The sequence below is a fragment of the Perissodus microlepis genome, chromosome 18, assembly GCF_051167445.1.
Source record: "Perissodus microlepis isolate ML-2025 ecotype Zambia chromosome 18, ASM5116744v1, whole genome shotgun sequence".
Classification (NCBI taxonomy): domain Eukaryota; kingdom Metazoa; phylum Chordata; class Actinopteri; order Cichliformes; family Cichlidae; genus Perissodus; species Perissodus microlepis.
The window spans coordinates 27413177-27470960 of NC_140478.1; the positions used below are offsets into that span (position 1 = coordinate 27413177).

A 57784-nucleotide genomic window follows, 5' to 3' on the forward strand; every position below is an offset into this window, starting at 1 on the left:
GAGTGGAAAAAAAGTTAGCTTGTTTATATTATGCTAACATAGCTGTGTCGCTAGTGGTCACGTAGCACATCATTATATACCAGCTAGCCAAACTTCAGTAACCCTACAAACGTCACTGCTGTTTAGTTTTCTGTCTTCATTTATGTTGGAAGTGATAACAGAGCTGTACATTTTAATTGTTTCCAAAACCCCGCAGTCAGGACATGCTATATTGTATTTAGATAGAAGCTAGTGAGCTAACTTCCTGCTAACTTCTAACTCCATTAAATGTCATAAATTCCGTTTTCATGGATGCCTGGATGTTAAACTCAATTGTTACACCTGGTAGAGCAGAACGCTGATCATTTTATTAAAGATGAAAAACTTTAGACAGTTTTTCAACTCTCAGTAATGCCATAGTGATCGTTTGATATATGGACCTGCAGTGGAGTTTAGGCCCAGACACGGCTAGTGACGTCAGACTTAACGACCGGATTGACGAGGCATTGCGTTGGAGGCATGTCTGTAGGCCACCACTGTTCCAAGAATTTGGAGAGACAAGGAATCACTTACATTCACATCCAAAATAATAATGAGAGTGAGGAAATAATGCACAAGGTTTTTAAATTCTTTGCAAAGAGGCAAAACTGTTTTATCAGAGCTCACACAAATTATTTTTCTGAATGATATGCACCATCTTGTTTGGAAATTGCACCATTCTTGCTAAAATGGTAATGAGTTGTTTGTACAAATATGAAAAGCAATTTCAGAACTCCTGCACTGATGAATGCAACAATGCAACAACAACAAATCCTTGTATCTTATTCTGCCTCTTCCTTCCTCAGCACCCCCTCACCCTAAAGCCCTTTCTTAGCCAGGAATATTTGATCACTTGTAGCTGTAGGATTATTTTCCAAGTGATTTTTTTCCTCTGATTTTATCAAGATAAAACTGAGGTCATCTGTGTCGAGTTATGGTTATTGTTCCTTTTGTTGCAATTTTTGCATCGATAATAGCAAAAGGACATCACAGGCAGGGCAAGGGTAAAGATCCCCCAAATCATAAAGCCGTCTTTATGTGGGAGATTTAACGATAGCAAGTCTGCTAATCACATGATCATATCAGTTTTTTACTTCCTACAGTCTGAAACCACCAATATAAGTGTTCCACTTCAAAAGAGCAATGACGTCATCATTTAGAGATCTGTTGGGAGGTTAAAACACATACCAGGAGACTAAAGATTTACTCGTATTTTGGGGATATTTTTTAAGTCTGTTTTCAAGCTTATCAGGAAGTACAGTGGTGAGGTGGTTAGCACTGTGTCCCTGTGCTTGAATTCACCATCTGGCCGGAGCCTTTCTACAGCTTAACCTAGCCAAGAAATAACCCACAAAAGCAATGGGAAAACATTCAAAATCCACACAGAATGACCTGGACTTAAACCCAAGCTGGACCATTATCCAGCTTGCTACTACAGACACATAGACATATATTGACTTACGAAAATACAATGTTTGGCTTAAATAAAAATTAAGTCAGTGTGGAAGTGCCATTGGAATTCATACTAAAGGAGTTAACACATTCTCCTTACAAGCAAGAGCACCCCATGTTAGCACTAACCCTCTGTGGTGACCCTTTGTGAATGAGGAAGCAGCCAAAAGTAGCTTAGAAGTGTCACAGATTGCATTTCCTCTAATGGCCACTTGACACTGACTCTCCAGTGCCTTGCTGGTACAGAAGGTTTTATTCTCTATAGCTAAGTTCGCCTGTTTATGTATGCAGGTTTATTTTATCAATTGATTTTTGAAACCTCCTGTTTACATTTTGTTAAGGCTGTACAATTTTTTAATACACTTATCTGAACAATAGCTTGGCTTAGCCCATCAAATACACCTATGTACTGGAGTCAGATCCTAGAGCTTATTAAATTGTTTGTATTTCTGATACTGATTTTTTTTTTTTGTTTTTTGATGGGCAAGCCAAAACACACTTTAGAATATACATATGCTGTTATGATGTGGCTATACTATGATTCTCAGGGCCCTGTTGAGATTGTGGACACCGGGCTGAAATCGTGACATTTTGTTTTTGACACAGCCATTGTAAGTGCTGAGTCTATCTGTCACCCTTTCACCATCTCATGTTTTGTGTAAACCACCTGGCCAGGGTTTTGGCTGTGCATACGCCATCCTCTGCGAGAATAACAATAGCCTAGGGGCTAGAATCCGGTGTCTATTGTCCTGATGTTGTGGACGGCAGCTCAGCCCGCGTTTATCATTTTCTATGCAGCTAGCGGCCGAGCAGATATTAGCTTGGCCTTATCAGCAGGCACCACAAAGGGCTGAGGGTGAAGTGGAGCGGATGCTGAGAGGGGAAACAAAGCTCCTCGGGGAGGCGGCTAATGATTGTCCCCATTGACAGAGCCTGACACTGGGCCTGGGGCGCAGCCACAACAGCCTCTCTGCGGAGGAACCGCCAGGAACAGTTACTGTGTAATTTCAATGTTAGCAGCAAAATCTCATCAAGAAAATCCCAGGTACATAAAATCTGTGACATCAGAATGGTTAATTATAATTCAGAGTTGAAGCAGCTGGTTGTTTGGAAAACAAGACTAATAACTACAAGGTCACTGGATCAGATTGAATGGGGGAGCTATGAGATGCAGACATGAATTATTTCTACTGCTTCATATTGAACGTGAGTTTAAATATGTGCAGTTTTTCTCTGAGGTTGCAGTCAAATACCTGAAAACGTCCTTCCTATTTGTTTGGGGGGTTTATCAGTTTTCCCCTACGGTGGCCCTGAGAGGCCAAACGGACTGCAACTTCAGAAAACACTTGCAAAAAGAAAAATGCTGCAAAAAGGAAAACGCTGCAAAAAGAAAGACGCTGCACTGCAACTTCAAGAAAAACGCTGCACTGCAAGAAGAAAAACGCTACAAAAAGAAAGACGCTGCACTGCAACTTCAAGAAAAACGCTGCACTGCAAAAAGAAAAACGCTACAAAAAGAAAGACGCTGCACTGCAACTTCAAGAAAAACGCTGCACTGCAAAAAGAAAAACGCTACAAAAAGAAAGACGCTGCACTGCAACTTCAAGATAAACGCTGCACTGCAAAAAGAAAAACGCTACAAAAAGAAAGACGCTGCACTGCAACTTCAAGATAAACGCTGCACTGCAAAAAGAAAAACGCTGCAAAAAGAAAAGCGCTGCAAAAGCACACAAAGCACAACGGAAATAGGAAAAAAGACAACGGAAATGTTCCTGGGGAGACAATAACCCGACGGACCAGTTGCACGAACCAAAACATGCTAACCAGTGCGCTAGGACTGGGACACACTTCAAAGAAGTGGAGGAGAGGTAAATGTGTTGTAATCTCATGATTCTAATAATACTACAGATATCTGGAATATACATTCAAAGATAATTATAACAAAGATAATGTTTTATGTAGGCTTAGAAATGAAGCTTTTTTAAACTCGAGAACAAATACTAATAAGTCAAAGTCATTAAGGAATATTGCAGTTAATGTGTTCAGGTTTTCATTTGGCATTGTGTCTTCATCAGGCAATGTATTGTCCATATTGTGGAATCCAGCTAGTGGGGCAAATTGGAGTTTTTTGTGGGTCCTGTGGAACTAACATTCAAGTTTTAGCACCTTTTATAGAGAATGGTAAGCACTTCACTTTCCTAAGTTCTAGTATTTATTGCTCACCTTTTAATTGCTTCATAATGTCTTATATACACCACAGTAGCTTCAGTAGTGCGTGTTTAATTTTTTTTTTTTTTTTGGGGGGGGGGGATTATTATTCATGTGCCATTCCAAAGTACTATATTCATTTCCTTATTCTAAGGTTTTTGTATTGTTAAAGACTCTGTATGCAAAGATAAATCAGAATTCCAAAAACCGTAAAGGCATGAACTGGTAGGTACTAAGAACTGTATTCTGGTTTAAGCCTGCCACCGGTTCTACGGCATAATTTTAAAAACTAGTTTATGACTTAATAGGACATATGTACACAGTGACGAAATTCTTCTAACTTCTCTAATTTTGCTCATTTTGAGTTGTCAGCATAGAGGTCTTAATGAGAGTGATAAGTCCTGAATCCTGGTCCATGTTCTTTGAGCTTTTGCTGGCCTTTATTTAAGCACACATCAAGAAGATTAAATACTTGAGTCATGTTTATTGAGACTTGTTTCAGATGTGGTATTTTTTTTAAAAAAACACTTATTAAGTGCATTTGTGGATTCCTGTGGTCGTAATTATCTTTTCATGTTTTCTCTTCAACCTTAGGCCCAGTCTCAGTCACAGACATCATCAATAAGTATTTCTCTGAGGGCCATACATATGAAGTGATCCTGGATTTTCTTGAAAACAAGCATAATATTTGTATGAGTCTGAGAACATTAAAGAGGAGGCTAAAAGATGCTGGAATGACTAGAAGGACTGACTTTACTCCCACTGACATTGTCATTTCCACTGTTACACAAGAACTGAGAGGCTCAGGTCAGCTTCTGGGTTACAGATCCATGTGTCAGACACTGCGACAAAAGTATAATCTGAAAGTTAAAAGAAATGATGTAATGCACATACTCTCAAGACTAGATCCATATGGTGTTAAGCGTCGCTGTAAACGCAGGTTTGTTCGAAGAGGATATTTTTCAGAAGGACCAAATCAAGTGTGGCATGTGGATGGTTATGATAAGCTGAAGCCCTTTGGTGTTGCTATTAGTGCATGTGTCGATGGATTTTCAAGGAAAGTTATGTGGCTCAGCTGTGGCAGCTCAAATAATGACCCAGGTATCATTGCAAAATATTATATGGAGTGCTTGTCACGGTTTGGTCAACTTCCAGCATGCCTTCGTACAGACTGTGGCACAGAAAATGGCACAATGGTAGCCATTCACTGTGCTTTAAGATCAGACCATGGAGATGAACTTGCAGGAGCCCACAGTCATATGTATGGTACCTCAACTACAAATCAACGGATTGAAAGTTGGTGGTCTTCGTTCAGAAAGCAAAGGTACATGGCTTTTAAAATATATTCTGAAACTAAAATTGAATGGTTCTGAAGGTGTTTCGTGGTCAGCGATATACTTTTTTTTGTGGGTGGGGTTTTATACTCAAATATTAAATTACAGTCACAAACAAACAAAGAAAAACATAGTCACCTACACATTTTTCTCATGTGATGCACAACTGCTTCAAAAAATATAATAAATGGTGTGGTATACCAGTGACATTTGTTTGTATTAAAACAACACACTCAAAAAGAAAATCCTACTCAGACATTCCACAAAAGTCCTAAAAAGGAACTATAAAAAACAACAAACAAACTGACATTCAACATTTTAATAAATTATTATAAATCCTAGAGGCAATGGCATCAGTAAAGATTGATGTATTTAAAATTGAGTAAAATTTATTCAAATTTGTGTGCCTATGTAGTACCAAACTAACATCTAGATCAAATAGTTTACCTGTAGGGAGTCATATAAATAAAAGAACAAGGGATTCTTCAAATTTGAGAACTGTAATATGAGTAATATAAGAACATTGATCCAACATGACAGAAATTTGTTAGAGGAGGTCATTCGTTTCAGACATTTCTTCGACTTTGTGTGCCAAAAAAAAAAATACTGATGTTTTCACTAGCTTTTGGATTTCTGTGTGTTATCTAACAAGTGATAACAGCTTCAGTGTTCATGTAGAAACAAAATAGTACATTTATATGGACAGACCTGTATATTACAACTTTTCTTAAGTTCAACCGCCAAATGCAGGAATAACAGAAGGATTAATCATTTTGTTAAATTTTGTTATTTGTGTGAAGTTGCTTTTTTTTTCCTGCAGTGCATTGATGAAACACTTCAGAACATGTGAATAAGCTTTTCTTTGAACGAAATTGCGCACATTTCAATATTCTTAAGATTATGACTTTTTTTTAAAGAGGACAATTACATTGAATTACTTGTGTTATTAAATTTTATATGCCTTGTCATTCCACCATTAGAACTCAGTTCTGGATTGAACTCTTCAGTGACCTGAGGGAGAGGCATCTTTTCAACGGCAGTCATGAACATAAATGCCTTCTACGATATGTCTTCCTCAATGTCTTGCAAAAAGAGCTTGACGAGTACAGAGATCTCTGGAACACTCACACCATCCGACCTATGCGCCAATCTTGTTGTCCATCTGGTAAACCAGAAGCCATGTATCACCTGCCTCATAGGTATGTATTTAGTCCATGTATTTTATTTCATAGTTTTACTAAAATTTTTCTTCCTCAGTATAGTGTATTGTATGTGCAGGATACCTGTCCAGCTTGCTGTTATTAAACCTTTTGTTCATTTATAAAATGGTTCAGTAACAGTCCATCCCTTATGTGCACTCTTTTCTTTCTTGACCTAACCACTTGAGTTAAGTAAGCAGTATGTCATTTAGGTTTAACAATTTGCCCTAACTGTTACTCACAGCAGGTATTACACACACTTTAGCAATTGAATAGTGTGTTTTGTTGTTTTCACCTTTTTGCTGAATAGAAATTAAAGCTGCTACTTGTGTTTTGCCATTAGTTCTGTTCTCTGACTTCATGCACATACGTTTTATTTTTATATTTTTTTCCAAAAAAAAAAAAGTTAGACAATCATATTTTAACTTTGGATCACATCTTGGCTAAAAATGACAAATGTAGATATATGCATAATGAAGATTCTTTAAAATCACAATTTCCAGAACTGACTTTTAATTATAAGATTGACTTTGCGCTTTTGCTGTAACCTTGAAGGATAGTACATGGAGAAGTGACTGAATTTGTTCATTTTTCTGACTGACCTAAGGTATGGTGGAAGAGAGTGTGGATTCCAAGTGCCTCAAGAAATCCTGCACCAGTTTGATGACATTCTACCTGCTCAGTACAGTCTATGTGGGGACGACAATCTCCAGGTTCATTTCACAAACTTGGAAAGACAGAGTGGGTACAATTACCACTGACACTAATTGTCACAAACCAACTTTAATGAGTATTGAAAAAAATAGTACCATAGTTTTTATATAAATAGTTTCACTACCGTCAACTTTTCAGTGTGTACGCTTTCTACCTGAAGAAATCAAAAGACCATACTGTACAAAATAACTTGTTCCTTTTAATTAGGTGTTGTAACAAACACGTTGATTAATTTGGAGATCTGTTTTACAAACAAAGGTTTACAAAAGCATTCAGCGAGACCTGTATTTATGTGGGTTTTTCTTTTTTTTTTTTTTTTTTAACTCCAAGAACAACTTGCATATCTTACAAAAAAATGTAATCAAACACAGAAGTGTTTGATTAAATAAAGCCTTTTAACTGAATTTATCAGATTTTTTTCCCTGTGTTATTATACTAGCGTGTCTCAGTACATTAGAATACTTCAGAAATGTTTTATTTTGTTACATTGGCAATTTCTTAACACAGTGAAATATGTCTAACTTGTTCAATTGTCCCACTATGATACTATGCTTTTGAAATTCCAAAACCTGATTGAACTTTCTGCGATGCATTAAACTTTATGTGATTTACAGAAATTATTATAAATTATTAGAAACAAAATTTTCAGATTTTAAAATCACAAACTTCAAATGTTTGCTAAAACCATAAATGTGGCTTAAAGGCAAAAGGACTTGGACCTTAGGGAAGCCCAAACCCAGGAGAGTTCTGGATGCCATAATCCATGGCTTCTTGGAAGTCCTCATAACTGTGTAACACTGGGATTTTGATAGTATTTGCACAGACATCTGCTACAGGGAAGCGTGAAGTGGTCTGGAAAAGAAGTTGTGGCTTTGGCTGAATTGCTGCAGGAGGAATTTCTCTCAGTCCAGTTGCAAACATAAGGATGTCTTCAAGAGACAGACTTCCATTTCTCTCTGAAAATGTAAAGAGAATAAAAGTTATTTCTAATGATAATAAACAGGAAAAAGGTGCCATTACACTTTGCTGACATAAATGTACTCATTTCAACATTTTCAACCAAATTGAATACCTTCTACAGAAAGCAGATAGTCTTGCCAGTAGCTTAGTACTCTTGTCTCCTCTTGACGCCTAGAGCTGCCAGGTGGACCAAATTGCACATGGAAGATGTTCTCAAGAAGATCAGCTGTCAGCCTGGTCTCAGTGTAGCACATGAATGAGAAGAAGAGTGAAGGATGCTGTTCCAGGGCGTTTAGAAAATCCAGTGTTGCTAGACCCTTTCTGAAACTAGAAAACAGTCTAATTTTTAATAAAATGTTTAATGTTATTTGTGCAAGAAAGCAAAACTGCACAACATTCTTATCTAGCTAAGACACTCATCCTGCTACAAAAAAAAAGTCCTCCTGAAAAAGGTCTTGCATTTAGAATATGTTTTTTCCGTCCTTTAAATTTCACGGGAATAAAAAAAAAGTAACAATTTATTCTTCTGAAAAGATTTTGTAAAATGGGCACATAATAGTCTGAATTCTATACCTTTGGATGGAAAGATGGTTTCGGTAGATGAAGTACCACTGAATGTAATCCGCTACTACCTTCTTCTTATCCTCCAGTGTCCTCATGAATCGACAGCATCCTGCTGTCTGGAGCATGCTTGAGTGTTTTTCTGAGATTACTCGGAGCTCACTTAGAGATGTTGCATTCTTTATCTAAAGAGAAAAATATATATTACACACACATACACATGCACAAGTGACATCCTTCGCATGCTGTCTATTAATGTGCAATTTAACACAGTCTTGGATTACACAATCCGTAATCATTTCAGGCATCAGTTAGTTACCAAGATTATGTTAAGTGGATAACTAAAACTAAAAATTTGCATTTATTGGCGTTTGTCATAATCATAACATCACAAATTTACCTCTAGTAGAGCCTTCTTGATTTCTTCATCTGGTATATCATCAATTGGTGCCTCGAATGTCTTTTCTTTTCCAACAAGGTACATAAAGAAGTTTGGAGATAAACAACATGGCCCTGGACCACCATGGACAATGGAAACTGCAATCATTCTTCCAACGTAGAAATATTCATTTTCATCTGCAGCTAAAGATAAAGACAATTCATTATAATAAAGTAATTTTGACCATGGAAAAAAATGTGAAAAAAATAGATACCTTTACTATGAAATGTGAGATATTTGGCATAGTCTTTTCCTTCGAATATTCTTCTCGTCCTTATGGCTTCCATCAAAAGGGTGAGAAATTCTCGAGTAGGCCCACCTGTGGCTATTGCCTCTTCAGCCAGCCCCACATCATCAGAGAATTTCACCATCATGCCAGAGTTGGGACTATATGAAGACCTTCTGAAGCCTCGGTAGGCACCATCCCAGACATTGGCTCGGTTAATGTTGAATCTGCTACAGGAGGTTTTGTTGATCTTCAGAGCCAGATTTGAGATGACATCTGCAGCCGTCAATCCATCAGGTTCATCACTGTAGAATGAGTCAGTGAAAAGCAACAAAATATTTACACTATTTACACTTTATGTATTTTTTTTTTTGTTTAATATCTTTTAAGTAATTTTTCTTGCTTTATCAATTGGCCTTTTTCTGTTAATTAATTTTAAAAAGCAAAATAGTAATCTGAAGAACAATCATCAGCAACCAAATAATTTTAAGAATCTTTTTTTCCTGAATACAATCATCAGCACAATAACTTCACAGGAAAAGTTAAGCTATGTTTGCTCCTGTAAAAGGTTAGGATCAAAAATAGCAGCAGTACCCAGCACTATTTTTAGTAAAAAAAAATATTTGATAAATAGGTTAACTGCAAGTCACACACTATGGGTTTATTGTACTTATTCGAGATATGAAAGTTACCAGTTTTCCTTTTGCAACTCCTCTCCCTCAGCATCTGAAGAACTGCTGTCAATAACGACAGGTGCATAGATATTGGTATAGATACTGTCAAAGGAGAGTAAAAACAGAAGATTAAAATACATTTTATGTAATAGTAATTCTGGCTCTACATTTGGCTGGGTTGGGTCTGAAATACTTCACCGTGACTGAATTTGCTCAAGTTATGGATTAGATAGAGAACCTCTATAATTAAAAAACAACAACAACAACAAAAAACGGTTTCACTGAGCTTATTACTTTATAATTATTTACAAGATATATCATTTCATATTTTTTAAAGTTTAGAATCACAATCTGAATCATAATACTTCATTGATCCCTAGGGGAAATCATGTAATTTTATAACTTAAGACTAACTTGTAACTTGTAGTATGTTCTCCTGATGTGGATGCCATTTGAGATTCTGTACCACACTGAACCTTCAGCATAAACACAAACACAACACAATACCATAACAACTGCAGATGTAATGGCATGCAAATGAAACTTAACAATTAAATATGCAACATTGTTATACAAAAGAGTATTATGTACTTGCACATCAGATGTTTGGGATATTGAAGTTGACCTATAAAATATAGATCCAATGATAAAAAGAAAATGTTATAAGACATAACATGCTTTTGTGGCCATCAAATGCTAACATTAAAGTGTTAAGAACATTAGATGTTTATATACCTGCCACAGAGGCCAGATCAATGTGCTAGAAGGTAGCCAACTTACCGACGTATAGGCTCTGGTGTACTGCTTTCTGGACTTGACCAAAGCTGTCAGATAAAATCATCAAACACCAAACTCGTTGATTATGGCTGCTCAGATTCTTACCACTATATATACACAACGATAGAATGATATTAGTCTTATATCCAGACATTGAATGCATTATGCCGGAACTGAGAGCACTAACATCTCGAACTAATGAATCCTTCAGATTTACATACCACTGTGTCAGAGAGGGGTGACGTAACGGGTGGTACCCTAACGATAACTTCATCATCCTCCTCAACTTCTGAAACACTAACATCTGTGGGAACGTATGAAATACTTTGGTTAAAATCTTCAACACAGTAATCTTTAACAATATGAGTATAAAAAAGAATTAATGGCAATTATATTTAACTCACATTCTGACAAAAAGTCCTCAAGTGTGCAGACAAATAGTGTAATTCTTTGGTAAGGCTTGCCAACGGCCTCTTTGTAGAGTTCAATCGTAAAGGGTGTGTCAGTTCCTGGAATATTTTTTATTTGAGAGCCATCAGGGTAGAGCAGGATGTATTCTACATCTTTCATATCTTGGTTGAAAGCTTTCAATTTTTTAATGGCAGCACCCAACAGCCTCTCAGATGACCAGCTTGGGTCAACATGTAATGGTAGTGATTTCCCTCTTATGGGTCTCATGCCAGTCCTCTTTTTGTTCATGATCCCAACAGAAATCTAGATTACATTTTAGGAAAAAAAGTGGTCACATATTAGAAAAGTGTTGTCAGACAACAGATTAACATTTAAAAAACTTTGTATTTATACCTTCACTGTTTTCTTTGATTTCTTTTTGGATTTTGAGAACATCCTCCTTTCTGCCTCTTTACCTTCACGGTACTTGAAGAACTGCTGAACAACTGTCTTGGCTGAACAGGAAAAAAGGGTGAAAGACAGAGAGACTCTTTATTGGTCTATCGTTGTTTATAATTCAAAAGCAAACATGAAAAAGTCATTATTCAAAAAACATATGAACATAATGCACAAAAAAATCTACCTCTTCCCCACAGTCACATCCAGCAGAAAAATGTCTTTGCTTTCAGAAATGCAGATTTATTAGTCACATGACACCTGATGTCTATAGTTTTCCTTTTTTTTTTTTCATTTATGACACTATCTGTAAATTACAAACACCTGAACAAATCTTGCCCTTTTAACTTTTTTCCATATAGAACGAGTTACAATAGCAGGAAGTTCAGAAAAAATTACTTCTTGAGTGTTCTTGTTCTGTGGAAGCATCTTTAGCTGGTACAAAACTTATGTCTTTTCCACAGGAACAGCAAAATTTTGTCAAGTTCTCAAACTGGAATCCACAGAATGGACAATACATCTTAACCTGAAAAACATGAGTTGTATGATTTTAGCAATTTATTTTACAAAACAGTCAAATATATATATATATATATATATCTGCAGCTCCGAACTGTTGTAAAGGGACCTTTGGCTAATACGTGGGGTTCAGTGTCTGGCTCGCACCTGGAACTAGCTTTACAGTTTTGGTCAACTTTGCTAGCGAGAGACAGAGAGAGGCGTTGAAAGGCTGCTTCAACCGAACTTATTGTTTCGGAGGAAAACACAAACACATTGTACAGTCGAGTCTAAACAGTGTACTTACATCTGGACTCGTCAGGCACTGTTTTTGGCTGCAGTGGTTATTATTATATTTACATGCTTCCATCTCCCTTTTCTGCTAGGTGAGAACTCATACTTTTCCACTTTCCTTTTTCTCACTCCCTGGCTCACAGAAACTTAACGTCCATTCTCCCTGCAGCACGGACTACATGAGGGCACATCCTTTATCGCTATGCCTGTAATACTCTGCCTATTGCCTTCATATTAACTAATTTTTTGAACAATAATTATTGAAAATATTTTGTCATGTCATTATACTGCCGCAAGTAGAGGTGGCATGGGCCGCGAAACTGAGACACAGGCATTAGAGCCTCTTAATGCTTGTTTTGTTTGGGTTTCCACCAGAGTGGAATTAACAAAAAAATAGAGAGGGCATAGCCTAACATACGAAATAGGAAAATAATGATGTGTAATCTATTTATTTCAACAAAAAAACTGTATTCTGAATACCACCTATTTACACAGTAACTGTAACGGAATACAGTTACTCGTATTTTGTATTTTAAATACGTGAGTGTTATATGTATTTCGTTACTCCCAAACACTGCAAACATATCTGTAGTATTATTAGAATCATGAGATTACAACACATTTACCTCTCCTCCACTTCTTTGAAGTGTGTCCCAGTCCTAGCGCAGTGGTTAACATGTTTTGGTTCGTGCAACTGGTCCGTCGGGTTATTGTCTCCCCAGGAACATTTCCGTTGTCTTTTTTCCTATTTCCGTTGTGCTTTGTGTGCTTTTGCAGCGCTTTTCTTTTTGCAGCGCTTTTCTTTTTGTAGCGTTTTTCCTTTTTGCAGTGCAGCGTTTTTCTTGAAGTTGCAGTGCAGCATCTTTCTTTTTGTAGCGTTTTTCTTTTTGCAGTGCAGCGTTTTTCTTTAAGTTGCAGTGCAGCGTCTTTCTTTTTGTAGCGTTTTTCTTCTTGCAGTGCAGCGTTTTTCTTGAAGTTGCAGTGCAGCGTCTTTCTTTTTGCAGCGTTTTTCTTCTTGCAGTGCAGCGTTTTTCTTGAAGTTGCAGTGCAGCGTCTTTCTTTTTGCAGCGTTTTCCTTTTTGCAGCATTTTTCTTTTTGCAAGTGAACTTGAACTCAATGAAGTCAAGGAAATATGAGCAGGAGAATTCATAAGGACTTTGGAAAACAGAACCAAACATCACTTTCAGAAGGCTCCTTAATAATGCAGTATCAGACGTTGCTGCTATGGGTCTACTGTAGTGAAACTACACTGGCCTGAAAATGACCAACCAAAAGTGCATCCTAGATTATTTGCACCATCTGTTATTACTGTGATGTTTTATGCTGGCTGAACCAACATGCACAACCTGTTGAAAAATATCCCTTTATTACCAAAGGATGGAACTGGTAATGACCAAACACTAATAACACCTAATGTACCAAATAAGGGCATAAGCAATGCAAACTGACTGACTGACCAACCCACACATCTAAACCCTCAAACTAGAAAACAACATTATAACAGGATAAAATAGATAGAATAAATAAATTACTAAATAAAATAGAGGTGCATTCAGAGTTCACCTGTGGGTTTAGCAAACTGTTTAAAACATATCAGCAGGTTATTGTTTGGTATGGTCATGCAAGCAATAATTTACACTATCCAGTCACCCCTTTGTGGACATCACAGTGAATTGTGTGATCACTATTTCCTTTCCTTATTTAAAGGATGATACATCATTTCTTAAAGTGCATTTCTTTAACATTTGGAGAATTTGACCAGCTCTTATTTTCCTTCCTTTCCTGGGTCCTGTCACTGTGTTAGGAACCTTCCAAAGCTAAATTAACTATCCTGTCACCACCATCCAGTCCTGCTTTTGTTTCCTGCGTTTCACCCCATCAACACCAGATATCTCCAGTCTTCCCAATCAACTGTCTGCACACAACCACCTGATAGGTTGCCAGTCCTCCCAGTCAGCTTAGCTGCGGCCCCCCTCCCCACTTGGCTTCCTCTGTGCATATTCTGCAAGTACATCCTTCCCAACTGGCTGGGTTTTCTGTAAGTGTTGTGCCATTATGTTCCACCGTGTTTATGTCTATATCCAAGTGTTTTGGGCATGTTTTGAATATATGAACTCATCTTTTGGTTGCTTCTCGTATTTTTCCCTGCCATCGAGGTTATATGATTAGCTTGGTTTGACTGTTTGCAAGATTGACTGATCCAAGAAAGCTGGGTCAGTCATCAAAGCAAAGAAAGCTGCTCAGTCCCTAATAAACCGTCTCCTTCCTCAAGAAGCTGTTTTAAAGGGGATTAAACCCACAGGGTCGGCATTCTATAGAGGTCTGGAGATGAATCAGAAAGGGATTAAAATCGGACAGCAGGTAACAATGACACAGTAATTATATTCATTTATGACTATCTTGAATGATGAAGAAAATAATCAAAGCTAACCCTGTCAATGGTAACATTATGAAGCTGGCACTGTACCTTGTCCCTTCATCCCAGCCTGTACCTGGGGCCAACACACTATCTCCCCTGACTGATCTATTATAAATAATTGTGGCAGCATGATTATTCTGAGCATTACAGATTTTATTACATGACTCTGCTTCTTTTTTTTTCAGCGTTAAAAAAAATTACCAAAAAATATCATATTACACCTCCCTTAGAAAATGTTGCTGGGCTGTCTCGCTAACATAAAATCATAGATGACTTTAAACTTCTTGAACCTGAATAATCAAAAAACACAGTTGATGCTATTCAGACCTGCCGAGGCTCACTCCTCCTTTAATGGTGATGTTGTTGTTGTATTCCTTTTACTGTTTTGGTGCTTGCTGTTTTCAAATGTGCTTATAAATAGCTCAAACTTCATAATTTTACATTATACAAATGGTGACTATTGATTTTTATACAATATGTACCAACCTTACCAAATATATGCTTAAAGACATTCATAGTGGTTCTTCTCATATGAATGTTGTTGGTCTTATAGATAAACTGACTGTTGTTCTGCTAACTTTTAAAAGTGATAAACTTCCTGTCACCAAGTGTCATCAACTGTTTTGGTGTCAAGTCTGGCAGGTCTTTATATGCACCAGTCTGTTTCTCCAGCTGAACTCTGTATGATATGATATTTTTGGCCTAAACCTCCACAAATGCAGCTCCTCGTTTCTGTCTTGTCGGTCCTGACCTTTTGATCTTTGTCTTCAACAGAGACCATTAGAGTCTATAACCTTTAAAACCCTCTCATTATTTTGTATTTCTCTTCCATGTTCTCTTTCCCTCTCCGCATGGCTCAAAGGCTTTTTTTTTACCACAAAAATGTACAAAAAGTGTAAATTTGGCTGAATTCAGGAGACTTTAGCTCCTAAGTAAGAGGCACTTTGTTGAAGGCTGGATTAACTTACACGGTTTGTTGCCGGATTTAAAGTGCTATGTTTTTTTTTTCTTCTGCACCAGCAGTGACAGCTGTAAGAACTTCAAGCACATTTTCATCTACTTTTTTTCATTGTGCACATAAATCAGAAAGCAGAAAACATTGCAAAGAAGTTTTTTAGACTTTGCAACGCTGGGAAGCAAAACCTTGATACAGGTTTTTATCCTGGATACAGATACAGATAAAATGACATGAACTTTGTGTCAAGTAAAGGCGTGTGACTTAAACAGACAAAATTGGGGAAAACAAAATTATCAATTACCTTCATCAGAACTGTGTACAGTAATGAGGACACTGTAAGTGCCATATATCTTTTTTTGCGAAGGACTGCTGTTTTAATAATGTCATCATAATGTCATCTTCTTGTTATCTTCTTCACACACACACACACACGCACACACACACACACACACACACACACACACACCCTCTCACATCATCCATAAGTGACTGAGACAGGACTCTCTTCTAGAAACTCTAAACCCACCGGCACAATGTACATTTCAAATTCCTTTAATTTTAAATATGTTCATATTGTCTATTTTGTAAAATAGTCAAATTGTCAATTCTTATTTAATTCACTTAATGTACAGAATTCACCTGCTTGCTGCATACATGCTACTACTGCACATTCACCTAATGTATATATTATATATAATGTTCTTCCTCTCGTGTCAGGTTACATTTCACTGTGTGTTATACTTGTATAACTATGCATGTGATGAATAAAGAACCTTGAACCTTGTTTAGTATAATAGTTGTAGCAGTCAGTAAGCATTTCTTTTTGTGCTAAATCTGGCTGAAATCCCAGCTGTTCTCTAGTAATGAAATATCCCCAGTGAAAAAAAAATTCAAATTGGTGATACTGTATTTATTTTGGGGTTTTTTAGCCAAACATGTTTATGCAGTAATTTGAAATAAAATGCTCATTATGCAAAACTGTCTGTATCACATGAATATGAGTCTCAACATTGTTAGACATTTATAAGCTACAGTTAGATGTGATTTAAAAAATACAAGTCTGTGTTTCTGTGTGTATATTTCAAACTCCTGTCTATGTTTAACACTACCACACGGCTCATGTCAATTTCCTTTTGTTTTCTCTCTCTTTTCATTGTTATATGCACAGTGGCGGTCCTAGCCTGTTTGGCGCCCTGGGCGAACACTCCCTCTGGCGCACCTTGCAAACGAAGGGCGCCCTTACTCCCAGCAAATGGGCGATAGAAAACCGATCGGTGCCTATGCCGTTCCCAATATGCGCTGGCATGATGTCGGGGCAGCATGAGTACGAGCAATTTTTTTTTTTTTTTGCCGATGCCCGTGATGCCGCCCCGGGCAACCGCCCGTGTCGCCCGTATCAAAAACCGCTACTGTATATGCAACATAATCAGGGCATCCGTGTAAGGTCTTTATATTTAATGTGTATTACACATAGAAATTCTGAAGCATTTAAACAGTTCTAATTTTATTTAAATAAAATCTCATAAATACCAGTTTCTGGTTTTATAAACTGTTTGTCTAACTCAGTTTGCTCTGAGGCTGAAGTCTACATCAGCCTCAAAGCAAACTGATGTTGGGAAAGAGGTACGGTACACTCTAGATGCCAGTCCGCCACAGGACTAATACAGGGAGACAACTGCTCTTGCTCAAATCCACACCTACGTCTCGCATATTTTTGGGCTGTGTGACGAAACCAGAGGAGAAAACCCACGCTGGCTGGAAGGATTATATTTTCATACTGAGAAAAAATTATTAATAATAATTACTTATTGATTTCTGACAGAAGGATAGCAGCGTGAGTGAGAGGAATGGTTTACAAGATGGTAGTGAGACCTGCTATGAAGACTCTGGCACTAATTAAAAGACAGGAGGGTGAGCTGGAGGTGGCAGAGTTGGAGATTAGAATTGAATACATGAGAAGGAAGCTCAGGTTAAGCATTTTGGCGACAAAGTTGGAGAGGCGAGGCTGAGATAGTTTGGACATGTGCAGAGAAGGATTGTGGATATACTGACCAAAGGTTGAAGATGGAGCTGTTTCTTCCTTTGTTGGTTATTTCCTTTGTAACATTTCTTTCAGAGGTCTCTGTATATCTTGTTTAGTCAGTATTTAGTTTGTTCAATTTTGTGTTCAATTCAATTCTAGTTCAGCTATGTTTTCACTTGTCACCTCTGCCCTCATCATCTGGTGTGTGCCTGTATACTTTGTCTGAGTTGTCCCTTGTCCTTTGTCATGTTATCCATCACAGTTGTATGTGTGTGTGTGTGGTGGTGGTGGTGGTGGGGTGGGGTTCCCCAAAAGACTATATTTTAAGTACCTGCTCTGCAAATATTTTGATCTTTTCACATTCTTGTGACTGGTTTTTAGTTTACTTTTTGCAATCTGCCTGCCTCACAGTCAATTTGGGATAATTTGGCCTTTATTGCTGTTTATTGCTAAGCTTTTCAAAAAGACTGTAGACAAACCACATAAAGAATGTTCCTTTTTTGTCTCTGCTTTAAAAAGGTCAGGTCTTCTTGCACTTCTCTTGCCTACAGTGTGCAACAATGTTCTGTTTTGGCGTCTTTATTTTTTCTGTTATACCTGCTCTCTTTACAGCACATTTGTAAAAAAAATAAAAATAAAAAAAATATATATATATATACTCTTTAAAGCTCTCAGATCCTTCTAAGTTAAGGATCTTGCGGAGATGTTTTGACCATTAAAAGGTAGATATCTGTCAGCTTTTTTCAACAGTGCGATAAACAGGTCCCTCTTGTGCCCTCTGATGAGATATGTCCCTAATATAATTGAAATCTTGCTAAATTATTTATCTGGAGCCTTAAGGTGATCATTGATTCGGCTTTGACTTTGGATGCTCATGTGAAATCTCTGATCCAATGTTCCAAGATTATTTTTCATGTCTTCATTCCTCCATTATTCACTTGTCTAAACAAAACCTCCTCGGATCATCTGCAGTTTGATCTGCTGCGATGCTTCTCACACGTCACACCGTTGCTAATTCTGTTGCAGTGCCACCCCATTAACTTCAGACTCCACTTTCAGAAGATTGTGGTTTTGACTTGTACAGCTTTGTATGGACAAGCACCAACATATATCACAGAACTTTTACATCCAAGCATCGCCAGTGAGTTCCCTGAGGTCATGTGATCAAGGGCTACTGGCTGTGCATGATACAAGGCTGAAAATGAAAGGCGACAGAGCTTTTGCAGCAGTGGCTCCCAGACTCTCCCCTACTGAGATTGAGAACTGTGGACTCAGTGGTGTCTTTTAAAAAGCAGCTAAAAACTCACTAAACCTGCTTATGGTTAAGTCAGCTTACAGTTTTGTAAACTGGTAATGAAGAAAGTGGCTATGCCTTAAACAAAAACAAAAATGTGTTTTACATTTCAGCAGCCACCCTTTGTTATGGACCATTTACTGTATGACTAAAGTGGCATGTGCTTAAGAGGTTTCTTCTCAAGTACAGTCCACTATTATTATTGTGATGTTTCTGAGCAGCATGCTGGGTGAATGTATAAAGCATGTTTTGTTGATAAATGTCATCACTCCCACTGTTACAGTACCTCCCCACCTGCAGCGAAGACAATTAGAATTCAGACTTAACGTCTTATCTAATGACTACAATCCTCTCTGTAGGTGGCTGTGAGGAAAACATAACATAACACATAAGCGTGGGGTTCCTGACATGACAAGCAGTCGAAGCTTTTGAACCAGGCACCCGTAGGAGGCTGCACAGTGTGTCACTTGTTTGCTGTTGATGTGTGGAAATCTGTCTGATCTCTACATGTTGTTTCACACACATCTTCTTCCCTGACAGTTGCAATGGGGTGTGTGACCACTGTCAAAAACTCTGAGGAGGTGTCGGCGTCTATGCATCCGCAGAGATATCTTCTCCTCTGAACAATCAGTAATCGATTTTAGATCCTAAAACCAATCGGGGATTTGTTTTGAGTGAAACCTAAAACCTTGTGTAGAGGAAAGGCCTCAAAAATGAGCCTGCAGGCAGCATGATAGATATCTAATACATTCATTATGCATTTCTGAGAACAGATATCTTCCCTGTTGATCTGAAGGAACAGAGGAGTCAGAATGTGTTATCTGAGGGCATGAAAACAGCAGCAGAAAAAAAATCAAAAATGTTACCATCCTTTGAAACGTATATAAGATATTTCTTAGAGCTGAATAAAAGATTCCTTCTTATACCAGGATATTGCTAATAAAAGAATCCATTATCAAGGTTTAACCTTGGCCAGACAGAGAAGATCTCATCAGATTGATTTCTAAAGCTGCCATTTTACTGTCCACACACAAAAAAAGGACTTTGTGCTTTGATACGATGTGTTTTGATTTTGGTTTTTTGTTGTAATTCTCCTTTTAAAAATTGTGTTTGTTTTCTGCCTTTTGATGTTTGTCTGAACTGGGTCTTTAGATTTTAGATTTGATCAGATCCAAAAACCATACCAAAGCATGGGCTCTTTAAGCACACACACGCAAGTCAAATATTTTACACGTCCCTTTGAGTATCTGAGTGTGCTGAGACTAATGGATCGTGTTGCCGCTGCAGAGCACTGCAGAGATCTGTCTGCAAACTATTAGAGAGATCATTCCCTCTCTGCTTCACAGAGACTCAAAGAAGAAAAAACAGTGATAATGGGAAGACCAAAATTTGTTTAATTATGGGTTTTTTTCAAGTAGAACTAGACCCATTAAACATTAAAATAAAAAATACAATGTTGAGGCACGACTGCGGGGTTTTCAGGTCACATTTGAATAATTAATCCAGTTCTCAAACTTTTTCTGGCATGCCCCATTTCAGAAGCCAAAAAAAACTTCACTCCTTGCACACCAAAATTTTCCCATGATTAACACTGAAAAAGGATTCAAGTCAAACTTTAGTAAATTAACAGTAAATTATGTTTTAATCTCTTTTCCCCAATCCGCATAGAGTCCGCCCCACAGTTTGATTAATGGATGAATAAATTACTCATCTTAGAGTAACTTTTCTGTTGATTTTGTGCAGATCTGCAAATAGAAGCGCCCCCACAGGACCCAAAGCCAACATCCACTTCCTGGTGCCAGACATCACAGACCACCCTCAGCGGTACCTCGTGCACGCCCTGATGGATCAGAGATGTTTTGGCAGCACAGGAGGCAGCCACAGAGTGTCAGACACCTGCAGGTATCAACATTCCAGGTGTTACAAGCATAAACGTATTTTTCTGTCCACGTGAACCAGCATGTTAAATATGGCACAGCCACTGCATCACAAAGAGATTGCATCTGTAATGTAAAACTTTGGACTGAATTTCTTATCTAGAGTGACACGTCCAATATTGTTTGTTTGTTTTGCAAACAAAGTGTAAAATAAAACCAATAATAAACCTCTTGATCCACACAAATACAGCCAGTCACGGTGTTGATGTAATCGGGGAGTGAACAGTAACAAATGCAATATAAAAAGTATCGTAAACGCTTCAGCAAAAGGAGCAATAACACTGTATCAAACATTACCCCGATTCTGAAAGCAGCTGTGATGAGCATTGGCTTTTAGAGGTACAATCAAAGGAGATCCAGATTTTCTTTCACGTGCAGGGCTGGATTACAGAGGTTTACTTTTGACCCATTAGTTCATAGCAGAGAGGCACTTGAGCCAACCAGAGGGGGGCACTGGGACACTCAAGTAACATTCTGGTGTGACAAGAGGAGGGCTGCGGTTTGATATCAATTCACTGATTTTGCTTACAGTGAATCAGATCTGCTGACTGAATCTGAATCCTTTCATTAAAACAACAAACCTTGTTTAACCCGACCTGGTTTAGTGACCTGATTTTGTAAAATTGTACTTGACTGGTGTTTATGGAAGCATCTATTTAAAAAAATAAATACATCTTTCTTTGAAATATAGTGGATTGATTTATGATTTGACATCCAAGTGTGTATACCTTCATAGATCTATAGGTCTATTTTTGAAATATACATATATATATATATATCTGTCAATGGTTCCCCAAATTTTTATTTCTGTAGTTTTGTAAGAACCACAGACATAGACTAGTCATGTTCCACCTGCTTGTGGACACATTTTTGCCTCTATACACCACTGCAGTGGAACTACATAATTCCAGCTATGGTTTTTATTTAAAATCTTCAATTTTCAGACGATGAAATTTGTTTGTACAAAATATAATACTAGAATGAAAATACGGTAATAACTGACTGAAATCTAGAAGCTCATGGAAATTAACGAATGCTGTATTGTATCCTCTTGCCTTCACTCAGGCCTTTACTCAAGCCATTTTCAGCTGCTGCATGTTTGCGCCTTAAGTTTTGTCTTCACTAACTAAAAAGCCTGGTCTGTTGTGTTAACATCAGTTGCCTTTGAACTTCTGAGAATTCCAGTGAAAATGTCAACCTGGAATAAACAGAAGGTCTCTTATCTGTTTAATATTATCATGGACTAACAAGGGAACAGACCTCACATAAAACTTTTTATGACTCAATTTTCAAATTACTATTATTAGTCTCTGAAGCTGGAGGACTATGTATAAAACTGGCTAAAAATCCCAAATAGCTACTGCAATACTTTTGTTCAACTTAAATTAAAGCTAAAAATCTGGACTTCAACTGCTTATTGATTCTTTGATTTAAAATCTGTGGTGCTGCGCATGGGCAAAACTGCAAAAAAGGTCTTTGTCCAAATATAAGTGTAGATTCCATCATCTTTAAGGGGATTTTAATTTCAGTTTTTCAGATATTTTTACGTTTTTGCACTCGTACCATTGCAAAGAAGTCCACAAAAAAGCCAAAAAGGTAAACGTGCTTGTGTGCAGCACAATGAGAAGAAAGACAAAGAGGATCACAATGTTTCTTCATTTCAACCAAATCTGATCCACCTGAGGATTTCAGTGTTGCTCTCTGTCTTCAAGGTGAGACAATTATTCTTGTACTTTGTCATCATTATGGGAATATTTTTCCCTCCTCTGCTGCACGTCGCTGCCCTTCTGTTTGACATTTCTATTAGAAGTTACCGTGCAGGCTGACTCAGAGCTACTTCAATCTAAATATTACATCAGATAGACTCTGAGAACACACCTCAGATAATCATATATACAGCGTGTCACTCAGATTTGACAGCAACACCTCATTAACAAGGCTTTTTGGACCAATAGGTTTGCATGTGCTAGAGTTGAAATCGAAATGGTCAGATAATAATATGGGTTCACTTGTTTAAAACCATTCTTATTTTTCTACTTGTTTAGCACATTTGTTCAGGGTTAAAAATGTTCCTTTGGTACATTATTTATTTATTTATTCAGCTTCTTAATTTTCTTGATTGATCCATAAGAGACAAAAAGTCTCTTTTTTTCCCCATCAACATGGGAGAGTCAGTAAACTTCATTTTGATTAAAGGAAATAAATAACTTTGAACTTTTTGAACCTACTCTTTCAGATTTGATGCAACAAAAATGAAGCACACCAATGCTGTGTTGATCCAGAGGCCACATATATATCTGGTCGATGCATTTGTGAGATTCATATTTTTTGATTTCTCCAGTGCCTTTACTACAATCCTTCAATGGTCTTGTGTTTTTGGAGTATCTCTCCTGCCGGCCACAATATGTGCATCTGCAGAAAAGTGTCTCTAGCACAGTCCTGAGTGTACCATGTACCATGTCTACGGCAGGCTTCAGACATCAGCACAACAGTGACACTTTGTTGCTGAAACCTTTTGACGACACAGCAGTTGAGCAAGAAGAGAATAGAGGAACAGTTTCGGACCTCTTCATCATAATGTTACAAAAACCATTGTAGAGTACACTAGGGGTGGGAGAGGGAGCCAGTCAACACCAATAACTATAAGGAGCACTGAGATGGAAGTGGTCTTCAACCACAGATACCCTGGTGTGCAGCCCAACAGTAAGTTGGACTGGAATACCCATATACAGGCGATGTACAGTAAGGAAGGAAGATTACTTTATTTCCTAACGAGCCTAAGGTCATTTAACATATGATGTTATCACATCATATAATCCCATGTTTTGAGCATCATACCTTTTTTCTTGTGACCTGAGAAAGTTGCCTGAAAGCTGAAGACACACTGGGCAAACCATTTTTGTTCTGTCATTTTCAAAAGAGTTTATTATTGCCTGAGTTAGAAATATCAAGCAGACTCCCCATGAGGAAAGAATGGACTTCTCTACTGAACAATCTGAGGCTGCTGCTGTTGTAGTTATTGCTCTTTGATATGATGGCGGTGCAAGAAGGTTGCATTATTTTCTACAAACTGTTCCTTTGCCTCCCGCATAGACGGTGAGGTAAAACTCAAGCACATTGTTGGGCTACTATAATAAGAGATAGCATTAAAGTGGCCCCTGGAGACCCATCATCATTATTGTTTTCCACATACATAGGTGCATTATAGTGCCCATAATGAACTGATGCTCTCTCAGCTCCACTGCATTCACATTGTAGATTTTGCTGTTTCAGACAGTTTGCACTGATTTTTAACTGTCCTGTGTTGGTTTTGGGGGTACAAAAAACCGTATTAATAGTGATAATGTATGTGGAATATAGTAAAAAATAAATGAATGAAGCTCCTGGGTTTTTTTTTTTGTTTTGTTTTTTTACTTCTATCATTCATTTGATCCAGGGAGTGACTCACAGCCCCGTCTGGCCTGCAGAGGGCAGCCTAAAGCCTTTCACCTCACAGGAAGGACGGGCGGACACGTGACATGCAACAGGAAGTAAATAAACTGCTTTCCCGCGCAGTTAAATTGGAAGAGCAAGTTGTCTGCTTTCAAGGAGAATAAAACAAAATGGATGAGCTTTATTTGGATAATATTGACGAATACGTCAATGACCATAATAAAATAGTAAGTGCCTTCTTAATTCGCGGTATTTCATTTTGTGCGATGAGGTTTTCTGGCTGAACTAGAGCGTGAATTAGCTCTGGCTTCGACATGATTGGCTGCTGAACTCCGCTCAAAAAAACTGCCGTTTTAACTTTGTCTGGTTTTCACGGCAATTTATGTGTATCCAGGGGCATTTTTATCAATTTTAGGGATGTTCAGGGGTCTTCGTGTTAATTCGGCACTGCTATGATGTAGTAAATGGCAGTTGAATTGAAGAAAAGCCTATTTTTAGTTGACCAATTTCAGTTACTGCTGGAAACCGCCAAGTGCGTGACAAACACTGCTGTAGTAAAGACATTTCAAACACTGACATGAAGTCGATATTTATTTATATCTGATAAGTATTAGATATTTCCCAGCTCATGTAGCTTAATGGAAAGCAACAATAATCGGTACCTTAAAGAAAAAAGACAATATTTGGATAATATTTATTATCCGTCATATAGTCTCTGTGTAAATACAAGTGACCTGTGTGCTTTCTCTACACCAGGTAACCTATAAATGGCTGAGTCTCACTCTTGGAGTTCATGTCAACACAGCAAAACGGTAAGTGGTTACTTTGACATGCCAGGAACTAATAAAATAATATATGATACATTTTTTTTCCATCTTCAAAATGTCTTCTTTGTCCAAGCAACAATCGCAAATTTAAATTAATTAGGGTTTACTGTATTTAGCGCCAAAGAAGCGCTACATTTGACAGTAACAGTCCAGTGGAATGTCGCTTGAGTTTTTCTGCACTTGAGTTGCACCGTTTTTGTTGTGGTAGTGAGATGAAGACATGCACATGTTTGCATGTTTTGGCATGTGTGTGCATGCAAAAAAAAGGTGCTGTGTGTTTTCTTTTAAAAAAAGATCATTAACACTTTGTGTCATTGGCTGATAAATACATAAATGCCATAAACACAGATTTACCTAGGTGGCCCAGGTAAAGGCTCAGGGTGTGGGAAATACATTTAAGTTGTGTCTTGTGTTCAGAATGCTCTACCATTACCTGGATCACAAGAGGAAGGAGAGTTCAGCTCAGCTGCATGCCACCTACCTTGTGTCAGGGAAATTTGTGGACAACGGTCAAACGGTGAGACCTGTTGTAGCATTTTTTGTGATTTTTTTTTTTTCTTTTTTTTTTTTTCTACATGCACAAAGCTGCAGCTTTAATGATTTTTTTTTACACTGTGTTTGCTTTTCAGAGTCACAAGGTGTCTGTTGTGAGAGAGGACCAGCTGGAAGGTGTGTAAATATTAATTCACATGACATCATTCAGTTGTTCTCATTTCAAAAGTATTATCTTTATGAACTATCTCAGTTCATAATCATCACCATCACTAAATAGTACACTTTTATGTCAGTGAGTCTTGATTTTCTTTGTATTTTGTTTTATTTAATGACTTATTTGTTGTAAATGAAGCAGCAGTGTGTCACGTTTGCCGTTTTCTTCTGCAGATTTCAAAGCCAAGATGAGCTTGGTAGTCAGCGTGCACGTCTACAGCGTCCAGAGAGCGTTGCTTAGAGACAGCGGCCCACTTTACGCTGTGGACTATGACGCTGTGAAAGACAGTCTTAAAAACTGCAGCAGGTATGCTAATCATGGTGTTTTTTGATTTGCAGTGACCAGTGATCAGCATTTTTACACCATCTGTGTAAAGATTAGTTTAGCCACTATTAGAATGAAAACACAAGTAATGTATAATGTTATTTATATTATTTAATAGTTATTTTTCTTTTGGGTTTCAGGTACAGCGCAATCCACTGTGCCAGCGCAGTGCCCATGTCTTCTGTGGAGCTGCAGCAGGCGAGGGAAGTCCAGCAAGCTCCTACACCTGAGCCTGAAAACAAAAAGGCTGGCATGAATGGAGACACCAGCCCAGTTTTAAAATCATCCGCCAAGGCTCCAAAAGGCATCATGGGAATGTTTGCTAACAAATCTGTTCCTAAGAGTCAGGATAACACCAAAGAGATGAAGCCTGAAAAGAAAGAGGATGTACGACTTTGTCCTTGTGCTGCAGTCAGTTGCTCTCCAGGGTACTCGAGTTTTTGCTCTGTTTGTTTATAATTGTGTTTTTTGTATTTTAGATCGAAGCACCCAAAAGCAAACCAGTCGCAAAAGCCAATCCAGTGGCAAACTTCTTTGGGACTCAAACATTAAGTGAGTAATAATTAAAGTATTGTGTGTCTGGTGTACTTTATTAAAAGGGGGATTAAAATTCATATGTTCCATTTAGACTGCTGTTATTTTGTTTTAGGTTTCTATTTTAACCTTGAAACTGTTGTGCTCATAGTTTGTTTTTATTATTATTATTATTAGTAGTAGTAGTAGTAGTAGTAGTATTACTATTTTGCTCTTTATTTGATACACGATCTGCCTTTCAGAGCAGTTGTACAAATCACATCATTATATAAATAAATGTTGTCTTTGTCATGTTCTTATTTCACATAAACCTAGTAAAGGCATCATAATTGAATGTGTTCCTCACCATAGTGAAAAATAATCAGCGAGTGAGCCAACAAGTTTTAAAAAAAAGTACCAAAGTGCTGCAGGTTGTAATCAGCAAAACGGTTTTGTCTTGCATAGAGTGTAAGGTTTTGAATGTAGAGGCTGTAAAGCAGAAGCCACTTGTGAACACGATCCAGAAACCCTGCCATCTTCTCCGCCAAAGCTCATTTAAAATAGTCTGAGGCAAAGTGGAAAACCTTTCTGGTTAGAAATCAAAATGTTACGTTTTACTTGGAAAACATGGATGCCACGTCCCAACTTTTTTTGCTGCCATGATCTGATGTTTTCAGTGTTTTGTTGTGAATAATTGAGTTTGTATTTTAAATCAAGTTTCCACGTTTATCGATGTGCATGCTGTTTTGCGACATACAAAAGTAACCCACAAAGATGAGCAGTAATTATTTGATTTGAATATGTTTACTGAATAATTGTTCTTTTTCACTACTTCAGAGAAGCCAGAGAAACCTGTGAAGGAGGAGGAAGCACCTCAGTCATCTTCCACAGCAGCGCAGCAGCATGAAAGGTCAAAACCAGAGGAAAAGCAAGAAACTCTTGCTCCAGTGGAGCCACAAAAAGACACAAAGAAAGACTCCAGAAGGTGTGTGCTGGTATTCATGTGGGAAATGTGACAAATTGAATTAAATATTCCTTTCAGTACATGAGGAAATAGTTTTCTAATCATGAAAAGAATCCGCTTTCCTCAATCAAGTCCCACTTCCCTGTCTCTAATTGTTACTTAGAAATGTAATTTCAGAAGTTATAAAGGGTGTTTATTTCTGGCTTTAATCTAATTTAAATTCTTTAATTCCTTTTTTTTTTCTTTTTTTTTAATAGCAAAACTAAGCGGCTAGAAGATTCTGACGGTGAAGAGGAGAAGATGGAGAAGAAAAAGAGGAGGAGGATTAAGAAACCGGAGCCAGACAGCAGTGATGAAGATGGTTATACTTTTATTTTATATTATTCTCTTATTCTGATGTTTTCTATTTCGAAAACCTATTAATTTTAAAAGTGAACAAACAGTGATATAATTGGATTAAAGATATAAATGTATATTTTCTATTAGTTTTGCTGCTGTAGGCACACTAAAAGCAATTCCAAACATTGTAATTAATTGGATTGGCAAACAGCTTGTGAGGACAAAATTTTATTTCAGTTCATTTCAGTCTTTGGGAAAAGAAGGACTTATAAAAGTAGACGTTTCAAAATTGATAAGATAATCTGTTTTCCCCCTTCCAGTTATTCCAGACTCTCCACAGCCAGTCGTGACAAGAGAACCATCATCACCAAGTCCTAAAAAGGAGGTTGAACCCGATAGACATTCTCATGTAAGTGTTTGATACTCTAGTTTTGATATAACTGGAAACGTTGGTAGTCTTTCATTCATTTTTTTATGTATTTTTTTATGTATTTAACTCGGAGCATGCGTCTTGTTATTCTACAGCTGAGCAGTTCTGAAATGAAAATAAGGAAGAGAAGACGAGTCATGAAGTCTCATACCTTTCTGGATGATGATGGATGCATGGGTATGAAAAACATACAACAGTGAAAATCCAACCAGTGCAGATAATAATCAAACACTTTTAATGTATTTATATATAGTGCTACGGTATATGTGACTGTTTTTAAATAAAGAGGTCAGGGTCTGTACAAGTAATCGATATGAGACAAAAGCTCAGGGCCGGGAGATTTCTGCTGCTGTTGTTAGTCCTGTCTGCATATAAAGGATATTCCTTATATGCTTATACTCAGGCGCACAGCTGCTTCACTTGTTTATACTTGTTTATGAGGAATCTATGCATCCAGGGAAGAGCAGTACTATTCTGTGAGAAATGTGTACAATGCTCAACTTAATGTTTTTTCTCTGAGAGTTTTAATAGCTGCTTTTATATTTTTACAGGTCTGACTTTTATTATTAGAATAAAATCTAATCTAACTATTATATTTAGACTTACTTAGACTTAGTTCCTCCTACGCCGGGCGGCGCATCAGGCAGCTAGTGATCTCCATCGATGTCAGTCAGCAGCGACTGCTTCAGCTTCGTCCCAGGCAATGTCGACAGTTCTCAGATCGTCCATGAATGTTCGACGCCATGTGGTCATTGGTCGGCCTTGCTTTCGCTTGCCAGTGCGTGGATGCCATGTCATGGCAATCTTAGCTGGGCGATGAGGGGGTAGGTGTAAAATATGGCCCGCAAAGCGGAAGCGCCTTTCTGCAACAACATCGGCTAATGGGCGGGTGCCTGCTCTTCGTAGGACCTCCTCATTTGTTATTCGGTCCCGGTAGGAAATTCTCAGGATTCGCCGCAGGCCACGTTGTTGAAGCACGTTCAGGCGTTGAATAATTGCACTTGTTGAGCGCCAGGTTTCACTAGCGTAAAGTGCAGTAGGGAAGACGATAGAGTTCAGTAGTCTGATCTTGACCCTTACATTCAGGGAGGTCGAGTTCCAAATAGGTTGGAGACGTCGCAGGACACCAACTGCCTTCCCTACTCCGGCGTCAACATCCCGATCAGAGACCCCGTCATTCGAGATGATGCTGCCAAGATATGTAAAATTCTCCACCTCTTCAGCACGTTGTTGGTTGATCATGACAGGAATGCGGGCACGTGCATAGCCAACTCGGAGTACCTTGGTTTTTTTGGCGCTGATTCTTAATCCAACTTTCGTCCAACTATTATATTTAATATGATTTAATTATATTTAATATTAATCTAAATCTGCAAGCTAAGTTACTAAATCTTTTAGGTAAATCTATTTGAGTGCACCCCATCCATTACATTAACTCATCAATGCATGCAGCACGCTTCAGTTCAACACTAAGTGAGATGACGGTTGTCAACCTGCAGCAAGCGGTGCAATTTAAAATCATAGCAAACTAAGATCATAGTTTAGTATCATTTCTGCATACATAGAGCTGTGTTTTATTTTGTTGAAGGTGGTAGATCAGAGCAAGTGCAAGGATCACTTTTTGTCCTTCACTCCACCTGAACTCTTTTTAACGGCAACGTGTCTTTGCTCTTTGACAGCATTCTGTTTGCTGCTGCTGTTCCATCAGTCTTACCAAGAGAAACGCAGCAATCTAGGCTGAATCTGACAGTGTCCTCTTGTCCACAGTAGATTGATTAGTTTGGTTGTTTTGTATGAATTTGTAACTCCAGGTTGTTTCTCATCCACAGTGACAGAAAAAGGCTACGTGAGTGAATCTTACTCTGAATCCGAAGATGATTTTAAACCCTCCAAACAAGCTTCAAGAGATCCCATTAAAGCAAAACCATCAAGTAGCAAAGAGGATGAGAAGAAAACTCAAAAGAAAGCATCAGCAAACTCAAATAAAGGAGCTAAACAAGCTTCCATAATGGGATTTTTCCACAAGAAATAACAGATGGTGATGGATGCATTCACTAAGGACAAACGAGCACTGCTGTAGACTTCCTGTAATGAGACTGTGGCGTATCTGAAATCAGCTGAAACAAGTCAGAACACTTGACAAATGGACTTCAACACATGGACATTAAAAATTACATTTTAGTTTCTCTGTTTTATGAATACATGTCCAACTCAATAAACATTAAAAAATTAAATATGAGTTTTCACTTTCAGAAATGTAGAACCATCACAAGCCTGAAAATCTGAACACATTAACCAAACCACCACATTTTAATGGACCAATCCGGTCATTTTTTTTCTTCCTCTGTTCATGTCAAAGACTTCATCTATTGCTGCAGTAGCAAATTGAGTTTTTATTATTATGCCTCCCTTTTAATACAGGGAGTGCAGAATTATTAGGCAAGTTGTATTTTTGAGGAATAATTTTATTATTGAACAACAACCATGTTCTCAATGAACCCAAAAATCTCATTAATATCAAAGCTGAATGTTTTTGGAAGTAGTTTTTAGTTTGTTTTTAGTTTTAGCTATTTTAGGGGGATATCTGTGTGTGCAGGGGACTATTACTGTGCATAATTATTAGGCAACTCAACAAAAAACAAATATATACCCATTTCAATTATTTATTTTTACCTATGAAACCAATATAACATCTCCACATTCACAAATATACATTTCTGACATTCAAAAACAAAACAAAAACAAAACAGCGACCAATATAGCCACCTTTCTTTGCAAGGACACTCAAAAGCCTGCCATCCATGGATTCTGTCAGTGTTTTGATCTGTTCACCATCAACATTGCGTGCAGCAGCAACCACAGCCTCCCAGACACTGTTCAGAGAGGTGTACTGTTTTCCCTCCTTGTAAATCTCACATTTGATGATGGACCACAGGTTCTCAATGGGGTTCAGATCAGGTGAACAAGGAGGCCATGTCATTAGTTTTTCTTCTTTTATACCCTTTCTTGCCAGCCACACTGTGGAGTACTTGGACGCGTGTGATGGAGCATTGTCCTGCATGAAAATCATGTTTTTCTTGAAGGATGCAGACTTCTTCCTGTACCACTGCTTGAAGAAGGTGTCTTCCAGAAACTGGCAGTAGGACTGGGAGTTGAGCTTGACTCCATCCTCAACCCGAAAAGGCCCCACAAGCTCATCTTTGATGATACCAGCCCAAACCAGTACTCCACCTCCACCTTGCTGGCGTCTGAGTCGGACTGGAGCTCTCTGCCCTTTACCAATCCAGCCACGGGCCCATCCATCTGGCCCATCAAGACTCACTCTCATTTCATCAGTCCATAAAACCTTAGAAAAATCAGTCTTGAGATATTTCTTGGCCCAGTCTTGACGTTTCAGCTTGTGTGTCTTGTTCAGTGGTGGTCGTCTTTCAGCCTTTCTTACCTTGGCCATGTCTCTGAGTATTGCACACCTTGTGCTTTTGGGCACTCCAGTGATGTTGCAGCTCTGAAATATGGCCAAACTGGTGGCAAGTGGCATCTTGGCAGCTGCACGCTTGACTTTTCTCAGTTCATGGGCAGTTATTTTGCGCCTTGGTTTTTCCACACGCTTCTTGCGACCCTGTTGACTATTTTGAATGAAACGCTTGATTGTTCGATGATCACGCTTCAGAAGCTTTGCAATTTTGAGACTGCTGCATCCCTCTGCAAGATCTCTCACTATTTTTGACCTTTCTGAGCCTGTCAAGTCCTTCTTTTGACCCATTTTGCCAAAGGAAAGGAAGTTGCCTAATAATTATGCACACCTTATATAGGGTGTTGATGTCATTAGACCACACCCCTTCTCATTACAGAGATGCACATCACCTAATATGCTTAATTGGTAGTAGGCTTTCGAGCCTATACAGCTTGGAGTAAGACAACATGCATGAAGAGGATGATGTGGACAAAATACTCATTTGCCTAATAATTCTGCACTCCCTGTATATCATGTGACCAAACCAGGGAGTTGTTTGTATTATTTTTTTTTTCTTAATTGTAGTTGATCATCTACTGCTAGCACTACCGAAACCTCATCAGAAATGATCTCAAACAAAGGGTGGCTGTCAGGATGCCATTCTTAGGGAAATCTGAAGAAAAGGCTTATGTATAGCAAATTACACAAGACCTGGACTAAAAATCAGTTGCTACAGGTCTTATGGAGTAATTCTTCCAAATTTGAGATTTTTGTTTCTAGTGAGTGGAGCTCAGGAGAGCGGTACGACAGTGAGTATCTACAGCCATCTATAAAACAGGGTGGAGGCTCTGTCACTGTTCAGCCCATGGTGTGAGGAATCTTGATGAGCTGATGCAATTTAAACATTGAAAAGTAGAGTTCCAGAATAAAGATGGTCATATGAACTACAGACTTGCCAGCTGGTAAAAAGTGTGCAAACTCTGTTTTTGTCTCATACATTTCCATCTTGCCCATGTTTCAGTCAATAACTGCACCTATTTTGCATTTTCCTAATAATATAAAAAGAAATGAGGGACAGCTCATTACTTTTCCACAGTGCTATAGGCACATTTAAATTTGGGGGGGTAATATATTCTTTAGCAGCTAGAATATATTACTTTACTGATCTTTATTTCAAGTTTTCCCTGATTTGTCTGCATTTTCTATGTGTATCCAAAAGATTTTTGGAAAGTTATTGAGTAAATTATTTGTCATCGTTTTTAAGTTAAGAACCTTAGATGTAGTTTACTGACCTTTTTTATTTCCCTCATTGTACGTCCTCGATTCTACTCCTCAGGCTTATTTTAAACCGATGTCAGTTAATATGACATTTGACACAACTGATCCTAAACTATTAAAACCACTACTTTTAATAAAACTTACTAATTAAGGTGCAACAAGTGTGACAAGAGTTAGTGCAAACAAAGAAAAACAGGTAGGTTGATTATTCTAAATAGCTGTAACATGAGTAAAAACTGAAAGGGTAATTTTGGTTTCTTTAGTCCAGCTGTGCCACACCTCCGTTATCCCTTGAATGTAAAAGCACTTCTACACACCTGCACATCCTTGATCTCTTTAAGCAAGCTTCCCCTGTCCTCTTGACTCAGAGACTCAATGAAAATAACCTAGATGGGTTATATTATTCTATTAAAAAATGATTATTAAAAAAACAACAACAATGCCATTAGTGGTCTGTCTTGTTTTTGCATTTGAATTTTATGTAATATTCAGCATGTGGAGTCACTTTTGGTTTCCATTAAGAAAATATATTAACATTTTCCTCAACGGGTTCCCAAAAATCAAAAGTACAAAACACAAAAACACACACGATTAAAATGAAAAGCCAAACATAAAAATGACAGTAAAAATACAAAAACTGTCTCAATGAAAAAGGAAATGTATGGATCCCTGGGATAAAATGATAAAAGATTTAAATACATACCTCACCTCCAAAAATACATGTCAGTAAAGATTAGAAACATGAATCTGTCCAGTTACAAATTCAGTCACCTGCTTTGGTGCAAATGAAACTGGCAGCAGGCAACAAGACAGCCCTCAAAAAGAAGGAAATGTTTAATCCCTCCTGACTCATTTTTCTCCACTTTGCTTTGTGCTGCAGTGTTTTATGCTTCCTAACTAGAAAGATTGTTTTCCCTGAAGTTGGTCTGTCTGACTCTGTGTTACACTTTTGTGATCACAAGCAGTGCACATAAGTTATATAGAAAATATGGAAACAATGACGAAACTGAAACAGCAGTAAGAAAATAATCTCAGTAGATTCCACAAAAATCACAAGCATCTTAGACTTGACTAATATTAAATGAAAATAGTGGAGTCCTTAGAACTAGTTAGAAATTGTCAGCTATTGGACTGTTTCATGTTTGTTATTAAATCTGATGATCACAAAACTGAAGATCAAGATCAAAAGGTGGCAGCTTAGTGAGGACCAGTGACAGAATATTTAAAGGAAACAGATTCATACAAGATTCATACAAGATTCATACAAGATTCATACGAGATTCATACGAGATAAAGAAGCATTTGATATAAAATAAAATAAAGTAAAAACAGATATCTGTGATGGTTTAGGAGTGCTAGCTGATGCTAGTAGGTGCAAACTGAAGAGTTGAATGTTTTTGAGGCTCTTGAAGATATGCAACAAAGCATAAAAATAAATAAAATCTAGACTAAAATTGTAAACCCAGAAAAAAGAAAAAATATGCATACAAGATCGATTTTACTTGGCCATCTGCCCTTGTAGCATTTGGCTGAATAATCAGTTGATTAATTGGTAATGTGATTTTACAGGTTATATTAAGCTGTCACTGGTTAAGTCATCATTTCAGCAGCTGTTCCCTCCTGTCCCATTGGTCTCCTCTGCCAGGGCAGATGTTCAGTGGGGTGACGAAGAAAAGACAAACTCTGGAATGACTAGCTAGATATTTTGGTACCCAGGTGAAGTATAAGTAACTTGAAATTATCATGATCTTGCAGATCACCGACTGGGGGGTGATCATGGAATAAAATAAATGTGTTGATCTATTTGGAAGATACAGCAGAAAAGCATCCGTATAACACTAACCTGTCTGAAGGTACCAGCTGTCAAACGCATCTGTTCAAATACCAACATTGGCAGCAAGAAAACAGAGCACAAAGTCCTGATCCATCATAGTGCTTACACCCACTCAGGGTAAATGTACAAGTCATTAATCTTGAGGTGCTGCTAATCAACACAGAGAGGATGGAGGGAAGATGAAAAGGTGAGGAGGTTGTGTTACCCACAGTTATTCAGCACTGGAATGAATTATTGCTGAAAACCAGCCAAATACTGAAGCTCCATCAGGAAAATGTTTAATGAAGCTGAAGATGAAATAAGGACAAGGCTCATTACGTCTTCTATAACACGAGTGTCAAACATGAAGACTTGGGGCTGAAGAGCAGGTCATCTACTAATTAACAGGTTGGTGGTTTGATCCCTGGCTGCTCCAGTCTGCATGACAAATATCCTTGGACAAGAGTTGCATCCATCAGAGTGTGAATGTGTGTGAGTGTTAGATAGAAAGCACTTACATAGAAACAGAATAGAAAAAGATGCTTCTGTGTTGCAAGTTGCATAAAGTGCTTTGAGAGCTCGGGAAGAGTAGAAAAGTGCTAAATAAGAACATAAATAAGAACCCTTTTTAACTGCCCTCGGTCTTGTTCGTCCTGCTGGATAACATTGCAAAGTGACATAATTGTATTGTTAATATACTGCATAAATATTCCGGATGTGGTGATGCAAAGCCAGCATTACACCACAGGATTGAAAAAGCATTGAAAAGAAGTTAAAAAAGGTAAAAATATTGAGTTAGGCATGTTCAGTAAAATGCTATGGGTTTGTTTTTTCGACACCTTTCAACTGTTAGCTTTACATTTTTGTTTTCTTTTTTCTTCTTCTTCTTCTTATTGATATTGTCATTATTTTTTTACATATAGTTTTACTGGTAAAGGCTCCACCCCCCTGTGACCCTGAAATGGATAAATAATTAAAAACAAATGGATGGATGGTTGGGTTCTACTCGTCCAACTCACTAGAGAATAAATTAGGCTGTCTGTGGTTTTTTTGAACTAAAATGAGTTTGACACAATCATACTTCTTTTTTCCACAGAGGAGATGACCCTCACTGGTCATTAGAAAGAATTCGGGGCACTTTAGATTGGCTTCAATTTTTTAAGATCTAAAGGCTCCTTGTTTTGACTCACCAGTGCCAGAACAGGAAGGATGTACTTCTGAAAAAGTTTGAAGAAAATAATTGGTCATGTGCTCAATAAAATCCATAACAAGGTCATAAGTTAGACTCTGAGTTGGAACAAATTTGAAGCTAAATTGCTTTTTTTTTTTTTAGACAACTTAAGCTAAAATGAGCCAGTGAGCTCGGTAAAGCGCGGGGTTAGAGGGTGTAGAGGGGTTCGACAATTTTGTACGTCATATTTGTTGTGAGCCAATGGCTGTGATGGGGGTGGATTAATTGAGGACAGCTGTATTTGAATACTCTAGTCTACTTATATCCCACACTACAAACACTGCTGTGATATTTTGTCTCTCTGCGCAGGTGTGTCATATGGCCAGATCTAAGATGACTTGATTTAAATATGTTTATGGTGGACAGTTTTCTGCTCTGTGAATTGTATCATGGAGATGGGGTGATATTTTCTCTCTCTGTCAGGGCCTACTATATGCCAAAGCCTAAAGGCAGGTTTGGGTTGCTGAAGCCGGAGTGATTACCGGCTTTCTACTTACAAGGGTGGTGGGTCTTGGAGGACAACCACTGATTCCTGTTTAAGTGGTTGACATGTAAAATGCAAATGACTTGTGGCATTGATGGCTCTGGCCTTGGACTGTGTGTTTTATCCCTTTTGCAAGTGGGACACTGGACTGTTTTGTCCCTTCATAGTTTTGGTCATTGTACTAATAAATTATCTTTTAGAATTGTATTGGTTGTCATCTTTTGCCCACGGCTGCAATGGCTGGTCAGACCTAGAGTCTCTGTGTGTTACAGTAGTTTTTGCTAATTTGCTGAGGAATGATGGTAAATCTGAGCCCCAGACAGATGGTTTGGGGAATAAACTGTGTTATTTGTGAAGGCAACGGGTGAAGGTACCTAGAAAGAAGTTAATATGAAACAGTATTATTCCCCAAATTAAACTCCATTATCTAATTTTACCCATGTTTCACGTGTTCTCAGAGCTGGCCCAGAGCAGCTGAGATCTGAATGAGAACAGCAGGTAGACGAGAGCCCAGACTTGGATTATACTGTAGCTGAAGTCATGAAGTTTAATGATTTGCATGCCTGATTATCAAAATAAATGTTTACTTTGTCTGTGGAGGTTGGTTAAAGATTTTTGGGAACAGTAGTTGGGTGAGCCATATTTGGCTCTCACTGACAATTTATTTTTTTTAGCTCACTCACGTAAGACTAACCTTTAAAGTTGACACAGTTTCTTGTATTGTGTAACTAATCCTTCTTTGTGTACTGGCCAACTAAACTGAAACTGTGAAACGTGAAAACAATATTTTAGTTAACTAAAATAAAAATAACAAACAATATAATATTGCCAAATATCCTTATTTTTCTGTTAGTTTGGTTAAAAATACAATTTGCCTGAGGGATCGGTGGTTTATTGAGACTCTGGATGTCTACAAGACTGTGAGTCAACTGCTTTAACAATCTGTGTTTTATTGTAGCTGTACTGTTTGTTGTTTTGTTTTTCTAAATCTCGCCTCTGACACATGCCCTCCTTCACATTTATAATTAAAAAGATGAAAACTATCGCTGAAACTACTAAAAATAAACTAAAAATAAACATTTTTAATCAAGAAACTAAACAAGAAAACTCTGGAAACTAACTGAAATTAAACCGAATTAAAAATAAAGACAAAATAAGAATAAAAAAATATAATAATTAGAAAATACAAAACTATAGTAACTGGATATGCAAGCTCATTCATTTACCAATCAAATCACACTGGGGGATGTGTGACACGATCACACATCCTCCATATATATATCATATATATCTCATATATATTTACAGTATACAGTGCAGAGTATATTGAAAACATCCATTTAATAATATAATCAACTGTGTGTGCACTCCGCTCATTCAATGTTATTTTAATTAACTAAAACCATTTAGTTAGCTGACATCTGTAGATATCTAAATGCCTCCCATGTAAATCTTTGGCGAATGGGAGGCTCAAAGGCTACTTTAACTCTGCTGTCGAAAATCTAATTAGCACTTAGTTCACTTTAATTATACTTTTGGTATCATCAACATTTGCTGTTATTCCAGACAATACTGAAACCCCGTTTGCTTATCATCAATATTTTAGCCTTTTAAATGTAATTTTCTAATTTACAAAGTTTATAAAATGCTAACAGCATCTTACCTGAGTATGTAACTGGTTCTTTGTATAGACAGTGTGCTAAAACAAAAGACTTGAGAAATGTCCGAAATGAACAACCATTAAAGTTTGTTTTCATTTAATTGTGAATTTATTAATAAATCATTGCTGATTACTACAAAGTCATGAGAGCTGAAAAGGTTTTTAACCTTAAGTTTTAAGTGAACTGGAGACACGGTCCCACAAAGAGCTTCAGCTTTACAGTTGTTGCCTCTTAGTTTCATTCCTTCATTTTCTGTCTACTTCACTGGCTCTTCAACAGGACGACAAAGGATGTGCAAACGCTGGAACACAGAAAAGGATGACTGATTAGTTAATACATTGAAAACTTGGCTGCAATTATATATTAAGCCATTCAGCCATGACTGCGGTAGGTTTATGTGATTGATTATGTAAGGTGTGAGTCATGAGTTTCTGGCTCTCTTCCACAGCATGTCTTTCATCCTGTCTTCCTTCTCTCACCGGAACCGGTTGCAGCAGATGGCTCCGCCCCTCCCTGAGCCTGGTTCTGCCGGAGGTTTCTTCCTGTTAAAAGGGAGTTTTTCCTTCCCACTGTCGCCACAGTGCTTGCTCATAGGGGGTCATATGATTGTTGGGTTTTTTCTCTGTATGAATTATTGTACGGTCTACCTTACAATATAAAGCGCCTTGAGGCGACTGTTGTTGTGATTTGGCGCTATATAAATAAAACTGAATTCAATTCAATTCAACAGTAATAAAGTTAACTGTCTAAAAGTCTATAATAAACTGCTAGCATATAATCATAGTGTACAGCTGTACATACAACTAAAAGTGACCAGATTTTCAGAGCCATGCTTTTTTAAAATCAAGCCTGCATCTTTACCTCTACAAAATATTGCAGTTTTATAAACTCCCAGTGCATACCTGTGCTAATTTGTGATAGAGGAGGGTCGAACCATCATAACATGAAATAACGAAGATAAATATTTACATTTTTCTAATTCTCAAGCCATGAAAAATAGGACAAAAGACCATCACTGAAAGAAGAGCCTATTTGTCAGCTTTGTAAAATTAAACAATATTAATGGGTTAACAAGTTTTGTTGAACTTGCCTTTGAACTAAGCCACGCAGTGTCACATCTGTGAATTACCATAGCTGGCTGGCTTTATTCTTTTATATGTTATGTATTGATTCTACTAAACGAAGAAGAAAAAGGTCGGTGTTAACAGTGTGTGGCAAAATAGCAGGAGTATCTTCACTGAGCACTGACCTGTCTGAAGGTGCCTGGTGTTAAATACATCTGTACAGCTGCGAACAGTGGTACCATGAGAACAGACGACAGAGTCATGGCCCATCCTAGTGTGTACGCCCAGTCTGGGTAAACGTACGAGTTGTTAATCTTGAGATGTTGATAATCAACGAGGTACAAGATGAAGGAAGACTGGAAAGGTTGGGTGAATCACAAAATAAAATTTAGATACATAGTTCTTACATGGTTATATCCCATAATTACAATAATTACTGAAAGAGATGATGGCAATGTTAAAATCAGTAATGAGGATTAGACTAGTGAATAATTGCCATCTCACTTTGATGCAGTTAAATTTCGAAACTGTAACAAACATAAATTGTGATCAACTTGTTAAAATGTATCACCATCTATCCATCCGTTATCAATGTTTTGGACTCACAAGTGTCAGCAGAGGAATGATGTATCTCCAGCACAGATTAAAGAAGGCAGATGGTTTCTGTCCTGCCATGTCCTGAATAATGTTGGAAAAACGTTCAGCACCTGTTGGAAGTTCAGAGGTTCATGTAAAGATATGGTATAAAACCCTTTTCTTATTTTGCGGCATTTATGGAAAGCAGTTAACACCATTTTAAAAGCTTTGGGTCTCCAGTGAACCACGGGGGCAGCCAATTTTAGAAATGGAGAAAACTTGAAACAGTGGTGAACCTTCCCAGGAGTGGACAGCCTACCAAAAGTACCCCAGGAGCACACTGGTGACTCATCTGGAAGGTCACAAAAAAGCCTAGAGCAACCTCTACAGGAGCCACATGTCTCAGTTAAGCTCAGTATTTATAATTCAACAGTAAGAAAGACACTGAGTAAAAATGTCATCCTACTTTGCTCAGTGTGGCTTTTACTCATTTTGTCTGAAAATCAAATAAATTATGTGCTGCATTTGGGTTTTTCGTCTATTTTTCTACTTGGCTACTCACTCAGCATTTGACCATCTGTGACCATCTGCTCATTACGGTAATGTCTTCTATATGTAGTCAAATACTCACCAAAAATCCAGGCTATAGCCACACACTGACAAACAGCCATACAATCCTGACAAGCTCTGGTGCAACCGTAGTAATCAATAAGCTGGAATATGTAAATTCCTCCCTGGCGGAGAATGAGAAAGTGTTTTAATAATTAACAAAGTTTAGAAAAACAACCAGCATTTTAAGCATTTATTTGGTTATTTTTTACCTCGGTGACCATGGTCAGATGGATGAGAAAGAAGGCTGAACAGAAGATAAAGACAAAGATTTCATGCCTCACTGGAGCACGAAACAACGTCGGAAACAAGTCGCTGATGGAGGTGATGACACTCTCTACTGTCACAAACTGGAGACAGGATTATCAGTGACTGTTTTCAGGTTTATATTCAACTGAACAGTTGTTAGTTAATAAACAGTCAGTACAACATTCCTACATGTGTGTCGACACTGAGCAGAATGAGCATCAGGAAAAAGCAGACGGTCCAGAACTGTGGCAAAGGCATCATCGCTGTAGCCTGAGGGTAAGCAATGAAGGCCAGACCTGGACCTGTGAATCACAGTTAAACAAGAACGAAGTCTATACTCACCATAAAACATTAATACAAAACCTTGTTCGAATTAATACTTGCTTTCAGTACTCTTTTGCTTCAAAATACATCAACAGAGCTGAAAGAGCCTAAAACCTTGACTTCACTCTGAATCTTTATATGTACAAGAAGGTATACCTGACTCAGCCACAGCATCCACAGTTACACCCTGTTTCTCTGCCATGAATCCCAGTACAGAGAAGACGACAAACCCAGCAACAAAACTGGTTCCGCTGTTCAGCAGACACAGCCAAAAGCAGTCTCTGGGGGGCAAAGTAAAGCAATCATAAAGTCTGTATTTTTTTCATATAATTGGATATATAATAGTTAAACCTATTTTTAAATCCAATAAAGGTGACAATTCATGTAACTTGTACCTACTTATAACAGTTATTGTTGTAATCATTGTAGCTGCCCAGAACATTTAGAGTCCCCATCGTCAGGCTGTAAGAGAAGAATATTTGAGAGCCTGCCTCAATCCAGACCTGTAACAGAAAAATATATATATCAGATGCATGTATCAGAAAAGGCTGTATTCTACTTGAAATTGGTTTTTATGGGAATGTTTATATGTTGGTTAGCTCAATTAAAGGTCCTACAGCAGAGTACAAAAAAAAATAAGTAGAAATCAGTATTTTTAAATTAATGGTATTTATTCAAGTTTGTCATGCTGGCAACCAGGATGGTGTACATGAAATTAAGTAAGCAATATACCTCAAGGTTAGCCAGCTGGTTCACATCTGGATACAGGTAGAAGTAAATTCCTTCCCATGCTCCTGGTAAAGTGAGCCCTCTAATGAGCAGTATTAGGAGTATCACATAGGGAAATGGGGCTGTGAAATAGGCTACCTGAAAAGAAAAAAACATGTTTATTTAAAATCTTGTGATGCAAATAAAGAGTTCAGCTTAAAGTTATCAAAATACTTCCAGTGACCTTTCCAGAAGATCTGACACCTTTCCAAATGCTGAAGTAACAGAACACCCAGCTGCCCAGTAAACAAAGAGCCAGCTCCCACCTCACACCGCCCATTTCCTCGATACCTACAGACATGCCCAGCATCCGACGCCTCAGAGAGGGAAAATTAGGAAAAACAAAAATCATGTTTTTAATTAATTTATAATTTGTTATGTTCAATTAAAGTAATTACTGGATTTATACAGAAACTTGCAGCGATTGCATCAGAATTCAAATTTTACTCATGAGAGCTCTTTAAATTATAAGTGAATTGAACTCACTCCCAGAACTCGACTGCAGCAGAGGTGACGTTGGTTAGATTTGCAGTCCCGTTAGATGAGTAAAGACCAAGACAGTTAGCTGGATTGGGGTGAGATAAGTAACTTATAACAACAATAATAGTAATACATTTTATTTATAGGCACCTTTCAAAAGCCTCAAGGTCACCTTACATTAGCACAGCAATTTAAAAACACACACACACCACTAAATGGGAATAAAATACACAACTAAAACCCCAAAACAAAAGCATAAAAAATTCTAGAATTCTAACCACAGAGAAGAGATTTACAGTAATCAAGATGAGATATGACAAGAGCATTGACAAGTATGGCAGTATTGTTTGAGTAAGTGAGAAATGAAAGCAGTTAATATTGCGAAGATGAAGGTAGGCCGTCTGGGTGATATTGTTTATATGTGCTGTGCAGTGTTGGGGAGTAACGGAATACATGTACCGCCGTTACGTATTTAAAATACAAAATATGAGTAACTGTATTCCGTTACAGTTACCGTTTAAAAGGGTAGTATTTAGAATACAGTTACTTTGTTGAAATAAAGGGATTACGCGGCGGTCTTTTCCTGTTTCATATGTTAGGCTATGCCCTCTCTATTTTTTGTAATTCCACACCGGTGGAAACACAAACAAAACACGCATTAAGAGGCTCAAATGCCCGTGTCTCAATCTCGAGTCTCATAATGAGGTGAAGAAATATTTTTTAAAATGATTTAATATGAAGGCAATAGCAGAGTGTTACAGACATAGCCCTAAAGAATGTAGCCTCATGGGCAGTGTAGTCCGTGCTGCAGGGAGAATGGACTGCCATACACGTTATGTATCTATGAGCGCCGGAGGGAGAAAAAGGCGAGTGGAAAAGTACGAGTTGTCATCGAGCATTTACATGGAAGCATGTAAATATAATAATAACCACTGCAGCCAAAAAAGAGTGCCTGACGAGCCCAGTTGTAAGTAAGCTATTAAAACTCGAGTGTACACTGTGTTCGTGTTTTCCTCCGAAACAATAAGTTCCGCTGGAGCAGCCTTTCAACGCCTCTCTCTGTCTCTCGCCAGCAAAGTTGACCAAGACAACAAAGTAAAGCTAGTTTTCAGCTACGAGCCCGACACGGAAACCAACGTGTTAGCCAGAGGTCCCTTTACTACGGTTCGGAGCCACGGACCTGTTTTATATACGCGCGGAAGAGTTTTCTATAGGAGAGTGGCAGTGGGTTTGGAATACTAATAGAGGTGGGTGTCATCTGCATAACAGTGAAATTAAATGAAATTATTGCAGAAAGGCAGAGATAAACTGAATTAATCAACTGGATTGTGATCTGTGTATGCAGTTGCACAAACTGTGAACAACTGGAGAGGTATCAGGGAAACCAAGCAAGTGCCATATTGTTGATGCCAATAGAGGCTGATCTATAGAGTAGGATATGATGGGAGATTGTATCGAAAGCTGCATTAAGATCAAGGAGAATGAGAATAGTGAGTCTGGAGTCACCTACAGGTAAAAGATCATTTGTAACTTTCACAAGAGCTGTTTCTACACTGGAAATTAACATAAACCAGATTGAAACTCTTCATTTAAATTATTTCCAGTAAGGCGTTTATGAACCAATAAACCAACTGTTCAAGAATTTTGGAAAGGAAAGGCAGATTCTAAACTTTTAAATTGTTTGGGTCTGAACCATTTTTTTCAGCATTGGAGTAAGTATTTCAGTTTTTAAAAGTGCTGGAACAGAACCAGAGAGTGTACAACATTAGTAGTAAGTGGGCCAAGAGAGGGGAAGGAAAGTTTAACAAGATTGGAAGGCAGTGGATCAAGTTGACATGTCATTGACTTTACCTTACTAATAATGGAAGATATTTGAAATACTGAAGTAAGCTCAAAACTGGATAAAGAAAATGACAGTCGGGTAGGTGAAAAGGTGCAAGCAGAACACGTCCCTACATTGCAGGAAGAAGGCAATTGTTGATGAATATTCATAATTTGGTATAAAAAAAGTCCATATATTTATTACAGAGTGCACCAGAATATGTTAAAGCTGTCTGAATGTGGACAACAAACTACATATATTTCCTTCAGCAGACTGAATAATATTAGTGTAGTAAGCAGATGTGGCCACAGTTGTTCCAAGAGAGTAACAACAGTAACTAACTAAACTAAACTGAATGTATATTGATGTATATTTATAGTTAAAGAATATAATTTGTTTATGGTGTTGTTTATGACTAAAATACATGTCTGTATGAATAATAAGTTTAGTTTCCCTGAAGAGATGCTCCAGGTGGAACAGGAAAACAATCATTTTAACCATTAATGTGAGGTAAACTGTTATATACTGCTATATACTATATACTACTATATATACTATACTACAGTAATATACTATGCTATACTACAGTAATAGCCTGATAGATAAAAGAAGATGATAGATAAAAATATACAAAGCTGAAAATGGAAAGACTGATTTTGTGTTTATACTGTTTTCTTATGAGTGTTCACATCTATTTCGGGGGGATTATGTTGTGATTACAGTCATTTCTTGCGACTTACTTTTATATATTTACAAATCTAAAACTGTTGCTAATATCATGCCTTTTTTGCTGATTGAATTTTGCCTTACCTGTATTCCAGGTGTTCTCACAGCTGACCCATGGCAGCTGGGAGCTGAATGAAAACACGAGGTAGAAGAGAGCCCAGACTTGTATTAAAATGTAGCTAAAGTCATAAAGTTTCATTATGAAAGCTCCATATCCAATTCCTATGATGGAAATAAAAATGATGGTTAAAATGTTGTAATCTGTGGAGCTAATACAACATGAGCATTTAAAACTTCACATATAATTTCTTATTTTCCCTGCTGATTTAATATTTTAACTGAACAAATATACCTTGTGCCAGTGGACACAGTTTCCTCCAGCAGGTGATAAATCCTTCTTGAGTGTACTGACCTAATGAAGTCTCCATTAGGAACAATGGTATCCCACACACCACAGCTAAGAGACAATATGGCACCAGAAAGGCACCTGAGAATATTCAAACCAAGATGATTATGTAGCATCGAATGTGATCTTTTTTATGCTACTCGGCAATGATCCTTTTAACTCACCTCCACCATTCTTGTAGCAGAGATAAGGAAATCTCCACACGTTGCCCAGACCCACCACATTTCCTGCAACGACCAGAAGATATTCTGTTTTGTTGGCCCACCGTCCTCTGTCTCCAGCAGTGTTCTGACTTCGCTTTACTCTTCCTTTGTTCATCTCAAGATGAAGGATTTCGCCTGTTGTGCAGTAGAGAGCTTTAAGTGTTTTGGTGTAGTTTCATTAAGTTATGAACAATATAAATAGAACAATATAAATTATTATAACGCTTTGGGAATGCGCGTGGCAGTTGACCGGTAACAGTCATGCATCAGGCACTCTGCCGTCTCCGCAGGGTGCACTCCAATTACGCGCGATGACCGAAATCTGTGTAGTTATCACAAAAACAAGATTTTAGTAAGTCATTTGGGTCACAGTAATTTGGCCAGGTGTGATGAAAGGGTTAATATTGGAATATTAACAGTCGGTGTTTTGCATAATCGGAGTTACCAGATATGTGTTCCTGCGTTGGCAAAACGTCCTACCGTATGTACTTGATGCACATTCCTGCTGTCACACAATTCCAGCATAAATTTAAATAGTTAGGACGGTTTGCCACTTAACTTTACCCATCAGCGTATGCTTCTAGCTCATATTATGTAGGACGGTTTGCGACTTTATTTTAAAATCGGGTTTTAAAATAAAGTTGCGCAGAAACAACGGGTAGGATGGTTTGTCAGGACGGATTCCCAGAACACCCCGGTCGGGTTTTTTCTCCCAGTCCGCCCCAGTTTGCAGATATCTTGTGTGAAAATTCACACATGAAATTTGTCGCTTTTTATGGAGTTTTCGCAGTGAAGAGAACTGAAACCGTTAAACAGCAGCCGAGAAAGCAGCGCCTGCAAACCGGTGATTGGAGATGTTCGGGAGGTTCGAAACTCGTCTCGCCTTTCTACACAACTTAATTAAATCTGATTGGATCTAGAACATTTTTATCTCCTTTTTATTCTTTGACGAAAGTGTGAAATTTCATCACAGCTTTTTGTCCTGCACTTTCAAAATAATTGCATTTTCAGTAACCAAACAACAATACACATAGATAACTGAAACAATAATGTCACATAGACAAAGACGAAAAAGACAATTACGTCTTTTGAAATTAAAGGTTTGGCTTTAAGTCTGATTTGATTCTATTTTCAAGACTTGCGGACACTGTTAGACTTTTCATCGCCACTTTACGGTAACATACTGGCGTCACTGTTGCCAGCATCATACCGTGACGCCGTGTTACGGTAGCTTACCGTTCTGCAGGATGATACCGTTTTTTGCTGGTGTGGTATAATACTCTTGGACAAATTATGGTAACGCACCTTAGCCTTTTTTACGGTATCTCACTGGCGACAGTGACGCCAGTGAGATACCGTTATGTCGTTATGTCGTAAATTACGTCAACAAAGTAACATCATACTGTGATTAAGAAATTGGTATATGATAAGAGATTTTTTTAGTTTTGTGATTATTGTTTAGTTGTAGCTTCATTTAAAATAAGGAGAGCTTGTGAGTTGGAACCACCACAGGAAAGGAGGGTGGAACCAGATGTGTAGAGGAATGCGGTGGCATGCGATGCTGCCTCCTGAGTTGACGGTCTCCCCCCTCTCTCGCTCTCCTTTTAAGGAAATGTTTAAGTTTCTATACATACCAAGCTATCTCCTGTTTCAGCAGATAAGCGAACAGTTTTCCTCCTATCATGGAAATGTTTTTGTATACTGAACATACCACTCCTACTTCCTTGAAAGCTCACTTGGAGTATAAATAAAGAATGCGCTGAGAGCCCTGGGCGGTTTTTCTGTCACATCTGTTGTGTGCACTTTGACAGCAGAGCAGATCGGACCGTGACCGCCCATGCGCATGTAAAAATTAGATATCTGAGTGTGACTTCATTTGCCTTTCTAATAATTTTCTCTTCACATTTACTTGGTCCTCCGAGCCGGGTGTTGTGCCAAAAAGTGATTGTCTGCCAAAAACTGATTTCCGGTATTTGCCAAAAACTGATTGCTCGTATTTAAACTGCTATAAGTAACTTGCTGGGCTATAATATGTGAAACATATGTCAAATGCATCCCTCATGGATGACATAAAGTCATATTGAGCCACAAACAACATTCCTGTAACAAGGTAGAAGCCGCAATCAGTTTTTGGTAGTGACTTTTATATAACCTTTATTTATGCAGTTAAAAAGTCACTACCAAACATTAAAAATGTCTTTTGTAAGAGTAAGTTGGCCAAGAGGACAGCAGAAATGGCAGCAAATATGACAATAGTTCTGTAAAAATATTTTAAGTGAGGATAAAGGACCGGATTGGTTATAATGTAAGTACAATAACACAGAGCTGTAAAGATACTTGAAAAAACAGATAATTTTTTAATTCTATATATAATCCCTTTGTAAACGCTGTTCACCGAAGTCTATTTACCAACATACATAAAGATATTACACATAAAAAAATACACGGAAACATTGGAAATCAGTTTTTGGCAGGCAATCACTTTTTGGCACAACACCGGAGAGGAAGCATCGGCCGCTGTGTCCTGCCATCGTGGAAAGCTGCACTGAAATCTGTCCTCTAGGTAGGAGTGAAAAAGTCCAGGGACGCTAAAATTCGATTCCTGGCCAGTGTTTTATCAAGTGGTCCACGACGCTGGGATCCAGTGGCTGACTTTCAACATAGCCAGAGAATCTTGGGAAGGTAAAGGAAGTCACTCACTTACACTCGCGTAAAACGAACTTAGGTCTCACCCGCTGAAAGGGTCTAATTAGTCTAATCCAGATTTAAGATTTAAAGAAAAAAGGAAAACGCACGCAAGAATTAGAATATTTTCAAGCATGGAAGCGAGAGGCAGATCGACGATGTGAGAATAAACAAAAGAAACAAGAAAAGAAAAATGAAAAGGCAGAGGTATTAAACCCCCACTCCTGCTGCTGTGAAACCAACCCCCACTTCCGCTGCTGCGACCCCCCTTAAACAATTCTGTGATCCGTTTAGACCTCAACCTGGTCCTTATGCAGAGGCACAACGTGATAATCACCCAAATATATTCGTGTTTCGGCCGTGGTCAAAAAAAACCAAAAAAGATAGGCAAAATGTGTTAAAAGACGTTCCCCCTCTTAATGAAGGTTTCATACCCTGGAGAGATGCGGTAGAAATGATTAGAAGACAGTGGTATTTAAATGGTCACGAAATGTTCCAGGTAATACAAGACGTACTAGGTTTAAAAATGGGAACGGTTAGGGGAGATTTCACAGGTAGCGCCGCTGATGGAACACCCTTACCACCTGTAAGTCAAGACCTACAAACCGCCGTCACAAATTTATATGATCGCATCAGAGTTAGCTCCAAGGGCTGACTATGGCAAAATTGGCGAAGTGAAACAAAAAGCCAAATGAAAATGACAAAAGTGATGCAGAAGTATTTAATGTCTATCAATTACTGTCTGAAGTAAAAGGCAAACCTACACTGACAGTATATGTTAATGGAAAACCAGTGCAGATGTTATGTGATACAGGAGTATGTAAAACCGTTTTGAACAGAAAACCACAGGAAGTACAATTCTCAGAAGATACTCTAATAGTAAAATCAGCATCAGGTCACACTACAGTGCAGTGACTGACAAAACCCTTATTAAGTGAAAACTAGAGATCAAAATAGTTTAAAGTAGTTTAAAAAGGTTGGAAACAGACCCCACCGAATAGATATAAATATAAGAAGTACAAAAATAAAATAAAATAAATAAAGACAAAATTACATTAGAACTTATTTTTAATGTATTGAAACTAATAATAGGAAGGATAACAACCTGTAAACTGATATTAACAATGAAACATAGTTGGCATGACGATCATGCCCAGAATGTATAAACTGAATAAAGGGAAATAATTCACACGAAAGCCTTTTAAATAAAATAGAGAGATCCATAAGGTACATTAAGACTGTGTCATTGTTCAGCCAAGGAAGGTGTGTGAAAAGGTAAATGTCTCCAGCTTGGGAAAGGGTGAAACTGCAGATCACCCGAAGCCCTTGATGGATACAAAATAAAATATAAAATATATAATAATAAATTGCTTGATTCGCCGCGCAACAGAGAGAATGAATGTGACTGAAGGTTGGATCTGAGATGAGACAAACAGAAGACCGGTCTAAAAAGTAGGCACAAACCTGTTCAGAGAAAAGCAAATTTGTACAGATTGGATGAATTCTAAATTATCTGTTTGCTGAGTAAGATGATCCTAACTATCAAATGGGCTCAGTAGTAGTATAGTGGTATACACTAATAAAATATTGTAATATACTATTGTTATTATATAGAAAGAAAAAGATGATAATATTAATAATGACATAATATTAATAATAAGAAGCAACCTAGTCAGTTATGATGTGAGGTGGATGATTGTTATGAAGTAATCTGCATCAAGCTTAAGGTTTGCTCAAACTCAGTATAATGACATATGAGATGAAGAAAATAAAGAAACTATCTAAACTAATTAAGTGCATAGAGGCACTTGACCTGCTTGAAAACCTGTCATTTATCTTAGATAAAATATTACTGAGATATAGAGCACACCTATAATAACAACTAATAAGCCAAACCCTGTAGACAACAGCTAAAGCTACAGGATTGAGAAGCTGAATTAAATATGTGGACACCGCTAAGTTGATGAGCATGTTACACATTTTCTTTTATTTTTATCTATTTGTTTTTAGAGCAGAAGCTGCATAAAAGCCAACACATGCAGCTGTCTGTGAGCTCAGTTTTTCCCTCACATTTCTGCTCTGTTTCAGTAGCAGCATTTTTCTTTTTGTGTCCTGACTCATGTATGTTTTTTGTTTTTGTTTGATTATTTTATTTTGTTGATTTGGAAACAAATTTGTGACCATACTTGTGGATCACAGTGACACATAGTGATTAGGCATATGATTTACAAATGCCTAGTTTTAGAACTGTGAGCAATTCAAAGTTTAAAAAAAAAATATATATATATATATATATATATACACACAAAAAACCCTAACTTCAAAGTTTGAAATATGTAAGATGTGTGAGATGGGTGAATTCTTTGAAAAACTAGAAATTATCTAAAAATGCATTAAGTGAAAATGTAATGTTGCATCTATAGAGAAGAAAGAAGAAGCATTCAGTTATTTAAAAATAGGCATTACAGACAGATACAGTTTTAGCACTGCCTGACTATGATAAGCCTTTCTACTTACGTGTAGATAGAGGAGCAGGTTATATGAAAGCTGTGATAACACAGGCATTTGGAGAAAAATAACGCCTGTTAACATTCCTGGTGAAATTTAGACTCGTGTAAATTAGACTCTGTAGCGTCAGGCCTGCCTGCATATGCAAGCCTGTGCAGCCGCAGCAGAGGCAGTAAAAGAGTCGGCTGCACATATGCAGTCATATGTGCATATGAATTGCATGCAGGCCAAAATATAAATATATACACTGACAGCCAGTTTGTTTTTTCAGCAGTGCACCACTTTGCAAAAATTTGGCATAACAGAGGTATGGTCACCTCTACGGATAACCCCGTGCAACACGGCAGCTTATTAAAAATCTTATTGGAAGTGATCAGCTTGCCAAAACAATTGGCACTTTGTAAATGTGTAGCACATCAAAAAGACAATTTTATTGTCACAAAAGGAAATAATTTTGCAGATCAAACAGCAAAGCAGGCTGCACAACAAACGATAACGCTTCTAACATCCGAACATTGTACACAAATACCACTTGACGTACTAAAAACCGAACAAAAAGCTGCAACAATCACTGAACAGAACAAGTGGCTGAAATGTGGAGCACAACTGAAAGATGACTTAATGGTCTGTGATGGAAAACCAATATTACCAGAGTCGTTACACAGGACAGTGGCTGTAGTGACACATGAAGTAATACATGTGTCAACAGGAGGGAAATATAGTATAGATAAACAATACACACTTTTATACTATAAATTTTGAAACTTCAGCGAAAAATTTGTAAGAACATGCCTATTCTGTCAAAAACACAACTCACAAGGAAACTTAAGACCTAAGAGAGGCCAGTTCTCCACACCATCCACATGGATTTTATTGAATTGAATGAATGTCAAGGATTAAAATATGCCTTAGTGATCATAGATGTGTTTTCAAACTGACCAGAGATATATCCAGTAAAAAGCAGAGGCAATCTTCATTGCAAAATGTTTATGTAATCATTTTATTCCAACATATGGTATCCCTTCTCTGATAAGATCAGACAATGGGACACATTTTGTCAATGATGTGATCAGTAAGGTCTCTGAAGCACTAGGATTCAGCATAAGGAATCACTGTGCTTATCATCTATGGAGTGCAGGGTTAGTAGAGAGAACTAACGGCACCACAAAACAGAGACTCAGAAAATGCCTGAAATAGATAAAAATGCAAAGAGTTTAGTTTATTTAAAAGGCAGTGTGTGTGAGAGGATTATGAAATTATTGTGTGAATGACGTTACATTTTAGATTAAAAGTTAGTAGAATTACAGAGGGTTTGTAGATTGTAAATACAAAATGAGTTTGATTAGCCTGTAGAAACACAAAAGAGAGTAACAGGAAGTGTGTGTGTGACAGGAACTTTGCATGCCCATATAAGGAGTGAGCACCCAGAGAGAAAAACAGAAGAGACAGACTCTAGCCAGATGAAGCAAATGGAGGCTTTAAGAAAAGAAATGAAAATGATATTAATGGTATGGTTTAGTGTGTCAATATAGGTCACAAATAAATAAAGGTGGACTTTTCTCAACCTAGAATTTTGAGCATAGCAGCAAAACCATAGATCAACATAATTGGGAGAAAACAAGCCAAAGTTTGGCTTAAAATTTTACAGCTTGACCTCCCACTTGTCCCGATCCTGAGAAGAAGCTCAAAGGACAGTCAATCTCCTGATGAAGACCAACAGAATATCGTGGAATTGAAGAATTAACAGCAGGCTGGTAAGAACAGTGTGACATAACTGTTTAAAGGCACTGAATGTGATATTTTGCCTGGCTGGGACTTAATCTAAAAGGAAGAAACAGAGAAGAAACAGATTGTGTTTGCTGGAGATTTAAGACAACAAAGGACACTTTGAGAAGGGTACAGGGGCCAGTGGGAAGGTGAAGCCCAGAGGAGTATAATTGGGTTGAAATTGAAGCCTGAACTCATGATGGTGTTTAGAGATGTCCACCAGATCACACCAAAGAGGTAAACAAAAATAGAAAACACACATATATAAATTGTTACATGTGAAATTATTTTTGGAAAGAATCAGAAGTAAGATAGTTTGAATCAGACCTCAGTGAAAAGATGCATGAATTGATGCAAGTGAACCAATAGATAAATCTGTTAGAAAGACAACTTTAGTAGAATGAATGGCAAAACTAGTAGAAAATAGGGATATTGTTTTGAACTGCCGTGCGACACTTCTCAAGTCTCTTGCAGATTAAAACCAGGTGAAGGTCCATACCAAGTACTCCTAACGACGCCAACAGCTTGCAAAATCGCTGAGAGGCCCTCTTGGATCCACCAGAGCCATTGCAAAAAATGGAAGTGAGTGACAGCACAACCTAAAGACACCACCACCCCGACTCTTTGGTGATCTACAGGTGAAGGGAGGGCTGATTGAGTATATCCCGCCTTCTACTTCTTGCCTGTAGTCTACTCACCAGAGTAAATCGGTGTGTCTGGTCATCATGAAGATTATTCTGTTTACCACCTTGGCCCTGCTGCCTACAACATGGACCCTGATGCATTTAAAGGATCAAGAAGTCAACTTGCATAGAAGAGCATGGACATATGACAACTCACACCTGGCTGAAGTGACACAGGACCACATCCATCCCTGGATGAACAACGCCTGGTATAGAAAATATATAATCGCAAAGAAGACAAAGATTGTTATATATGCTCACACATGCCTGCTACAACACAGCATGCTACATTATATGGCAGACTTATGAACATGATTCAAGTGGCATGCGCAGCAAGCTTTGCCAGTCTAGGTTATCAATATTTAGGAATTGTCCTAAACCACAGCGACCTCCTGACTATTGGACTATAGTTTTGGGCTGTTTTTAAATGCATCGACTAGCATCAACAAAGAGCAAAATCAGGAAATTGATGCCATAAGAATAACTGTTATGCAACACAGAGTTGCCCTGGACATGATCTTGGCAGAAAAGCGCGGACTGTGTGTGTTTTGTTTAATACAACTTGTTGTACATATATTCCAGACAATGTGCATTCTGATAATATGACAAATGCTCTACAATTACTTAGAAACGTTCAACAGGCACAGGTAACCGATTGGGCAAATTCACAAAGTAATTGGTGGGATTGGTTTATGAGCGGCTCATGGAGAACACTGATGTTTAAGGTTTTAATGTTTATTGGCCTAATACTTATCATGTTTTGTATCTTTACTACATGCATTATCCCCTGTGTAAGAGGAATGGTATCAAGAATGATATCTCAATCTCTTGTTGCATATGTCACTGTGCCAGACGAGGAAGAAGGAGAAGACGATGAGTATGAAACAAATGTGATGAATGATTATGTTTGAATGATACACATTTTATGATGACCAGACCGAAAGCACTCACAATGTAGGGTCTGTGTCTGAAACACATTGATGTATTTGCTTAAAATCGCTACAAACAGGAGGGAATGATAAGAGATTTTTTAGTTTTGTGATTATTGTTTAGTTGTAGCTTCATTTAAGATAGGAGAGCTTGTGAGTTGGAACCACCACAGGAAAGGAAAGTGGAACCAGATGTGTAGAGGAATGCGGTGACATACGATACTACATCCTGAGTTAACGGTCACCCCCCTCTCTCACTCTCCTTTTAAGGAAATGTTTAAGTTTCTATACATACCAAGCTATCTCCTGTTTCAACAGATAAGCTAAAGGTTTCTCCTATTATGGAAACGTTTTTGTATACTGAACATACCACTCCTACTTCCTTGAAAGCTCACTTGGAGTATAAATAAAGAATGCGCTGAGAGCCCTGGGCGGGTTTTCTGTCACATCTGTTGTGCGCACTTTGAAAGCAGAGCAGATCGGACTGTGACCGCCCATGCGCATGTAAAAATTAGATATCTGAGTGTGACTTCATTTACCTTTCTAATAACTTTTCTCTTCACACAAACCATGTCATTTCTATTTTTAATTTAGTTGTCGTCTTGTTTTCGTCAGGAAAAAAAGGCCGTTGACAAAACTAATATTGGTCAACAAAAGTAACACTGCTTTAAAGAAGGAGCAGACCCGGATACCTTTCACAGGTATTTGTGAAAGAGTGAATGAACCAAAAACATTTGCAGTGACACTTCCCTTTGTTAGTGTTGTCAAAACTCACTCTCAACAACTCTCAAAATATCTTCAGACTGTTTCAAGGTGTTTTCATTATTAATTATATCATTATTTATCATTACTCAAAAAGATAAACATCAGTCAAGCGATCTTTGAACATTGTAAAGATTTTTCTGAAAGGATTAATTAGCGTTGTGGATGTATTCGCTGCTGGGGGAAAAGGCACCTATTATAAATACAGACAGGCGGAATATTAAACATAAGCTGGTTTTCACAAACACACACACATTCCTTCCCTCTAACTCTCCCTCTTCATGCAGACCACTCCAGTTACTCTCCTGCAGCATACCCGTGGAACACTCCGCAAGCCTAATTTAGTCAGACGTGCTATGTTACTTTGTAAATAAACCTTTTAATACACTCATCACGTGTCTGAGTCTGCTTTCCGGGTAACCTTGAGCATTGCTTATGACAGAACGATCTGGTCAACCCATTGACCCCACGTGCCCAATACATTTACCGTCAACGCGCAATTTCAGGCAACATGAAAAGTCCGAAACCCACCAGTTATTTGAGCGCTTCGGTGAGTTCCTTCGATCCGCTCATGCAAAACTGTTCTCAACTCAGCGTTTCACGGAATCAAGCCAGAACCGAGGTCGTCGTTCTGCAGCAACCCGCCACTCTGCCCCGGGGCGCAACCCTGTTCCCCGCCTCACTGGATCTGTTCGGGAGGAGTTGAGAGCTGGGCCGCTGTGTTCTCGTGTTGAAAGTTTTTATTAGTTCTGACAGAGCATTTAAAGACACAACGAAGGCATAGAAGAAAGCTTTTTTTTTTTTTTTTTTTTTTTTGTGTCCCGTTTGGAGCTTTAGCCATCAGAATTGTTGTCTTAAGGCCAAGAAAGATGCCAAGCGGATTTATTTTACCAAGTGGATCATCATGGCCTTGCCATATTGGTCCATTTGATTGACCTTTATTATAATTATGTATTTATTTTATTTTCGGTTGCTACAAACGGGACAGACGTGACTGGGGGATAGGACAGGGAGAAAGAATGAAAGAAAGAGAGGGAGAGAAAGAAAACCAAAGGGGAGAAGAGATGGTGAGAAGGGGGGGAAGAAAGGAAAAAACAAACAAAAACAAACAAAACGCCTGGATCACCTGTATGGAGAAAAAAAACAGAAGAGAAAGCAAACAACAAAGAGCAACATAATAAAAACAGCACCATCACAATAAACTAGCTAGCAGTAGATAACAGTAGATACTAAATAATAAACGATATTGTGCAGCACGCAAGATAGACAGCGCACAATGTGCTTTGAGGCAGCAGCCAAGAAAGGTGTAGTCCGCGTCTGTGAACACCCGTGTGTACACCTGTGTGCACACCTGTGTGGATCAGCATGCTTGTATTCCAAAGGTTTCTCCATGTAACGATCTGCTAGGGAGTGTGGGGAGCCATAGCCCCGTCCACCAGGGTATGAAGCAGGTATGGAGGAGATCCAGGCCCCAGATATCCAGAGGCCCCAGAGTACAAGGACCCGAGGAGGACCACCAAAGGGGGGGGAACCGTGCCACCCTCCTGGGAAGAGCTGAGTAGAGCCCCAAACGAGAGGTCCCCCCGCAGCTACGGAGCAGAGGCCAGAGGGGGTTGCAGTGGCGTGCTCGTGGGCTCCGCCGGCAGCCAGCTGTGCCAGAGAGGACCGAGCTTCAGGCCCAGAGGCCAGAGGCCTGAGGGCATCCCACCCCCCGGAAGGAGCCCAGCCGGGCCACAGGCGCCCGGCCCCGCCAATCGGCCACCAGGAGTGAGCCGGTACATGCATGAGCGCCCAGCCCCAGATGACAAGGACCACCAACACACCAACGTCTAAGGGCATCAGCCACCGGCAGGGAGTGTGGTGAGGGGAGATAGGCCTCCGTACTTTAGAGGGCCTGAGATGTACCCAGAGAGGTTGAGTCTAAGACCCAACCTGACATATAGACACAGACAAACTGTCTGCCTTCATTCGGTCCAAGAGAACATAGGATAAAGTCCTGCTCCATCATAGTGCTTACGCCTAGGCAGGGTAAATGTACAAGTTGTTTCTAATCAACCAGGTAGAAGATGGAGGCTATCTGAAAAGGTGAGGATGTTATGCCAACCACAGTTTTTCAGCAATTAAGTGTATCATTGCTGAATAACAGGGGGAATCTTGACTCCTCGTAAGAAAAAGTGTTTAATCAATCTGAAGTATTTAGTTTTAGAGACAAAAACTAAACCTTTACACCCCAAAAAGTTGATTCTGTTCATCTGGACGTTTTGGGAATTCCTTACCTGGATGATTGAGCTTGCATCAACACATAAACTTTTACACCTTTCAGCTGCGATCTGTACATTTTAATGAGCATGCAATGACAGTAAACTCAGTAAGTGTTCTTCTTAAGACACGTTAAAGAGAAACTGTTACTGCCTGTTGCATATTTTGATAAGCACTTAGATTATACTTGCACAATCACACGCTGGAAACAAAACAAAACTGTGCATGAAGTATAAAGCAAGTTTGCTATGACAAGAGAATATGCTGAGACTATTTTATGTTTGCACCTTATTTTACCACATTCAAAGAGGTACAGAAATATGAGTTCACAAAAAATGATTCATTAAATCATAAAATGAATTCACAAAAACGTGGAGAAAAAAAGGTCTTCAGCTTTACAAATGTCAACATTTTGTTTGACTGCTTATATTTCTATGCACGTCACTGGTTCTTCAGTTGGACAACAAAGTACGTGCAAACGCTAGAACACAGGAAAGGACTAGCGATTCGTGAATACGTTTTTAAATTATAATAACAGAGATAAATCAGTGCAGTGTGTTTTAAGCAAAATAGCACGAGTATCTTGACTCAGCACTGACCTGTCTGAAGGTGCCTGGTGTTAAATACATCTGTACAGCTGCGAATAGTGGTACCAAGAGAACAGAAGACAGAA

At 38.2% G+C, this 57784-nt stretch overlaps 4 protein-coding genes across 7 annotated transcripts; 2 read left to right on the plus strand and 2 right to left on the minus strand.

The window, feature by feature from the left end:
• The first annotated feature begins 2830 nt into the window (after positions 1–2830).
• LOC146368058 (uncharacterized) lies at positions 2831–7329 on the plus strand. 2 transcript variants are annotated; one of them, XM_084913185.1, is made up of 5 exons: positions 2831–3338; positions 3546–3651; positions 4273–5002; positions 5993–6211; positions 6819–7329. In XM_084913185.1, the coding sequence occupies exons 2-5, from the start codon at positions 3549–3551 to the stop codon at positions 6970–6972; spliced, it is 1206 nt and encodes a 401-aa protein (XP_084769311.1). In that variant the 5' UTR covers positions 2831–3338; positions 3546–3548; the 3' UTR covers positions 6973–7329. The 2 variants fall into 2 exon arrangements, with proteins under 2 accessions (XP_084769311.1, XP_084769310.1); XM_084913184.1 differs by lacking the exon at positions 2831–3338 and having other exon boundaries at positions 3434–3651.
• LOC146368059 (G2/M phase-specific E3 ubiquitin-protein ligase-like) lies at positions 6708–13059 on the minus strand. Its single transcript, XM_084913186.1, has 14 exons — positions 12827–13059; positions 11808–11934; positions 11367–11467; positions 10967–11276; positions 10784–10866; positions 10566–10609; positions 10377–10410; positions 10200–10261; positions 9804–9887; positions 9100–9416; positions 8847–9028; positions 8459–8631; positions 7998–8212; positions 6708–7881 (listed from the first exon to the last, which is right to left on the minus strand). The coding sequence occupies exons 2-14, from the start codon at positions 11926–11928 to the stop codon at positions 7646–7648; spliced, it is 1962 nt and encodes a 653-aa protein (XP_084769312.1). The 5' UTR covers positions 11929–11934; positions 12827–13059; the 3' UTR covers positions 6708–7645.
• Positions 13060–24339: 11280 nt separating this feature from the next.
• pold3 (polymerase (DNA-directed), delta 3, accessory subunit) lies at positions 24340–30604 on the plus strand. 2 transcript variants are annotated; one of them, XM_084913157.1, is made up of 12 exons: positions 24340–24491; positions 25021–25076; positions 25509–25608; positions 25721–25760; positions 25974–26106; positions 26265–26511; positions 26604–26676; positions 27475–27622; positions 27859–27962; positions 28261–28349; positions 28466–28547; positions 30200–30604. In XM_084913157.1, exons 1-12 carry the CDS (start codon positions 24435–24437, stop codon positions 30400–30402), a joined length of 1332 nt encoding a protein of 443 aa, XP_084769283.1. In that variant the 5' UTR covers positions 24340–24434; the 3' UTR covers positions 30403–30604. The 2 variants fall into 2 exon arrangements, with proteins under 2 accessions (XP_084769283.1, XP_084769284.1); XM_084913158.1 differs by having other exon boundaries at positions 29457–30317.
• Positions 30605–38319: 7715 nt separating this feature from the next.
• Positions 38320–55512, minus strand: LOC146368061 (sodium- and chloride-dependent GABA transporter 3-like). Of its 2 annotated transcripts, none has more exons than XM_084912830.1 (15): positions 55384–55512; positions 45480–45653; positions 45322–45396; positions 44994–45131; positions 42368–42446; positions 42066–42198; positions 41846–41980; positions 41513–41616; positions 41270–41394; positions 40979–41091; positions 40753–40890; positions 40563–40665; positions 39962–40062; positions 39541–39711; positions 38320–38592 (listed from the first exon to the last, which is right to left on the minus strand). In XM_084912830.1, exons 2-15 carry the CDS (start codon positions 45631–45633, stop codon positions 38548–38550), a joined length of 1614 nt encoding a protein of 537 aa, XP_084768956.1. In that variant the 5' UTR covers positions 45634–45653; positions 55384–55512; the 3' UTR covers positions 38320–38547. The 2 variants fall into 2 exon arrangements, with proteins under 2 accessions (XP_084768956.1, XP_084768955.1); XM_084912829.1 differs by having other exon boundaries at positions 45262–45396.
• Between the last annotated feature and the right edge of the window lie 2272 nt (positions 55513–57784).

What these genes read in the sequence shown, in the direction of transcription:
- LOC146368058 (XM_084913184.1), top strand. Translation starts at nt 3,507, where the DNA reads ATGTGTTCAGGTTTTCATTTGGCATTGTGTCTTCATCAGGCAATGTAT. An exon ending in AGCACCTTTTATAGAGAATG is followed by an intron (nt 3,652 to 4,272) that starts GTAAGCACTTCA and finishes CTTCAACCTTAG; the next exon opens with GCCCAGTCTCAGTCACAGAC. An exon ending in ATGTATCACCTGCCTCATAG is followed by an intron (nt 6,212 to 6,818) that starts GTATGTATTTAG and finishes GACTGACCTAAG; the next exon opens with GTATGGTGGAAGAGAGTGTG.
- LOC146368059 (XM_084913186.1), bottom strand. Translation starts at nt 11,928, where the DNA reads ATGTATTGTCCATTCTGTGGATTCCAGTTTGAGAACTTGACAAAATTT. An exon ending in AGAACAAGAACACTCAAGAA is followed by an intron (nt 11,468 to 11,807) that starts GTAATTTTTTCT and finishes TTTCCTGTTCAG; the next exon opens with CCAAGACAGTTGTTCAGCAG. An exon ending in ACACCAGAGCCTATACGTCG is followed by an intron (nt 10,411 to 10,565) that starts GTAAGTTGGCTA and finishes TATATTTTATAG; the next exon opens with GTCAACTTCAATATCCCAAA.
- pold3 (XM_084913157.1), top strand. Translation starts at nt 24,435, where the DNA reads ATGGATGAGCTTTATTTGGATAATATTGACGAATACGTCAATGACCAT. An exon ending in TTGTGGACAACGGTCAAACG is followed by an intron (nt 25,609 to 25,720) that starts GTGAGACCTGTT and finishes TTTGCTTTTCAG; the next exon opens with AGTCACAAGGTGTCTGTTGT. An exon ending in AGACAGCAGTGATGAAGATG is followed by an intron (nt 27,963 to 28,260) that starts GTTATACTTTTA and finishes TCCCCCTTCCAG; the next exon opens with TTATTCCAGACTCTCCACAG.
- LOC146368061 (XM_084912829.1), bottom strand. Translation starts at nt 45,633, where the DNA reads ATGAACAAAGGAAGAGTAAAGCGAAGTCAGAACACTGCTGGAGACAGA. An exon ending in GCTGCAGTCGAGTTCTGGGA is followed by an intron (nt 42,199 to 42,367) that starts GTGAGTTCAATT and finishes TCCCTCTCTGAG; the next exon opens with GCGTCGGATGCTGGGCATGT. An exon ending in TGCTCAGTGTCGACACACAT is followed by an intron (nt 40,891 to 40,978) that starts GTAGGAATGTTG and finishes TCCTGTCTCCAG; the next exon opens with TTTGTGACAGTAGAGAGTGT.